General features: G+C 46.0%; 4 protein-coding genes across 5 annotated transcripts; all 4 read left to right on the top strand.

Annotated features, from left to right (window-relative positions):
• The first annotated feature begins 5,419 nt into the window (after positions 1-5,419).
• LOC149871132 (olfactory receptor 2G3-like) lies at positions 5,420-6,358 on the top strand. Its single transcript, XM_090034829.1, has one exon. The coding sequence runs from the start codon at positions 5,438-5,440 to the stop codon at positions 6,356-6,358; it is 921 nt and encodes a 306-aa protein (XP_089890955.1). The 5' UTR covers positions 5,420-5,437.
• Positions 6,359-16,839: 10,481 nt separating this feature from the next.
• On the top strand, positions 16,840-17,775 carry LOC149871131 (olfactory receptor 9G19-like). The gene has a single exon (XM_090034569.1). The coding sequence runs from the start codon at positions 16,840-16,842 to the stop codon at positions 17,773-17,775; it is 936 nt and encodes a 311-aa protein (XP_089890695.1).
• An 8,405-nt stretch (positions 17,776-26,180) lies between these two features.
• On the top strand, positions 26,181-32,340 carry LOC149871130 (olfactory receptor 5AR1-like). 2 transcript variants are annotated; one of them, XM_090034828.1, is made up of 2 exons: positions 26,181-27,092; positions 32,308-32,340. In XM_090034828.1, exons 1-2 carry the CDS (start codon positions 26,181-26,183, stop codon positions 32,338-32,340), a joined length of 945 nt encoding a protein of 314 aa, XP_089890954.1. The 2 variants fall into 2 exon arrangements, with proteins under 2 accessions (XP_089890954.1, XP_089890953.1); XM_090034827.1 differs by lacking the exon at positions 32,308-32,340 and having other exon boundaries at positions 26,181-27,125.
• A 31,429-nt stretch (positions 32,341-63,769) lies between these two features.
• On the top strand, positions 63,770-66,590 carry LOC149871129 (olfactory receptor 5J3-like). The gene is made up of 2 exons (XM_090034568.1): positions 63,770-63,811; positions 65,625-66,590. The coding sequence occupies exons 1-2, from the start codon at positions 63,770-63,772 to the stop codon at positions 66,588-66,590; spliced, it is 1,008 nt and encodes a 335-aa protein (XP_089890694.1).
• The last annotated feature ends 4,766 nt before the right edge of the window (positions 66,591-71,356 follow it).

Raw genomic sequence — 71,356 nt, 5'->3', positions numbered from 1 at the left:
TCAGCTGCAAATCCAGTGCTCCCCAGGATCCAAGTACTGTCACCCTAACATAATGGAATACTTTTTTTAAATTGAATTTTGATGTTTTTTGGGGTCCAAAACATGTTATTCTTGGTGTGGCTGCCCTAGAACCAAGGAGGCTGAAAGCTGATGGTACTCATCTCTAGAGCAGATGCTATGAAGAGTAAATATAAATTCACTGCTGATAAAAATTGTGATTGATACTCAGATTGGCAGCAAATATTGGTGGCATTTTGAGTTGATTTAAACAGTATATTTGAATACAGTGGTGCCCAACCTCAGTGAGCAAACAACCTAACATGAGCTCCCAGTGCAATGCTCTGATGAAAATGGGGAAATGCTATCGCTCGATGTATGAATAGAATAGTGGAGAACAGAAGGAGGAGAAATTTACTGATCACTGAAACAAACTGCCAGGAGAATGGATAGTCTCTGTCTTTGAATGTCTTCAAATGGAGACTGGATCTCTTGATGCTCTTCCCTCATAAGCAAGTCACTGGGCTCAGTATGGACATAGCTGGTTGAAACCCCATGGCCTGAATTATATAGATCAAAATTAAAAATCTAAGGCTAGAAACAGATGCCACGCTTGTCCCAGAAAAAGGCCTTTTATCCTGGGACAAAGTGCAGCCATTCACATGTCCATGTCCATGTCCACTGTCCTGGGACAACCCCTAAAAAGGTCCATGGGATGAGAAGAGCTAACAGTTTGTTATGTTGCCCCATCACAAAATCAGTGACAGAAAAGTGGCAGTGCATTCAGATGCTCACTAACCCTGATTGGAAGGGTGATGCACATACATGCCAATTTGGGGATATTTCTTTTCTGGGACAAAAACAGGCACAGCTTGTCTCAAGTCAAATGCAATGTCTGTTCTTAGACTGGTCTCTTCTCACCTTAAAAGTTATAAATCTATGACAAAAGTGAGGTAGACTCTTAGGAGCCTATATGTTAGAGAAAGTTAATGATAAGGTTTGAAAAAACACTCCTTTGAAAATTTTACTTCTAAATTAAAACATCCTGCACACGTCTATATGAGACTCTGACTGCACAGCAGCCTGATAATACTGCACAGTAGTGTCATGGCAAAAACAGTGCTGAGATGCTACTTCATGGTAGTGAAGATCCCTTACCCTCCATTGACGCTGACCTCATGAAGGAACACCTTGAGAGAGTGGATACCTTCTGTGGCAGGAAGCCACCTTTGTTTCTTCCCAAAATCTCTGCTCTGTGACAATTTGATTAGGATGGGCCGAGAGGAGACACACCCTTACCCTATCTCTTAAGGTAACCTGAGCTGGATACATTCCTGAGAGGGGAGAACCTGCTCCCTCTGCCTACGTGATTAGTATCAGCTACCTGGGTGAGGGGCTTCTACCTGGTGGGCTAGAGACTGCCCAGCAACTAGTGATGTATTTTAGATTGGTTGGCTGACAGGTAACAGGTGCTGGCCTCCATTGGACCAGGTGAATGAGGTCACAGGGGCTATATAAGTTAAGACTGCCCAGGAGGAGGGGGCAGCAGCCATGCGGGGGACTCAAACTTAGAGAGGAGCTTTACCATCTGAAACTGGCTCTCTCCCCCATAACTCATGAGTGAGGAACGGCCTGCCTCCAGAGGGAATCTCCAACAGCCTTTGGATGATGCTTGTAAGTAAGCTACTTGAGATCTGGTTAGATATATAGCTGGCAGTAATTCAGAAGCATGATCAAAAGGCTACCTCAGCCAGACTGTTTTGCTGTATGGGATTCCTATCATATTGCTCTATCTTGTACCGTATTTCACCCTACCCCTGTAATCAATAAAGTTCTCCTTTGAGACCAGTGTAGGAGACTTATTGAGGGGTGGGTGGGGTGGGTCTAAATTATGCCTAAGAGGCCCCTTAGGTCTGCAGACTAAGGGAGACTTTCCTTTTTGACCCCCGACTTGGAGAAGTGCCCCAAGTGCCTGTACTGGGTCGAGTACCTGTAGGACTATTAGGCCTGTGTTTCCCCAAAGACACAAGGCCGAGAGAGTCCCTTCTTGGGGTGGTGGCAGCTTACATTACCCCCAGGCTAGCGAGTGTGCTCCAGGAAGGGGGACAGCCAGATGTGAGGCACCCCTAAGGAGGCACTCAGAGCCTGGAAGGTGGTCGGGAGCAGGGAGGTGGGTGGCTCAATGCAGGAACACCCCCTACTGTCCTGCCACACCTTCAAGTCAGCCGGTCCTAATGGTTTACACCCAAGGGTACTCAAGGAGCTGGCGAGCATCATAGCCCAGCCCCTGGCACGGATCTTTGAGAACTCCTGGTTCTCTAGTGAAGTGCCTGAAGACTGGAAGAAGGCCAATGTCATTCCTTTCTTCAAGAAAGGGAAGAAAGTAGATCCGGGAAACTACAGGCCCATCAGTAGCATCACTTAAAAGGTGTTCACCAGTGCTACTATGCAGTGACTCCAGTACACAGTAACTGGAGTTTAGTACTTGCTTATTCAAGTACTAAATAAATGCGATGTAACCACTGCACAGCAGCATCTCATACAGATGTGCCCCCCGTGATACAAACACTTGCAATTAAATTAGCCTCATTAAATTCAGAACAACTAATTATAATATGATGACCAGGATCATATCCTTCTGACATTTACCTGAATTTTTGTTTGATTCTCAATTTAGAAATTTTGGATTGTAGTTCCCCCCCCCCACAACATTACTAACTGTCTCATCAGTGATCAACCATGTGAAATCCTCAGTAAGGACCAAATCCCATGTGTATTTATTTCCCAGTTGTAATTATCAGATAGTTTTATTTTGTGAAATTCCTTTCCTTGCTGCCAGCATCCCTTGTGCAGATCAGATGTCTTTTGTCCTTTGTATGAATCGGAGAGTCCAGGTAAAGGAATAACTACTTTTCATTCTCTGAATAGGTACATTGGAACTTATTTTTTCATCATTGGTTTTATGCATTTTATCATCTAGTTAGTATAAGAACTCACATAGCTCTAATGTATTTTTATCAGTAATGGTAGTATTACCATGTTAAAGATAGTGGTCTGAAGTTTAGAGATCATCTTTCTGCCCTGAAAACTCTTCTTAACTCTTTGTCTCCATTTTCCTAGCTATAAAAAAAAACAATGACACATCTTTTTAAAGTACTTTGAAATTTTGAAAGAAAAGCCTTGTAGTTGTACTATATAATTGCTGAGTGAAATATGTGATGAGGGTAGGATCTTCATTATGCTTAAGTGAGTTAGAAGCAAAAATCTCAGAGGAAATTGTGCTTCCAAGTCACAGAAGCCTGGGGTATTAGGTATTTAGATGCACCTCTATTGAAAATCTCATACCAAAATGTATGAGTCAGATCTTCAGAGTGTGTAAATAGCCATAGCTCCACAGAGCAATGTCATGACAATTTTAATCAGCCTGAGGATCTGTCTTCTATTGTGAAGAGGAAAGTGTTTTCTACCTCCACCCCAATACAGCTAAAATGATGTTGGTCAATTGTAAACATAATAATAGACACTAAAAGTCAAATGCATCCTCATCACTTAGGTCTACATGAGCCTAACAGTTCAATGAGCAAGTGCAGTTACAACACACCAGCTTCTGTAGCCAACTGAACATAGGGGAGTGATATTGCTACTACCATATCCAGCTGCCTTTGACTCCAGAGCTCCCAAGCTATCTGACTTCCAAGGTACCAATTTAATTTGTGACAGACAGCCTTTGGCATAAGCCTAAAACAATGCTTGACTGCATACCCTTGGTATCATAGCAAGATGCCCTAACTGCTCTACCACCCCACCCGACCCCACACCACCCCTTCCTACTTGGCATGGAGCTTAATCATGTGTAATGCTTACTTATCTCTAGTGCTGCATTTCCATTTAGATGAATTCCATACCGCTCAACATTTAATACCTGATTCCAAGGCTTAACACATCTCAGGCATATGGCTTTCTAGGATCAGTGGTGAAAACTCAGGTGAACAACTCTTTCCCCATAAGCACATATACTCTGCAATTCACCTAAACCAGTGGTTACCAACTAGTGGATCTCGATCCACCGGCAGATCTCAAAGCCTCTTGCGGTAAATCTCAGAGCCTCTTGGAGTGGATCCGAGGTTGGGGGGTGGGGCGGGGGGGAAGTGCCCGTGTGCATGTTCACATGCACCCCAGCCCAGCAGGTCAGTCCATGGGGGAGGGAAGAGGCGGGGGCTAGAATGAGGCCCCCGCGGTGAAGGACCATGCTCAAGAGGCAGGAGCAGCAGTAAGTTGAGTGGGGCCCCAGCCAGGTGGGACTTACCTGCTAGGGAAGCATGCCCCCAAATCATTTTTTCTCCCTATACCTCAATCTGTGCCTCCCCTCCCCACTTCTCTACCCACAGACTTACCTGCTGGGTGGGGGAGGGATGGCAGCAGCTCATAGTAGATCTTGGATTGCTTAAAATGCCAAAGGTGATCTCCTACTTAAAAAAGGTTGGAGACTACTGACCTAAACCAACATGCATCACTTTATTTTCCAACATTCCTTCCTAGCCCTTCCTCAGGATCAGTTTATGGCCTTCAATCATAATTTATTTTGCAGAACCTTCCATGGCTAATGCAAATTTGCAAAAGTAGAACCAGGTATACTGTAATTTCTTTACCCTGCAGGCATGAGTACTATTGATCATAAGCACAGGTAGTCCAAATTGCACACAGAAAGCCTCAGCAATCTCACATCAAACACTACAGCCTATCCACTAGCACTAGCTGCTTCTATCACTTTCTATTTGATTTTGTTTCACACAGATTCTGACATCTCCCTCATCACCATGGTTTTTCATGTGAGCTGTATAAGATCCTATACAAATTGGTAGATGTTCTGAGTGATAAATTGCAAAGTTTCTTTTTGTCTGAACTGAACTGATCCTTAAACTTGGAGATCAGACAAGAAGCAACAGCGATGTTGGAAAGCAACGTGCACAGCCAATGTCTGCACTGGGGCTTTTTCCTATAGTAACAAAGGGTATCACAGTTCAGTGATTTCAGACAAAAATCTTTCACTTTGAATAATGTTTCATGACATTTTTATTTTATGGAGATGGAAGGACAGCTTCAGGAATCTGATCTGACTTAGAGGGATGTACCTCAGAAGTAATTCTTCTTAGATTAACAGAGTTGCACCACGGAACTACGGGCATAACTGGAGGCTCAACCAAATCTATCATGGGAAAATTTTCTTCACATTTTTTTTACCCCTCTGCTAACCACAGCGCAGAACATAAACAGGCAAGTATTTTGTCACTGGTGTTTATTATGTGCCATTCTCCCAGAGCCTAGAATGTAAGGTGAAGGTTGTTTTACTTGCAAAAAGATTTAAGATGAGTTTGATAACTTTTTCTTGATTTGGCAGATAAAACACTGGAGACAACTGGCCAGGGAAAACCAAAGCTGCATGACTGAATTTATATTCCTGGGTCTCTCCAGTGAGCCAAGGGTAGACGCTGTTCTTTTCATGGTGTTTCTGGTGTTCTACCTGCTCACTGTGGTCGGCAACATCATCATAACTACAGTTATCAGAATAGACCCTCAGCTCCATGTGCCCATGTACTTTTTCCTCATCAATCTGTCCTTCTTAGACATCTGCTACATCTCCACCAACGTCCCACAGATGCTGGTGAATCTGTTGTCCAGGAAAAAGACTATATCCTTCATGGGTTGTGCTGTTCAGATGTATTTGTCTTTGGCCTTTGGCATGACTGAGTGTTTCCTGCTTGGAGTCATGGCTTACGACCGGTATGTAGCAATATGTCATCCATTGCAATACAGAGTTATCATGAATAGGAAGCTCTGTGCTCAGATGGCTGTCATGTCCTGGACCTGTAGTCTGCTCAGCTCTTTGGTAATCAGTGTCATGACCCTGAGGTTGCCCTTCTGTGGGCCCAACACCTTGAACCACTACTTCTGCGAGGTGCCAGCTGTGCTGACCTTGGCTTGCACTGATACTTCCCTCACTGAAATGGTGGTCTTCATCTTCAGCATACTCATTGTCTTCATCCCTTTCCTCCTGATTGTTGTCTCGTACATCTGCATTCTCTCAGCTATCCTGCAGATCCACTCAGCCCACGGAAGAGCCAAAACCTTCTCTACATGTGGATCGCACCTGGCTGTCGTGACCTTGTTCTATGGGACAGCCATCTCCATGTACATGCGACCCAGGTCCCAATCCTCACGGGACAGGGACAAAGTGATTACTGTGTTCTATACCATTATAACTCCCATGCTCAATCCCCTGATCTACACTCTGAGAAATAAGGAGGTTAAAAGGGCCTTGAGGAGAATGGTCATTAGACACAGATTTTCAAGGAGGATGTGAGATGCTCACTGGATCCTGTGTTAAACTTGAGTCGCTTGATATGATTATTCCTTTGTACTGAGGTAGGGCGCCTTCCCCAAAAGATGGCCCCTTCTCCAAAGTGCTTATGGCCACAAGTGGTGTGGACATTTGATTCTCCAAGGACAACTAGCAGTGTCACACCTTGTGCCACCGCTAGTTGTCCCCAGGGAACACCTGTGCCACACGCCCTCTGGCAAGTGGCAAGTTACCCCAGGGGCTCTAGGGTAAGGCTGCTGGAGCCAGCACTGTGCTGGCCCCAGCAGCCTTACCTGAGGTCCTGGGGGCCTCCTGGGGATACAGAAGCAATGATTCTGCAGCACAGAGCCTGGCCAGCAGCTGCAGCATGGCTCCAGCCAGCCCCGCTCTGGTTTTGAGCAGTGCGCACTGCCCATCCATGTGCCATTCCGCTTCTTTTTCTGCAGGTTTTTTTTACCCCTGGATATCCAGGGGTCAGCAAAACCCTCCATGCTGCTCCACTGCAGCATGAAGAACAATGGAATGTGTGGTATGTGGTGCTGAAGACATGTCTGTAGCACCACATACCACATGGCTGTGCTCATTTGGACACAGCCTATGAGAGTAAGAAAAGAGACAACAGGTGAACATAGACAGACGGGTGGGTGAATACAAGGAAACAATGAGACTGTGTTGCTCTGTATGATGGTACAAGTTTCCCTTGCTTTATGCAGGTTCTGTATGTGAATTCACCCTTATTCAATGACACTTTTTATACCCAAAATTCGTTAAATGCACGGTAAATTAACTCTCGTGCAATCAGCAGCAGGTAAGTCTATGAGTGGAGGGGAAAGGACCATGGGCGGGAGGGCAGATCAAGGCCCCAGTGAGGCTGCAGGGTGGACTGCAGCTACTCCAAAATTAGCTGTAGCACACCCTACCCCTCTCCCAGTGCCACTGGTGCCAGCCCTGAGTGCAATACGGCTCAATCCCCCTGCTAGGAAGAGCCCAGCATGGCTCCTGGCCCTAGCCCACAGCAGCAACCCATGGCAGCTGGAGCCAAGCCCCCCATCCTGCATCCCACCCCAGCTATGCAGAGCCTACCTCTGCTCTAGCCCCAGGCCCAGACCCATTCCCTCCCTCACCACCAGTAGGGGGGCAAATTGAGGCCGGGCTCTTCTTTGTGGCAGGGTTGGATCATACTGCACTCAGGGCAGGCGGTGGTGCTGGAAAGTGGGTCAGGGTGGGGTGCTACAGCAAATTTTGGGGTGGCTGCAACCCCCCTGGTAGCCCTATCACAGCACCACTGCTACCCACCGTGAATCCAGCCCAGCCCAGCCCCCCACCAGGAAGAGCCCAGTGCCACCCCAGCCCCAGCAGACTTTTCTGGAGTCCTGTGGCAGCTTATTTGGAGTACTGCGTCCAGTTTTGGGCTCTACAATTCAAAAAGGATGTGGAGAAGCTTGAGAGAGTCCAGAGCAGAGCCACGCACATGATCAGAGGTCAGGAAAACAGATCTTATGATGACAGGCTGAGAGCCATGGGACTCTTTAGCCTGAAAAAGCGTAGGCTGAGGGGTGATCTGATGGCCACCTATAAGTTTATCAAGGGTGACCACCAGGATCTGGGGGAACGTTTGTTCACCAGAGCACCCCGAGGGATGACGAGGTCGAACGGTCACAAACTCCTGCAAGACCATTTCAGGCTGGACATAAGGAAGAATTTCTTTACTGTCCGAGCCCCCAAGGTCTGGAACAGTCTGCCAGCGGAGGTGGTTCAAGCACCTACACTGAACACCTTCAAGAGTAAATTGGATGCTTATCTTGCTGGGATCCTATGACCCCAGCTGACTTCCTGCCCTTTGGGCAGGGGGCTGGACTCGATGATCTCCCGAGGTCCCTTCCAGCCCTAATGTCTATGAAATCTATGAAATCTGCTGCCAATGCAGTCGAGGTCTTGGAATATATCCCTATTTGTTACCTTGTAAAGTGGGTTCCCTTTATGCAAATTTGAGTTATGCAGTTTTTCATGAACGCATCTACCCTATAAAGCGAGGAAAACCTGTATTCTCCATATGTCATCTTCCTAGCTACTGTCAAGTGTTTGGGAGGCATCCCCTTTGTACAGAGAGGTCTTATAGATTCCATCTGTGCAAGCAGGCAGGCAGATTCTCTTGTAGCATTGTATTTACATGTCCCTTAGTAAAATTCAAGGACTCAAGGGAGGATGGATGTAGAAAAGGAAACATTTGTCACCACTTTTGATCAAACTTCAGGTTTGTAGTAAAATGTAATATTTTATCCTACAAGGATTGTTTAGGGGCCCGTGTGATATGGGCTTGGATTTCTCAGTCCAGCTGCCACAGGACATGATAGTCAACTTGTTTTCGAAAGTTTAACACAATGGATGAGCTTGAGGAAAAAGGCTATTGGTTGAATAAGTCAGGCAATATAAGTTCATAGCCTTGTGCCAGTTCTGGGCATAAATGGAGTTATTCTGAACATGGTTATATGAACTATTCACAGCAAGGTATGCTGAAAGGTAAGTTTAATACATCAGTTACTTCAGGTTAACTATCTATGTGTACACTTTTATTCACAGTAGATGCATCTATATGAGACATTACCTGGAGAGTAGACTAATTAGCTCCACAGTAAACATCACACATCTACGCATGTGCCCCTATTAGGCTGGAGTAAACTAATTCCACAGCAGGAGTAAACTAACTCCACAGCAGGGTAGTGCTTGTAAATACAAGCACTATCCTGCTCATTTTTTTACTTCATAGCAGTGTATGTGTAGATGCTGTCCTGGATGGCTAGGGCATGAGAGTACTTCAGTGAATGGGCCGCCTGCTGGGTAGCCTGCACTGGAGCATCCTTGTGCCCTAACTACAAATTATTGGGATAGAGGGAAGAGGACCCTCTTTCTCCTTCCCCACCTGTTTGGGTTTTTTGGGGGGGTTGTTCTGTTTTTTCTTTTTTAAGTATTAAGGTATACATAAAAATCTATGTGTGTCCAGTCACATCCATTCCATATGAGCCCCTGTATGGCTAGGGTGCAGCCTACTGCATATCCTGAAAAAGGAAGTGCAAGGTGTGTGTAAATAGAATCCAGCATGGGCCTAAGTGCTAAAAAGTGCATTTGTGTGGCCATGCAAGTGCTACATGCAAAGATGTAATAAGATTGGGCCATCAATGTCTGTGAGGCCTCAATACAGCACATTTAGCCATCACTGAAAAGAAAACTAAGTAAATTTGTTTCCTGCTCATTGCTTCCAGCCTTTCTGAAGAGATTTGGCAAAAACATAATTAAGGAGCCTACTGGTACATAATGCAATATTTCCCACACCTACTTGGAATATGTTAAGAGGAGATGGCTGGACTATATTCTGGGAGAGTACCAGTTCAATCTCCTGCCAGTAGAGAGGTCTGTGATGCCTTGTGAACAAGCCAGGCAGTGACAGCCAGAATACATAAGGGGCCTGGGTTCAGGGCTAGAGCCAGAGGGCAGTGTGAGAATAGAGAACCTGAGAGATGGGTGGCTCTGGAGGAAAAGCCAGGTGGCAGCTGAAAATCTGGGACAGAAGTTGGCTAAGGAGCTAGAAACAAAATGGAAAGCATCTGGGGTAAACAGCAGGGATCCTGATTTTCCTGGATAAAAAAATCCCAAATTCTCTGATAAAACTCGCTAAAACCATTATTAAAATGAAAGGCCCCTCACAACTCCCACAGCCCTCCTAGTGCCCCGTACTTCCCCCACAACCCCCACAGCACTGCTGGTGCCACTCACCCCCAACCTGCAGCCCCCTGCTAACCCCAGCCCTGCCAAAAGGGCCCCCCAGCTGCCAGAGCTATGGACCAGGTACCCAGGTCTGCCGCCCCCTGCCCCAACAGGGACAGTGGCTGCTGCAGAGTGGAGCCTGGACCCTCCTCCCTGCTGCCTGCTTGCTGAGGGCTTGGGTAGTGGGTGGGGGCCCTGCAGCTGAGCACACTCCTAAAGGGGCAGGGGGGACACATGCCCCCCAGATTTGTGCATGAGGTGGGAGTGAGCTGTATGCTGCAGGCTTGGGCTCCCCCCTGCTTCCCTTTGCTGGGGCCTGTGCAACCCACCAGGTGCAACCTGGCACTGCAGGGAACAGTGGAGCCGTGCAGGGATCTCCTTGCCACTGAGTTCTGCACTGCCCTGGCAATGTGTCCCCCGCCTGTGCAGCATCAGTGAGGGACACAACCCTGCGCCGCCACACTTGCTGCTGCCATGCACACAGGGGATACCTCACCAGGGCAGCATGGAGCTCACAGCTGCAAGGACTTCATGGGGTCAAATGAGGAGCAGATCATGGCTTTGCCCCAAGCCACAGGTGGCCCCCGCTGTCACCAGCCCATGATCCTGACCCACCCCGACCACCAATTCTTCTCCCTGCCCTCACGTGGCACTATCTGTAGGGAGGGAAGGGGACTGTGTTGTGGGGGAGAGAGGCAAGAGGAGGATCTGTTTCTGCGAGGGGAATAAAACTGCTTTTTGAAGAACTGGTTTATTCCCCTCACAAAGTGTCCACCATGAGCTTGGTGCTGGGGGTGCCCGGAGAGGTGGAGGTCTATGTGTGGCTATCCAGGTGGGCTTCAGCAGGGATTGTATAAGGAGATGGTCACCAGTGCCTCTATCACCTGGTGCCCTGGCCCCTGGTGGTGGGTGTGAGGCTCACCTTGGGCCTCAATGGGGCAGGGGAAGGGTAGAGGGGAATGCTGTTGCTGTCAATAAAGTTAGTGCTCCTGGTGCCAGGCATGCTCTGCCTGCTGCACCTCCTCCACCCAGGCCTAACAAAACAGCTCCCCCCTGGCCTCACAGATGTTATGCAGCACACAAGGTGCAACAATGACCCGGGGAATGTTGTCCTCGGAGAACACGGAGTGTGTGGTCCCCATCTTTAAAAAAAGGAGGAGGGGGACCCGGGCACCTATAGGCCTGTTAGTCCTACTTCAGTCCTGGGGAAGCTCTTTGAGAAGATTATCAAGGAGCACAACTGTGATGGGCCAGCAGCAGGGATGACGCTCAAGGGAAACCAGCATGGTTTCATTAGGAGCAGGTCTGTCTGTCAGACCAACCTGATTGCCTTCTATGTTCAGGTCACAAAATCACTGGACACAGGTGTCGCAGTGGATGTAGTCTTTCTGGACTTCAGGATGCCTTTGACACTGTCTCCTACCCCATTCTCATTAAAAAGCTAGGTGACTGCAGCATTGATGCCTATACAATCAGATGGATTGCAAATTGGATGAGGGGTCATATTCAGAGAGTGATGGCAGATGGGTCATTTTCGACTTGAAGGGAAATGGGCAGTGGATTCCCCCAGGATTTGGTCCTTGGGCCCACACTGTTCAATTTTTTTATTAGTGACTCGGACAACAGGGTGAAGAGCAGCCTGTTTAAAATTGCACATGACACCAAGATTTGGGGTGAGGTGAGCATGCTAGAAGGGAAGGACAGATTACAGCAAGACCTGGACAGGTTACAAGGGTGGGAAAATGAAAATAGGATGGGATTCATTACTGACATGTGCAGGGAACCAGCAGCATACCAATAGGCTGGGAAACTCCCTTCTTGAAAGCACGGTGGCAGAAAGAGATCTTGGAGTCATCATTGACTCCAGGATGAACATGGACCAACAATGCAAGAACACGGTCAGTAGAGCTAACCATATCTTGTCCTGCATCCACAGATACATCACAAGCAGGGCCAAGGAGGTGATTCTCCACCTCTATGTGACACTGCTCAGGCCACAGCTAGAGTACTGCATCCAGTTCTGGGTGCCGCATTTCAGGAGGGATGTGGACAGCACTGAGAGGGTCCAAAGGAGGGCCACTTGCATGATCCAGGGACAGTAGGGCAGACCCTACGAGAAGAGGCCATGGGACCTTAACTTATTCAGCCTTCACAAGAGAAGGCTGAGGGGGGACCTGGTGGTTGTCTATAAACTTACTAGGGGGGACAGCAGGGTTTGGAAGAGACCTTGTTCTCCCGAGTGCCTCCTGAAGTAAAAAGGAATAACAGCCATAAGTTGTTAGACAGTAGATTCAGACTAGACATAAGAAGGCGCTACTTCGTAATCAGGGTGGCTAGGATCTGGAACCAACTTCCCTGGGGGTCTTTAAGAGGCAGCTTGATGTTTACCTGGCTGGGGTCATTTGAGCCCAGTTTTCTCTCCTGCCCATGGCAGAGGTTCAGACTAGAAGATCTACAAGATCCCTTCCAACCCTACATCTATGAATCTATGAAACTTGAAGCAGGCAGTGAGAGTGCAACAGTGTCTCTTCAGCTGCCTGAAGGTGCACTCCATGAAGGTGTGGGTCTGGCCGAGGAACTTGTTGAAGCGGGTCTGGCGGTGGTCCAGCTGGCTGGTATAAGGCTGCATAAGCCATGGGAGGAGCAGGTAGGTGGGTCCCCAGTGAGGAAGGGGAGGACCTTCACTGTGCCCAGCTGGAGTTCTGGCACCCCCAGCACAAAGTGCCCACTCTGCACCAGGGCTGGCAGGATGGAGTTATGGAAGACATAGGCTTCATGGGCACTGCCTGCCCAACCAGCTCTTATGTTGGTGAAGGTGCTGCAGTGGTCAATGACAGCCTCAAGCACAATGGAGTAGAAGCCCTGAAGGTTGTAGTGGGGGTGGTCACCATGGTGTGGGCATGCAACCAGGATGTGGGTCCTGTCTAGGGTCCCAACGCACTTTGGCAAGGAACCTCACCACCACTACCAGGAGGTCATGCACCCAGAACACAGCGTGCCCCAGCACATCCTGGAGGGTGCTACATGCCTCCAGGATGGCCTCCGCAGTGTTTGCCTTGCCCACACTGAAGAGGTGGCCCATGTGACGGCAGCTGGTGGGTGCCAGCTTGAGTAAGGCAATACGCAGCTGGTGCCTGTGGGGAGGGGAAGCCACATGGTGGTCTCCTGCCACTCCAGGCTGGGGGAAGAGCTGCTTCAGGGGGTCCTGGAAGGTGGCCCAGATCATCAGGTGGTTTGGATGATGATCAGTTCTGGCTGGCTGGGTGGGCCCAGAAGTGGCAGGGCTGGAGGCCAAGAGGGGCATGGAGAGCCCCTGCGGTGGTGTCCAGGAGTGTGTTTTCACCTCTCTGACCAGTTTCCAGGCAGCAGGACTAGTTTCAGGCAGCAGCGCTGAGGTGGTGGGGGGTCTGCAGCAGTACAGTAAGACTGGCAAGGTGGCTGCCATGCATGGGGAACCTGCCCCCCAAGAAGAATGGGGGAATAATCAGAGAACTGGAGAAACAAACCAGGAGTTCCAGAACAGCATGTGGCACCTTGCCAAGTAGTGGTGCACCCACACTATGGGGCAGCTGCCATGTAGGTGCCCGGCGGAGGCAATCCCTGCTCCCCGCCCAGTGCCCTTCACTGTACAGGGGGGCTCTGCCACAAATACCCAGAGGCCCCAATCACTGCTGCCAGAGCTGGTGAGCGTGGGGCTTTTTTTTTTTAAAGCTCCACAAACCAGCTGCAAAGCATGCAGATGACAGTATGCTGGTGCTGCTGGCTGGGGCCAGTGCCAGCACCCAAGTCTGCCTGGCACAGCCTGCACCAAGCGCCAGAAAGAACCTAGTCCTGGCATTCACCCCAGAAGACAGCGGCAGCCTGCTGTCATCCCACATGCAGATCTGGGAGCCCACACCCCCCTGCAAATGGCAAAATGGAAGTCAAAATGAAATGGTGCTGTTTGCACAGCCCTATCAAGCAGCCCTAAGCTACTTGCCAGGGCAGCTTTTTGTACTGATGGGGCCAGGACAGGGCAGATTTTTCCACTGCTGCTCTAGCTCCCCCTGGCTGCAGATCTGAGAGGAGCCAGGCAGGGTTATTTTGCCCCAAGTGGACTTGCCACATACCAAAGTGCAAGTCCAGGCATGTGCGCTGAGACAAAAAGCCCCAGCTTAAATTTGCACCACTTCTATTTGAGCTGCTACAAGCGCACATGCCTGCATGTGTGGATGCACCTTCTGGGTTTATCTTGTGAATCATGTTTGCACACCTAATAGTGCTAACACTATGTGGCACCCTGTTGCACCCTTGAAAGGATCTTCAGACACCCCAGGGTGCTATCACATCCTAGTGGTAATGCCTAGGGAGCTAGGAGCAGATATTTCATGAAGCTATCATCCTCAGTATAAATGTTTCAAAATATTTATTAAGATGAATGAGATTCTGCCTTTGTTGTAGCACCCACAAAACCTCTGCCAGATTTGCTTTAGGATGTAGATGGCCTGGTTCAAGAAGGTTGGCTGCCCCCAATTAACTAATTTTCCTCAACAGATTTGTGTTTATAATTCCCATTCCACTGTGTTTGTCTCCTGCCTCCCCCATAGCTTTTGCTGAACATAGGTGTCATGCTAAACTTCTCAAGAAAATGCATATTGTGCTTCAAAGGCTGAAAAGCTCTGGGGAATCACTTTCTCAGACAAAGGAAAGGAACAAAGAAATCTCTGTAGAATGCACAACTGCACATTCAGATAAGAAAGTATATTAACAGCATCCTGTTCTATCCAGAAAATATGCTAAGCCCTAATGCACAAAGCTGAAGACATACCTTAGGGATGAGGCCCTCAAGAGACCACTGAATAAGGTAATGGATAAATATCCCCAGCCCTTTCTAACTGGCATCTTTTGGACTGGCAAAAAAACAACTGCATTCTATTCAGTTAGATCAGATAGAACAGGGATTTTTCTAGCATCCTGTTAACTGCAGCACCCAGGATGCCACCAGTTTTGGTTGGACAATACCATGGGTAAGAGGAAGACAGAAATATATAAGGTATCCAACAGAGGTAGGCAGAATCACAGCACAGTATGAGTTCATTTCCATATGATATTTCATTCACATTCTATTTTTTGTTTCCCAAGGTTCTGAAACACTGCAATAAACTAAAATGAACTGAAAAGACATAATTAAAGTCATTAATCCTTCTTTCATATTGCAAGGTAAGAATATTAGAGTCAAGATTTTTTAAAGTCGCTTAATAGTTTGCTTCCTCCTTTTTTAGTGAGTCCAACTTAAGGCGTCTTAATGGAACCTTTTCATTTTCCCAATCTTTTTCTCCTGGGCTCAGCACTGTAGAAACATTATCATTGCCAGGCAGGGTCATTTCCGAGACCCATCCAAACCAATGTTCTCTCCCCAACTGTAGCCATTACCAGCTGCAGAGGATGGTATGCTGCAGAGGAAGGTATAAGAATCCCGCAGTAGGCAGAGGAGAGAATAATCTGCTCCTTAAACAGGTTTCATTTTAATTTCTTGGATTCTGAGATTGGTTTATCCATTTCAAAATCCTAGTTATAATTAATGATGATGATTCTGGATATTCTCAATATGCTTACAAATATACCATCTGATTCTGCATGTTTTAAAATTCTTGGCCTTAGTAACTTCCTAGGTCAATGAGTTTTATGGTTTAATCCTTGACAATGTGAAGAAGTAGAACACCCCAATAGTTCTGCAATATATTTTTTGAGATGGGTGAGTGAAGGATTGTGAGGGTTCAGAGCACTTAAAGTATCCTGCTACAGCTTCAGCAATGTGAGTCTGAACTTTTCTGTGACTGATGTAAATTATCATAGCAAATTGATTTTTAAGTGCAATTATGCCGCTTTGCACTAGATGTCTATGCATGCTTGTCTCCATCTGCACCCTGATGCATTTTTCTTCCTTTTCCTTACCTACTTTAAGTTAAGGAAATCCAGTGTAAAATTGAATTAATGTAACATTGAAGTTGAGAACTCAAGTGCACATACATTAGAACATATTAAACACCATGCAATAATCTACCATTAATAGTCTATTACATATGTATGCAGATATACCCATACATGTACACATATGAAAACTCTCTTAAATGCCAAATTGGTGCTGAAAGTAATGTAAAGGCTTATTATTATGAAATAGCCCATCAGGCTCTGACAGTCATACCTGTGAACACGATGATACAACACTTTGCAGGTGCACTGTTTAATTCAAGGGTTTTGTTTCTAAAAGCCTAAGGAAGCCTAAAGAATAGAAATAAAAAGATCCAGAAAATCTGGAAAGATTCCAGCCCTTCCCCCTTGGATTCCCTCCCACCCCCACGCTACTTCCAAATGGTCATATACAGTATTCCACCTCTTTGCAGGAAGTCTGTACTTAGTCAAAATGCCCAAACCACTCCAGAGTGTTACTGACATTCAGAAACAGCAAGCATATGATCCATGTTGGATCTTAACTAAAGATGTGTTATGTTAACTAAGCTACCATTGCTTTTGCTGTTTTCATTCACAAGCTTTTTTTGAATTGTCTCTTTATATTCATAATCTCCAAGGCAGTAACTGTCTCTTATTTTGCCTGGCATAATGCATCCTCTGTGTTACTTGGATTCTTTAGCTACTGTTGTCATGAAAATAACAAGCAAGAAAGTTAACCACAAGATGCATCTTCAACTCTTTTTCAGTTGGGCGACATTCCCATCCTATTTATGGAACAAGGAAATCACACTACAATGACCACTTTCATCCTTGTGGGGTTCACAACTGATCCAGAGCTCCAGCTGCTCCTCTTTGCATTGTTCATACTAATATATGCCATCAGTCTGGCTGGAAATATCATACTGATTGTGTTAATCTGCATCAGTGCTCACCTCCACATGCCAATGTATTTCTTCATTGGGAACTTGTCTTTCCTGGATCTCTGGTATTCCTCTGTCTATACCCCCAAAATCTTGGCAAACTGCATATCTGACGATAAAAGCATTTCCTTTGCTGGGTGTACAGCACAGTTCTTCTTCTCTGCTGGCTTGGCTTACACTGAATGCTACCTCCTGGCTGCAATGGCCTATGACCGTTATGTGGCCATCTCTGATCCACTGCTCTATGTCTTTGCCATGTCCAGGAAACTGTGTGTAGGTTTGGTGGCTGCTTCATATCTTAGTGGTTTTGTCAATGCCACCATCATCACCAGCAACACTTTCAGTCTTACCTTCTGTGGTTCCAACATCATCGATGACTTCTTCTGTGACCTGCCCCCACTGGTGAAGCTCTCCTGTGATGTGACAGACAACAACCAGGCTGTGCTGTATTTCATTTTAGCTTCCAATGTCATCATCCCCTCTTTGCTGATCCTTGCCTCCTACATCTCCATCCTGGCTGCTATCTTGAAGATCCGCTCCAGTGAGGGGAGGATTAAAGCCTTCTCCACCTGTGCATCTCATTTGACAGCTGTCACCTTGTACTATGGCTCCATCCTCTTCATCTACTCACGTCCCAGCTTCAGCTACACCCTGAAGCGTGACAAGGTGGTGTCAGTGTTCTACACAGTGGTTTTCCCCATGCTGAACCCCTTGATCTACAGCCTGAGGAACAAGGATGTGAAGGATGCCCTGGGGAAATTAATAAAGAAAGGAACAGCTCCATAAATGAAACACATTAAGAATGGAACCCTGAAAGATCATTTAGCAGCAAGCACACCACAGTTTTCTTTGCATGTGTTTTTTACTCATTGCTTTGGAAAATAAATATATGATCACACTGTAGCAAAACCCCCAGTTTTTCTTTTATTTTTATTATTTGTCTTAAAATGCATTCCCTCCCCTTCCCCAACAATTTCTGACTTTTCTCTCCCTCTCTCTTCCCTATAGATAACTATAAGTGAACTCAAAATCAGGATAAGCTTTAAGCATTTTTATTTTTGGTGGCAAGTTTTTGGTTTTGGATGTCCATTGTTTTATAATTATTAGGTTTGTATTAATTTTTATTGTTGTATATTATATTGCTGTAATTTTTGTATTGATTTTTGTTGTTTCATATGCATATTGTATGGTTTAGGCCTGTGTTTATAAGTGAACCAAAGTAATGTCAAGTTTCCATTTTATATGTCAAGCTACCAGCTTCTGTCCACTGCCTGGGCATCCCATGTTGCAACAACAGGATTCATTGTACCCCTCCCATGTAAATTGGTTCCCGGATGAATGAGAATGATTAGGTATGATTGAAATACAATGGTAGCAGGCCTCTACTGAATGGTCTGTAATGACTGGGCCATCACCTCACATTGATTCATCCAGGAACCTCACCCAGGAACAGAGACAAGACCAGCATTTGAAAAAGAAAAGACCCTGCAGAACCAGCAACTCTCACCATTACAGACACCTGAAACTGCACATCCCTGCATGGAACACACATGCTTAGTACACCAGGGGTTGACCCTTGCTTGGGCATGCCTCCTGTCACTAGGGTCACACAAGGTCTGCCCCAGTAAAAAGAGACAGTGAAGACAGATCCAGTGGGACACTCCATTTCCTTCTGGACCAAGCCAGCTTCACATCACCTATCCACCCCAGAGGCCCTGCCAGCAACCCCCTCTGGACAACATCTACTGGACAAGGACCCCTTTCCAGCCTGGATAGGTAGCTACTACCTGCATACCTCCTCCTATAATTTGGACTCTCTCTCTCTCTCTCTGTCTCTCTCCTCCTGGACTTCAGTGGACATCAGCCCCTGCACCAAGCCTCCCTAACCCCTGCTGCCATTGTGTGTGCGCATGGGTGCAAGGAAACCAATTTGGCATTGTGTCATCATCTCCCCTGTTCAATAAAACCACTGTCATTTGCAACCCTGAGTTGGGTCATGTTTTTCTGAATCCCAGTCCCTTCCCTATCTTAAATTCCAGCCTCATTCTCTCTTAGCTCCAGTTCCCACCCTCTCTGCTAGTTTCCCCATCTCCTCCCAATTCCATCTCCCCTTTTCTGCCACCTCTCAGCCTCTCCTTGCTTTCCTGCTGTCCCTGCTGCTTTTTCTGTGACTTTCTCCTGCCCCCCTCTCTCTGTTTTCAGGCATCTCCCCCTGCACCTTCCTCCCCCACCCTGCAGCTTCCCAGCTCCTATTAGCTGTCCTGCAGTTCTCTCCAGCTCCCAGCACCTACTGCCGCTCTCTGCAACTTCTCTAGCTGCCTCAGAGCCATCCTCTGGCTCCCCATACCCAGAGCCCCTCTTTAACACCCACACTTTCCATTAGTCCCATTTTTCCCCCTCCCCATCTACCTTTTCAGCTCCCCCATAGCTCTGGCTCCAGTCCCACACTCAGTGCCAGCATGCTTCCCTGTTCTGCAGGCTTTGGGGTTGTCTTTTAATCAATTAAGATCAATTAGCCTAAAGTTACCCCCAAGCCTCAGTTTTTCAGCCCAGGCCCCTGTAGTCTACCAGTTCTAATCCTGGTCCTGGTAACTTTAACTTCCTACACTTCTACTTTCTTACCTTAACCTTTCCCCAGGTATCCCTAGTACACTGAGCACATACATATATACATATCACAATACCCAATTTAGGAACTCACTTGTGTGTATGTGTAGGTGGGTGGTATGTGTGTAAATTAGTGAATACACACACACACATATCTAGCTATCTAGCTATCTATTGATGAATCCCCCTCATGAATCTCTGTTGATAGATAGATAGATACTCTGTGTGTGTGTGGTATATGAATTAGTAATCCACATATGTGTATTGAATGTGCAGATGTTGGTAACTGGCAACTGATTCTGTCTAAATTTGGTGTGTGTAGTGTGTGTGAACCCAGACTAGTGATTTTGAACGAGTATGTATCTGAGTTGCTAGTGTGAGAGTGTGTGCGCGTATATATATATATATGGCATTGTGTGCATGATATACGAATTAGTGATCTGTGTCTAACTTTTGGGGTGCATAGTATATGTGCCTGAGCTGGTAGTGTGAGTGTATATGCCTAATAGGGGTGTATGCAGCTAGTGAGTGTGTGCTTAATTGATTTTTATGTGCTCATGTGCAGTGGTATACCACGCCCTCCTGTCTAACAGCACAATATTGAGATCCTGAGCATTGGCCTGACCCCTCAGGGAAACAGCGCAACCCTGAGAGGGCCAGACCAGTGAGGTCGAATGACTGTATTTGAAGACCATCCATACCAGTTTGAAAAGCTTGGGTCACACTGGGAGATCCAGAATGTATCATTTCGGCATAGAAGGATCTGGATTCACTCAGAAGATGCAAATTGTTTCTTTTGTGGTTCTGTGAGGCTACAGACAGACATGCAGCCCTTGCCCCATCCCTAGCTGCAGCACTTCAAAAATCTCTGTAGCTATATTCAGTGACTTCAACTCCAGCCAAGGAGTATGGCAAAGGGCTGCTGAAACCTACAGCTCCACTCTCCACCGAGAGTGGAGCAAACTGTTAGTGAGTCCTCTCCTGTGAACTCTATCTCCACTCTCCTGAAGCATCCCCTTGCCACAGCCAGGAGACTAGACATCTTGAAGCCCCTCATGAATCTCCCAGTGTTAGTGGAAGGAGCTCTGGAAGAGTGCAGGTGGAGCACACAAGGGATCGCTGAGTAACAGTGAGCTTTGTTCAAGGTCATTGGCTGCTTTTCACATTCAATTCTTCTATTGCCTGTGTCCCCTAGCTCTCCTCTTCTGTACATGCTGCCTCCACCGCGCACTGTGGAATGTGGGTGGATGGAGCCCCCTTTCTGGCATGCCCACAGAGCATGTACATGTAACAGGAAACTCATCATTTTTAAGTCCTTCTAATTAGCTGCTTTCCTCAGGGTTATTTTTTGAATGTTTCAGCCACATTTGAGGTGCTTCAAAGAACACGTAAATCTGTCTGCTCATCCTCTGAAGTGCTTCAAAGGCATTTTAAGCACTCCAAGTATTATGTCTGTCCAGGGCCCAAACATGACAGGGGGAAAGGGCACACTTTACCAGGGCCCAAAGATCGGCAGGGGGCAGGCTGCAACTGTATTACCATGAGGGAAAAAAAACAAGGCTAAATTGTAGGCCATGCTTGAGGATATGTATGGAAAGTTATGTACTACCTATATGGGGTCTCCACTGTAAGATTTGCTGGAGCCAATCAGAAGCAGAGCAAGCAACATTGTGAACAGTGATGACTGCAGAGGTCAAGGTTTTGATAATGGCTCTAATATGTCAGAGAAAATAAAAGGTATTCAGGCCTGCATTATGTCCAAAAATGAAATTGCTCTGTATTCTCCTTGTGCTTCCCATTCACTAAATCTTGTAAGAGTTAATGCTGTACCAGCATGTACTGAAACATTAACTTTTTTTGTTTGTGTGCAGCAACTTTTTGTGTTTTTCAGTGCTAGCCATGTGAGTTGTAAAATTTTAACAGATTAGTAAACTGCTTACTCCACTTTCTGTCAGACACGCTGGAGTGCACGTGCTGGTGCTATCCATCCACTCACAAATCATCTTCCAGGTATTCTGGAAGCACTGGAATGTGCTCTTGAGTTAAATTTGACACACAAAGTTCATTCAAAACTGGAAGCACTGAAAAGGTACTTCAGCTCATTTTTGCGCCTTTTGTTGGCTTGCTTCTGGTACAAAGTTCTTTCAAGTATTGATGACAGAAACATGATTTTACAAGCCAGGGGAATCTCTCTTACATCAGAGGCAGCTCTCATTGCTGATATTATTGAAGAAGTAAAACAACTTAGAGATCAGTGGCCCAAAATTCTACAGGAAGCATGTCTTGTAGCAGAAGGCATGGGAATTTTGCCATAATTACCGAAGAAGAGAGGCAAGAAGCAAAAAGATTCCATGATGACACAGCTGAGGAATCATGCTTTACCATCTCTGAAAATGATCTAGAATCTTTATTCAGAATGTTTTGATGCAACTTTGGACAATGGGATCTGTGGATTAGAGAGCAGATTCAAAGCAACCAGTAACATTTGTTTTACATTCCATTCAGTCCTAAACTATGTGACACGAGAGCATTAGGAACTGGACGAAGCTTCTAAATATCTAGTTCACAAGGTATCCTACAAACCTTTATGAGAATTGTCCTTGTGAAATGTTGCATCTGAAAAAAAATCCTCAAATCTACTTTTGGAAAAGAGTATGAACTACCCCCACTTACCTTATTAAATGCAATTTACAAGAAACAACTGAAACTCATTTTCAGTGAAGTGTACATAGCCATATGGATCTTTTGCACACTGCCAGTGACTGTAGCAGAAGCTGAAAGAAGTTTCAGCAAGTTAGCACTCATCAAAAACTGCAGGCATTCTACTATGGGGAAAAACGGTTAAGCCACCTTGCTATTTTGTCTATCGAGTGTGAACTTGAAAGAGAAATTGACTTTGGGGTGATGATTCATGATTTTGAAATGAAAAAGTCTAGAAAAATAAAGCTTTAAAGTTAATTGGTCTATTTATAAAATGTTTGCAGCCATGTTGGTCCATTAGAACAAAAAAAAAAGCAAAACATCGACTGGATAATACCATTATTAGGACCAACACCCAAAAAGTTACAACATAGTCATCAATGTAGAATGTAATTTCAGAATTAAAATAGAAAATTTTCTTTCATGAGTCATGAGATTTTGTGCATGTGGGATGGTGGATGGTGTGTGTGTGGGAGGGGGCCCACCTTACAAGTTTGTACTGGGCCCAAAGAAATTATGCTTGGTCCCTGTGTCTGTCCATACCTTTAATCTGTAGATGAGACTAATTATGCCTGTAGTTTGCTGTTCAAAAACTTTTTTCTTCAAATGCTTTGTTCCAACTGCTAAATAAAATTTTGCTCAAAAAAAATTGTTAGTCTCTATATCACTAGTACCGGGTTCGTGAAAGAAGGAAACTCAGGTACTTGAAACCCAGTCAAGCCTGCAGAGTAATAAGAGGATGGGAAACAGAGGAGTGAGCCTGTGTCCCACTCCATGGGTGGGAGTATTAAGAAAGCACTTCCAAAGAGGTTAGGACAAGCGAACCAAAATCTGAGGTAGATGTTCTCAGAGACTAGAAAGGAGATAGGGCTACAGCCAGCCCCATAACCACGACATGGCATCAAGTTTGCGCCCCATTCATGTTACAAGGTGCAGAAACATGCATAAGCTTATTATTCTTCCATTTATATCAGTTTCTAAACCCATTTAGGTTCCTTCACCCACCTTCTAGAATTGAGATACCTATTGAATACAGAAGACTTTCCAATTAATAGACCTACTGCTTGATGAACACATCCAAAACATTGTATTTCAAGTTCAAAACCAGTAAGAACACAAATGTGCAGATTGACTCTAACTGTACAATCGTTAAATTTCTTAGACTTAATTTAGGTCATATCTACAAGGTAAAGCCATCATCTGAACTGGCAGCACAATTAAGCACTGCATATTGTTTCAAGATAACTACCTCCTAAACTGGAAGCAATGTAGCTACTTCCACAGGAAGACGGGTATAGACTAAATGGCTCTGAACAGTTACAAAGCCAATTAGCCCACTCCCAAATTAATAAAATCATTGCTTCCAGTTTAGAAGACAGCCCACTTGACTTTTATGCTGCAGGTTGGTGATATGGGGAGGAATAAAATATCCAATCCCTCTAGACATTACTGATCAACAGCAAATGTTTAACTCTGTGGGCCATTTTTAACAAAATAACTTTTCAGATGCCCATGGACTTTGATGAATTTGGGATCAAGTCCTAATAGCTCATGGTTTAGTAAGAAATACAGCTGTAATCCCTGAAAAATAGCACATAAACTATTCAGATCAACAGCTATGCCAATAAAGCAGTGTTTATAGAATCAAAGAATCATAGAAAAGTAGGGCTGGAAGGGTTTTCAGGTCATCTAGTCTAACCTCACAGTCAAGGCATGATTATCCCTATTCATCCCATCTCATACAAGTGCCTGTTTAATCTAGTCATAATCTAATCAAACAATTCTGTCACATAACTACAAGGTCCACCACTGCAAAACTCAAGGAACACCCTATTTAGCCTGCCACAGGGAAAGCCAGGAGACAAAGAAACTGTTAGTGTCCTGCTGCTGCAAGGGGTGATAAAATGCACTTAAGACAGGGGTTGGCAAAATGTGGCCCGTGGGCCGGATGTGGCCTGCCAGGCCATTCTATCTAGCCCTCAGGGCTCCTAAAAAATTTAGAAAATGAATATTTATCTTCCCCAGGCTGCCTGTCATGCGGCCCTCGATGGCTTGCCAAAACTCAGCAAGTGGCCCTTCACCTGAAATAATTGCCTGCCCCAGACTTAAGAGATCCAAGAAAAAGAACTTCCCTCCCCATCCCTGCCAACAGAGAAAAGTAAAACCCCGCACATGCCATGTAAATTTGACTAGGATACTTCCCTGCTAAACCAGTGCCTTTACTGCACAACGGGCAAGTGTACGTTTGATGATTTAAGGCGCATTAGCCATTTTAAGGCATATTAAGGGTACTGTATTTGGCAATTTTAGGCTATTCAGTACTAAATTTGATACCTGCAAAAACAGGTATCAAATTTATGTGCAAATAGCTAAAGCACCTTAATGCACATGTAGACACTCTAAGGAGCATTAACGCTGTGTATGTCGACTGACTTGGGACTAACTTTAGCCCCAAGGTGGTCCACACAACCGCTTGGGAAGCGTTTCCCCCAGCCAGGCTCCATTCCCAGTGCTGGGGAACTCAGTGGTATTAATTACCACCACTGTTCCTCTGCTATCAAATTTACTGACCATGGAGAGCCCCTTGGGCTGTATGCCATTGCTCCACAGGCTAGATTTGGGCCATGGGCTGAGGGTTGAGCACCCCTAGTTAGGTTGTGCTGTTAGGCCCAGTCCTGAGCCCTGCACACTGAGATCTAAGAAAATGTAGAAGGTTCTTAGTACCGTATATTGGTATCCAAGCCCTCATCTATCCCTTAGGAACAGAGACAATCTGAGTGAAATGAAGCAGAAAAGAAGAACCAGAAGAAGGTTTATACTGTGTGAAGGGATTATGCTTAAAAAAAAAATGCTGCTAAGAATGATCAAAGAGCAGTGAGTCCATGGGTAATGAGCAAAACTGGCTTCCATCTACTGGCTCAGGGAGTCAGGGATTTGGGGCTCTATAATCCTTAAAGGACTCAGATCCACAGAGTTTATAGTCCCTATGCTCCAATCCTTAGTTTGCCCTCAGATTCATGAGGGAATTGCAAGAACAATAAATAAATGGTTTCAAGAAGGTGATCCAGACACAGCTCAGGGTTCTGTAGGATTCATAGGAAATGGACTGAGCTTCTGCTTCTTATGTATAACTTTTTTGTCTCATCCCTTTTCCATTTCAGAGTGAAAGAAGAAGAAATAGCAGAGGACTCCTGGCAACTCGCATAGAGTTTTCTCCAGGATTCTAGTAAGTCTAATCAGATAACTAGCTTTCCAAAATATTCAGGATCCTGTCTGTCTGTCTGGAATGGTGTTAATCACCATAAACTCTAACTACCCTATGAAATAAATGTATCTGGGAATGCAGGACTTAGCTCTTATCATTGACATTGTGCTTTAATTTAAGTTGGGAGAAATTAAATTATGCACACAATAGAAGCAGAAAACAAAAGGTCAAGATAGGTACATAAGCACTGCAGGGTGCTGTTGCCAGTTTCTAGCATAGAACTGAATATGAGATGCCATTGTGTGAAACAGCTGATTATTCTCTTTCCCTTCTAGGCCATTTTTGCAAGCTACTAGCTAATACAGTAGCACTGGATCCTGGCAAAGAGACAGGTTCATTGATAAAAATATTACAGACCCCTTCTGGCATCAGGACTCCTGTATGTAGTAGGGGGATGAGTCTCAAAGTTATTATTTTTTATTTACTAGAAAAAGGAGCTGATCCAGGACCAGGCACTTTCACAGGCTTTTAGACAGACATGCAGGGACAGAGAACAGCAGACAAGATTCAGAGGTTTCACTGACCAGACTCTGATGGGAGATTGAAGGGCATCCTATTCAACAGGTCATCCAGAGCCTCACCTTCTCCTTGGCTTCAGAAATTATCATATGCTGCTCCAATGGCTGAAGGAAATGGAACAACAGTGACCAAGTTTTTCCTCCTGGGAATCACAGATGATCCTCAGATGCAGGTCATCCTTTTTGTGGTGTTCCTTTCCATCTACCTAGTCAATGTGATAGGGAACCTGGGCATGATCATCCTCATCTCTCATGACCACCGGCTCCACACACCCATGTATGTGTTCCTCTGGCACCTGTCCTTCTGTGATCTCTGCTACTCCTCTGCCATTGCACCCAGGATGCTGGCTGACTTCTTGTCAAAGGAGAGAGTCATCTCTTTCTCAGGCTGTAGTGCTCAGTTCTACTTTTTTGCTGCCTTTGTGGATACGGAATGCTATGTTCTGGCTGTGATGGCCTATGACCGCTGTGTGGCCATCTGCAACCCTCTGTTGTATTCCTCTGCCATGTCCAAGAAACTCTGCATCCAACTTTTAGCAGGGTCATATATTGCTGGCATGACAAATGCAGTGATACACACAACAGCCACCTTCAGCCTGAACTTCTGTGCTTCCAATGTCATTAATCACTTCTTCTGTGATGTCCCCCCTCTGCTAACCCTGTCCTGCTCTGACACCCACATCAATGAGATCCTGCTCTTTGCCTTTGCTGGATTTGTTGAAATGAGCTCCCTCTCCGTCATCCTCATCTCTTACCTCTTCATCCTCTCTGCCATACTGAGGACCCGCTCTGCTGAAGGCAGACATAAAGCTTTCTCCACTTGTGGTTCTCACTTCACTGGGGTCACTTTGTTTTATGGGACAGTCATTTTCATGTACCTTCGACCCACATCAGTCTATTCCCTGGCCCAGGACAAATGGGCTTCCGTGTTCTACACAGTGGTGATCCCTATGATGAACCCCCTGATCTACAGCCTAAGAAACAAGGATGTGAAAGAAGCTTTCAAAAAGCTCATCAAGACGAAACAGATGTCTCCTCTAATCTAAGCCCACTCACCTGTATTGAATCTTCTTCATGGCCCTCTACCATAATGGACCATAGTGCACAGAGTACTTAAAGCGGGGTGACCATTTTTCTTTCAATTCCATTGTTTGCAATTGTACACATTTCTCTCCAAATGATTCTTAAGTGCCAGATATTTTCATATTCATTCTTAGCGCTAATGTGATTTCTTTTCTTTTTTTCTGAGAGGGGGAATGCTTAAGCCACATCTATTTGGCCTTTTTCACATTCAGCTGGGGAAATAAAATACATTGTATACTTTGCTATCTTACTATATATACACATACCATGTATATATGTGTGGGTGTATATGTGTATACCCAAATAAATGTATTTATGTTTATAGGTAAATATTCATATGCATATGTGTGTACATGTATATATAGAAAGGGAGCTAATTATCAAACTATTAGTGAACCTAGTTTAGAATGTATATAATCTGTTGCAGAACATGGGTTTTGTTAAGTTTAAACCTATTGTCTTGAAACTAGTTTTTTATTACTAATATTTGCATTGTATGGTAGCACTCAGAGGCTCCAGCCACCATCCCTCTGTACTAGGCAAACTGTAAAAACACAGTGAGGAAAAGTTAACAACTCAACACTGGGAGGCAATGACAAGGTAAAAGACTCGAGTTGTCGTGATGAATACAGCAGAGGAATGGGAGAACCAACATAATGCTGCAGCCAGGAGAGCCAACAGAAGCTTTGCATGTATAAATGCTCCTGCTGTGAACAGAGAGTTTTCTAAATTACCTCCTGAAGTCCCTTTCAGACCTCTTTTCCTACAAGGGGAAATCAAGTGCATAATAAGACATTTCAATTATCTATTAGCAACTGGTATGAACACAATTGGATCTGGTTCCACAATTCAAGGAGAATGCTGATAATTTGGAAAGGGTTAGAGACCTATAAGAAGGCTTGAAGGATAAGAAAAGATCCTAAATAGCAGGAGATGCAGTAACTGAATCTCTTTAGTGTAGCAAACAGAAGGATAATCCATCACTTGATCATGGAAGAGTGTTGGGAGGGAAAGGCAGGGCAGGGCAGGTTAATAATCAACTCTTGTCTTTCAAAGTTATAATGAGATCCAGTGACTGGAAATTGAAGCTAGATAGATTCAGACTAGAAATAAGGATCACATTTATAATGGATTGTTGTTAAACACTGGAACCACTTACCAAGGTCATGGTTGATTCTTTATTCCTGGAAATGTATACATTAAGAATGGATTTTTTTAAAGGAAGATAAGTCTCATTCAAACATGAATTAATTCAAGGAAGCCTGAAAGCTTAGGTTATACTGAAGGTCAGACTAGGTGAACACAGTGTTCCCTTGCGGATTTATAATCTGACAACTTTACAATTTTGAGACCAGTAATTTTCAACCAGGGTGCTGTGGTACCCTGGGGTGCTGCCAGATCCTTTGAAGGGTGCCCCAAGTTATGCTGAAACAAGCTACATCTAAGGAAATAAGCAGATAAACTGAGTAGATAAGCTCAGGCTTGTCCTTGCCTGGCCAATCCCCCACCCCAAATGCCCAGCCTTTCTGCAAGGAGGTAAATGCTGTAAAATAGGATCATAAGAAAATAGGGCTAGAAGGGAACTCACAAGGTCATATAGACCAGCCCCCTGCTCAAGGTAGGATCATCCCTGACTAGACCATTCCAGCCAAATGTTTGTCTAACTGGTTCTTGAAAACTTCAAAGGATGGCTATTCCATAATGGAGAGCGGGGAGAGAGAAAGAGAATTACTTTTTGAAATCAGGTTCAATTCAATTCACAGAAGGTTTGGAGGGGTGTCTCAAGGCAAAAAAAGGGTTGGGAACCAGTGTTCTAGACAACACACGCCACAGTACAGCAATGGAAATATGAACAGAGAAGGGAAGTATGCTGCCCATAAGCTTACAGTTTGTCAATGGCAGGGCTGGAATTATAAAATAGATTTTCTGACCCTTAATTCAATATTTTTTCCATTAATCTAGATTACAGGTGGTGCACTGAATAATAGAACTAAATAAATCTACAATTCATAGCATCTTTCATAAATTCCCTTCTTTTTTTTTTTTCCACTTAGGCTGCGTCCAGATGAGCGAGCACATGCCTGTTGCAGCATCTCAAATGCCACAAGGGGCATGCTAGGAATGAAAAAATGTTCCCCACACTGCATATTTCCAGGGTGGATTCTAATTTTGATACCAGGAAATCCCAGTATCAAAAAAAAAACCCATGCTGGGAAAAAGCAATGTAGGGCATGCTTCTGGCGTGTGCCCTGAAACAACAGGAGGCCAGGTCCTCCAGTGAGATGCTCTGGCACTAGCCAGAGTATCTCCATGCCTGTCGTGTGTCCCTGCTCTCCAGCATGCTGCCTCAGCATGCTGGAGCAAATAGGAAGGGGACAAGGTTTGAGTGGTGGAGTGGACCCAGGCTCTGTCCCCAGTAAGAAGGGACATGGGGGTAGAAGTGGGGTGGGGGGCTTCAACTATCTGAAGGGGTGTTGAAAGAGGATGGGGTTAGACTGTTTTCAATGGTGGCAGATGAAGAACGAGGAGCAACAGTCTTAAATTGCAGCAAGGGAAATTTAAGTTAGATATTAGGAAGAACTCTCTCATTAGGAGGGTAGTAAAACGCTAGAACAGATTACCCAGAGACATGGTGGACTCTCCATCCATGGAAGTTTTTAAGACCTACCTAGACAAGGCCTTGGCTGGGATGACCTAGTTGGGGATGGTCCTGCTTTGAGCAAGGGGTTGGACTAGATGGCCTCCTGAGGTCCCTTCCAACCATAATTTTCTATGATTCTATGATACTGTGCGTGGGGTGTGGGGGAAACTGCTTGGGAGGGGTGGGTCCTCCACCTGCCCCCCTGCATGGCATACAGCTGCTCTCCCCTCCCCCTCCACCCCCAGCAGCAGCAGGTCATCAAGGCGCTTGTGGCCTGCTACTGGCAGAGCCGTGCAGTGGTATTGCATACCCTGTGACCTGGGGTCTCCATGTGGTACATAGAGCCAGTCTGGCCCAGCATGCAACTTCAGAAAAAAATGGGCTACCCAGAGTTCCTCCTGAGCAGTCCCCTAAACCCCAGACAGGAGCAGACCCCAGCCTCTAGCTCCCCCTGGCTGAAGATCTAGGAGGGGCCAGGCAGGGTCAGTTTGCCCCAAGTAGCACAATTTGCCCCACACCAAAGTGCTTCTTCAGGCATGCATGCTGAGGTAAAATCTTCAGCACATATCTGAGCTCTACATCAGGTCAGGCTAGGTCTTGCCTCCAAGTGACCCATGTACCAGCGGGCCAGGCCAGCTCCACGGAGGCAGGACCCGGCCCGGCCTGACATGCAACCCTGTGTGCGGTGCCAGGACCCCAGGTGACAGCAAGAGTGGCCTTGTCCAGCCCAAAGGCACATGTCTCTGGACAGGGCCAGGCTCAGCCTACGTCATGTGGCACAGGTGGCACTGGGTCCCAGGCAGCCAGGGCCACACTACACTGTGGGGGTACCTGTGGCAGAAGGTTACCTGTTTCTCCTCAAAAACTCTGTTCTGTGACAATTTGGTTAGGATGGGCCCTGCAGAGGGTATAGACCTTACTCTATCTGTTTAGGTAACCTGAGCTGGATACATTCATGAGGGAGGGGGGAAACCTGCTCCCTCTGCCTACATGACTGGTATGACATACCTGTGTGAGGGGCTTGGGAACCCTGGTGGGCTAGAGACTGCCAGTCTGCCCACCAACTAGTGATGCATTTCAAATTGGTTGGCTGAGAGCCAACAGATTCTGGCCTCCATTGGACCAGGTAAATGAGGTCATAAGAGCTATATAAAATAAGGACTGCCCAGGAGGAGGGGGCAGCAGCCATGAGGAAAACTCAGAGAGAGAGGAGCTGGACCATCTGAAACTTGCTTTCTCTCTCAAAACTCATGATCAAGGAACTGCCTGCCTCCAGAGGGAATCTCCACCTGCCTCTGGATGATACTTGTGAGTAAGCTACCTGAGATCTAACTAGCTATCTAGCTTGCAGTAACTCAGATGCGTGACCAAAGGCTACTCCAGCCACCCTATTTTCTCTGTGGGATTTCTCTGATACTACTCAACTCTGTACCCTAGTCCAAACCTACCCCGTGTAACTAGTAAAGTTATCCTTTGTACCTAGCATGGGAGACTTATTGCGAGTAGGTCTAGATTATGCCTTGGAGTCCCCTTGGTTTGGCTGACTAAGGGAGACCACTACTTGTCCTTCCAACTGAGGGAAGCATCCCAAGTTCTTGAAGTGAGTCAAGCACCCATGAGGGCTACTAGGCCTGTGTTTCCCAGGGGGCACAAAGCCAGACTCAAGCCCATCCCTGGGTGGTGGCAGTTCTACCCCCAGGCTAGCAGGTGTACTCCAGAGAGGGGTTCGGCCAGACGTGAGGTGCCTCCAGGGAGGCACTCGGAGCCTGAAAGGTGATGGGACAGTGAGGTGGGTGGCCCAATGCAGGAGTACCCCCTACTGGCCCGCCACAGTGCTCTGATAGTAACAGTCCCCAAGTGCCCCACAGCTACTGCTGCTGTGGGGGGCTGTGTGCCATGCAGGGGAGGGCCAGTGGGGGACCCACCCCTCCTGAGCAATCCTCCCTAGCCCCACACAATCCCCCTCCACCCTCATGTCCCTACTTATCAGAGTACAGATCTAAGCCACTGTTGCAGCCTTGCCACACTTCTATTTGCCCCAGCACACTGAGGCAGCCTGCTGGAGCAACAGGGGCATGGGGCAGGTATAGAGATGCTCTGGCTAGGTGCCACAGCATCTCTGTGGAGGACCTAGCTTCCAGTTGCTTCAGGGCATTCCTGGAGCGTGCCCTGCACCACCTTTTTTTCAGTGTTTTTGGGTTTGGGGGGCGGGTTTTGATACTGGGATTCTCCAGTATCACATTTAGAGTCCATGCTATATACATTTTTGTTGTTCCCACTGTGCCTCTCGCAGTATCTTAAACTGCTTTGAGATGCAACAAAAGGCACATGCTCACTTGTCTGGATGCTCTCTGTGTTCCCAGAAGTGCTTACTTTATGTCACACAAGGTTAGGCCCCAGACCCTTGCAAAACCAGTCATTACACTAGTAATTCTTTACTCTTAGTTCTTAAATAAGTTCTTGTAAATTAAGTTGTTTCCACACCACAAGCCTTATCAGGATACCTCTATAGGTCATTCTTCAAGCACAAGCTGTAATGCTCAATTAATAGCTATGGGTTTGAGAGGACTAACACAAGACTTGACCCTTTCAGCTTTATGACCCAGAACAAGTGGCATGCATCTCAACAGCTGCACAGCATGCACAGTGTTTCTAGGTGCATTTTTTTAGGGAAGAAAACAGTTTCCCCTACTTAATACATGCACCCTTAATGTATCCTGGCATGCCATTAGCCTTCTTAGCAACAAGACACACTGTTGGCTCATACCCAGGTCCTTTTCTGCAGAGTAGCTGCTTAGGCAGTCAGTCCCTAGTGCATGGGTATGTTCTATGCTAGGTACAGGACTTTGCACTTGTCTTTATTGAACCTCAGGAGATTTATTTTGATCCAATCCTACAATTTATCAAGATCTTTCTAAGTCCTAGCCCTACCCTCCAGTATATCTACTACTTCTCTTATATTGGTGTCATCAACCAACTCGCTGAGGGAGCACTCCATCCATCTTCCAGGTCATTGATGAATGTACTGAACAAAACCAGCACCAGAACTGACCTTGCGGAGGCACTCCACTTGATAACAGCTGCCAACTAGACATCAAGCCCTTTATTACTACCCTTTGAGCCTGACAACTCAGCCAGTTTTCTATCTACCTTAGAGTCCATTCATCCAATCCGTACTTCCTCAGTTTGTAAGAACATTGGGAGAGACTGTATGAAAAGCCTTGCTGAAGGCAAGTCTTGATGTTCCACTAATTAAGCTAGTCTTTCTCCTGCACTTCTGTTGTCTTTCAGCTGCTCCTAGTAATATAAGCTGCCTGACACATGACAATTTTCACCACTTAATGCATTCTAAAGCCATCACTTAATACACGTGGGCAATTTTAGATTGCCTTTAAAATGGAGAAATATTCTAAATTAAACCTGGTTGTGTGAGTTTTAAGTGTAAGGCAAATTAAGATAATGTATCCCAGCCTTCTTAATTCACCTTTATTTCACGAGTATTTAATATGCTTTATCCCAGTGGTAACTGGTTATTGCTACCACCAAACGTAGCTGTGGAACAAGTTTCCCAACACTCCTCCCCACCCTCTGCTAAGTAGTCTCTTTTGTGTCAAAATACAATAAAATAAAACTTTACCAGGACACCCCTTGGAGTAACTAGGAACAACGACCACAAACTGATGGAGAGCAGATTTAGGTTAGACATCAGGAAGAACTTCTTTATGGTAAGGGTTGTCAGGATCTGGAATGGGCTTCCAAGGGACATGGTTCTCTTCTCTACCTTGGGGGGTCTTTAAGAGGAGGTTAGACATACACCTGGCTGGGGTCGTCTGACCCCAGCGCTCTTTCCTACCCAGGGCAGGGGGTTGGACTCGATGATCTGCTAAGGTCCCTTCCGACCCAAAGATCTATGAAAATAAAATAAAAATAACCACTTTTTCAATCTCCTTTCCCATTCTCATTCACAGAGGGATCCAGGAAACACAGGGGTCTTAGGCCTGGCCAAGGCAACAGAGCTCCCAGGTGCCCTGCTATCTCCACCTCTGCATGGTAGCACATGCAACACCTTCCCTGGCATGAGCTGAGACCCAGTTACGATCCCTTTATGTACAGCTATCAGTTGCAATGGTTTCCTGAAAACAGTGGAAGACCCTGGCAAAATTAAACCTGCACAATTGTCAGATCCTTTCCAATTACACATAGTGTTCCTCTAGGTAAAATGCCCAAGTGTTCAAAAAAACCCAGCCATTTACCTATCTTATTAAAGTATGGCTCTAACAACACCAAAGTCACAAATTCAACCCCCAGTTGGGGTAAATGATCTCTTGAGGTTCCTTCCAACCTTAACTTTTTTATAAATTGATTTATTGCTCCATCACTATTGTGAGTTAGCCTATTTGTTTATGTTTTAGGTCTTTGTTTCTTTTTAATGGCCTGCTCTGTAATTACATGCAGCAGCAGCAGGAATCTACTCAGGTGTCTCCCTATCCTATTTCCCTTTTATACCTTTGCTTTCAGTGAATCACAGCACCTCCCCTATACCCAGGTTTCAGCAGGAAGCTCAATCAGGGCAATCAACTCAGTTCACACACGTTAGGCAGCTAAACTAAAGACCTTGATCCTTTCCAATAGAAGTCAATGGAAAAAGCCCAGTGACTGCTATAAAGCAGAAAGGGGCTTTGAATTAAGCTGCACAAATAATAGCAAGTTTCCTGCTTTTCCAGAGGTGTACTTGGTAGCCATATTTGTCTATGGCAAGAAGACGTACAAAAAACCAGAACTCTTGGTTCCAAAATGATATCTTTTAATAATTTAAAAGGTATAATTTAATTCCAAAATGACTCCCAGAGCCTGACCAAGGGACTTATCCTGAAAGCTTGCAGAAAAGGACAATTTTCTTGCAATTTCCCAGTTGGTCTAATAAAAAGTATCATTTTGGAACCAAGAGTTCTAGTTTTTTGTATGTCTGCTTTTCAAGAGATACTTTCTCTTTAAAGGGTCAGAGCTTGCCAGATGACTTGCTCTTTGCACGGACAGGATCAACATATTGCAGGATCATGATCCAAGCAAAATAACTTACCACTTAAGAAACAGTCAGGCCTGGGGTTACCACTAGCTGTAGCCCCCAGCTCTAATCACTACAACCCACAGCCCTTGCAAATGACCCAGGCGTCCGGGCTCCCAACCCCCTGCTCTAACCACTACCCCCAACTACCACCACGGACAACCTAAGCATTGAGGATCCTGGCCCTCTGCTCTACCCACTACCCCACACTTCTCTCCCAGAGAACCCAGAGGTCACAGCTGCATATAACAGGGACCTTTTATTCATCACCAAGATGCAGCCAGCTCTGGGGTGGGGTACAGTTGCATATAACCTGGGACCCTGCACAGTACTGAGATGCAGCCAGGTCTGGGGTAGGGGCAGCTGAAGAAAACATGAAGGAAACCATGGGTCTTCCATTGCAGGCTGGAACTCTGCCAACCTGAAATGGGAAACCCATGGTTTCTTTCATGTTTTGTTCTTCGGAGAAAATCTGTGTTTTTCCACAGCAAATGGAAGATCTGGATCCCTGGTCATGATAATTAAGTATTCTTAATTACACAGCATCTGGTACCCCCTGCCTCCTACTCTAGAAATCTTTTCCCTGTTCACTGTGGCTGTAGATTCATCAACCAGAAGAGCTTCTTCTCACTTGTGCTTAGGCAGTTCTGGACTACCATCACCATTTCATGTATATAAATCTCAACTGGTCAGGAAAGGTGCAGAAGGCCATGATACTGAGGATCTCCCTCTTCCCTGATATGACGGAGTGGAGAGAATTTGCCCCTGGTATGCATGACATTCAGGTTGACAGGAGTGACAGGTTGAAGGAGGGTGGCTGGGTTGTGTGAGATGTGTGGGTCTGCATGTATGGCAATGCAAGGGAGGGTGCACATGTATGGTGGGGTGTGCATGTGGGACTCACCCTATGAATACACACACACACACAGCCTCTGCCTGCACATACGTATACACACATACCGGTGTGATCAGCATTGACCCCAGACCCTGCAGTGAGTGGTGCCTCCTGGTGGTGTCCATCAGGGAACAGGCAAGAGAATAACAGGAGGAGGTGGCGAGGCTCCGAAGCATCCTTTGCCACAAGGTGTTCATTGATTTGATGCTGGAGGAGACCTCCATGACTGTGGAAGAAGAAATTAAAGACACAGTGCTAGAGAAGAGAAAAGACATGGACACCCAAGAGGTTGGAAGCTGGAGGCTTGTGACTTCTGGCAGCAAGCAGAGATCTTCACCTCTTGAGGAGTTCGTGACCCCTTGCGGAGCTGTTCCCAAAGACACAGAGTCTCTGTCTGTCTCAAAATTTATTCAGCATGCTGGGCACCCTGAGCGAACTCAGAGGCCCCGAATAAAACTGTTAGAGGTGATTTATAGTCTACAGACAAGATGCGCGCGCAGGTGAAGGAAAACAAGATGTTAGGTCAGTGTGGGAAAACTCTGAATTGTTTCAAAACTGGTTTTTGGCTGCATGTTAACTAATGGAGCGGGGGTTGTATCTCTGCTTCATACTTCAAGGTGACGAGGCCTGTGTCTTATCAGCCTGTCCTTGAAGCACTGAGCCTGCTAACACTATTATTTACAAACTTGTACCAGCCTGTCCTTAGAGGCTGAGTCTGCTATAGGAGTTTAACTGTTAGTAAAATTTCTACAATTCCCCACTTTGATCCTGGCCTTCAAAGGCCGGGATCACTTTCTACTATATTTGGCACATATTGTCCATTGATTGTTGGATCTCCGCAGCCGAAGGGGAGGTACACGATGAGGTTCCATTGGGGTAAACACTGCAGGTTTCACGTGTGTGTGATGGATCCACGAATTCCTTTCAGCGATTTTGATTGCAGAGTGGGTAGTCAGTAGGACTTGGTATGGTCCTTCCCACGTTGGGACTAGGCAATTTTTCCATCACGGAACATGGACCCACATGTAGTCACCGGGACTGAAGGGGTGTATCTTGCAATCAAAGGGTACAGGTTGCTGAACAGCAGCACAGCGCTGTAGAGAAGTAAGCTGTTTCTGCAAAGAAATCACATAATGGGTTAAATTCTCATCCCCCACTAGCAATCCTGTATTTGGAGGAAGGAAACCACGGGTAATGGGGGGTGGATGACCAAACAAAAGCTCATAGGGAGATATCTTAACATCAGCTCTAGGCGCGTTTCGCATAGCAAACAGTGCAAGGGGCAATGCCTCGGGCCACTTAAGCTGAGTTTCCGAACACACTTTACCTAGAAGGGTTTTTAGAGTCCGATTTGCCCTTTCCACCCCTCCAGATGACTGAGGGTGATAAGGGGTGTGAAGCTGCCTAGTGATTCCCAACCGTGTGTAAATTGTTTGTAAGACCTGGGAGGTGAAGTGACCTCCTTGATCTGAGTCAATGACTTGAGGTATGCCAAACCACGGAATAATGTCCTTTAGAAGTGCATGAGCAACTTGCTGATGAGAGGCATGGGTGGCAGGAAACGCCTCCACCCAATGGGTGAGCTGATCTCACACTACTAAGGCATATCTATATCCTCAGCACTGGGGAAGTTCAATGAAGTCTATTTGCAGTCTCTCAAATGGTTGATATGCCCAAGGTCGGCCCCCAGGTGGGGCTTTTCTCTCTGGGCCAGAGTTGAATGCTGGGCAAGTGGAGCAGACGCTGGTCACTTGTTTAGTCACTGCATGGATCCCAGGGGCAAACCAAACTCGGAGAATGGTTTCAGCTATGGCAGTTCCTCCATAATGACCTTGCCTATGGACTATTTGGCACAGGGGCCACTGTAATGTTTTAGGCAAGTTGCGGCGGTCATCGCTGGTGTACCACAGTCCATCTTTTGAATAAGCCCCATAGAGACATTTCCAGTCTTCTTCTTCTCCTTTGCACGCTTGCTCATATCCTTCCAAGGCTCTGGGTGTCTTCCACACAGGAGCAAGGGCATTGAAACTTAGGGGTTGCTGAGCAGCAGCTTTGGCAGCACCATCCGCCCGCTCATTTCCTTTAGCCTCAGGCGTGCTCCCGCCGGTGTGTGTGGCGACATGTATTATGGCTATCTGTCTGGGTTTCTGGATGGCTTCCAGGAGCTCAGAAACCTGAGTGGAGTTTGCAATCTTTGCTCCGGAAGAAGTAATGTAGCCTCGCTGTTTCCATAATTGCCCGGTGGAGTGGCAAATTCCAAACGCATACCAATTGTCAATGTATACATTTAAAGTCATCCCGGTTGCCAGTTCACATGCATGAGTTAAAGCAATCAGTTCAGCTGCTTGTGCACTTAGCCAGTGAGATAAGGGCTTTGCTTCAACGATGTTGAGGTCAGTGACAACCGCATACCCAGTCCGACGAACTCCAGCTTCTATGTAGGAGGACCCATCCACATAGAAGACTAAGTCAGGATTGTTCAGGGGCACATCAGTGAGGTGGTCTCGGGGCTTTTCCATCATACGAACGACGGTGCAGCAGTCGTGATGTGGCTCTCCATCCTCGGGATGAGGCAAAAGCGAGGCCAGGTTGAGGCTAGTACAGCGTGAGATGCGCACATTTTTGGCAGCTAGCAGAGTCACTTCATACCGGGCTAGACACTGGTGAGAGAAGGCTTGAGTCTTTTCTTTAGTCATTAGGGCTTCAAGTTCATGAGGAACCCTGACTTCAAGGGGGTACCCCACGACTAGCTCTTTTGATCGCTCAACAAGCAGTGCTGCTGCTGTAATGGTGCGCAGACACTGACTACCCCTTTTGCCACTGGATCTAAGGTGGCAGAGTAATAAGCGATTGGGCGTAACTGAGGTCCCAGTTTCTGGGTTAGGACTCCTGGAGCTACTCCCCATCTCTTGTGGACAAACAACACAAACGGCTTCTTGTAGTTGGGGAGTCCTAGAGCAGGGGCTTGTGATAGCTGGTGTTTAACTTGGTGAAAAGCATGGTCTAACTCAGGGGTCCACTGAACCGCTTCAGGTTCTCCCTTCCGAGTGGTCTCTACCAGAGGCTTAACCATGTCTCCATAAGCAGGGATCCACAGCCGGCAAAATCCAGCTGCTCCTAAAAAGGCTTGCATATGCCTTTTAGTGGTGGGCTTTGGCAAGTCTTTTATAGCCTTTACCCTTTCATCAGACAATTCCCACAGTCCCTCTGAGATCACATGCCCAAGGTATGTAACCTTCTTTTGGCAATATTGTAATTTTCCTGGGGATACTTTATGTCCTCATTCAGCTAATGCTTCTAATAGTTTTAAAGTGTCCGTCCAGCAGCTTACCTGAGTCCGTGATGCTAGTAGTAGGTCATCTACATACTGTACAAGCACTGTATCCGAGGTAAGTATGATACCTTGTAAGTCTCTCGTCAGGATTTGGCTGAAGATAGTAGGACTCTTGGTGTATCCTTGGGGAAGTCGTGTCCAGGTTAAATGTTGTTTTCTTTTCCAAGTGAAGGCAAAAAGGTATTGAGACTGGGCTGCAACTGGGATTGAAAAGAAGGCAGCACACAAATCAATTACTGTGAATCGAGTGGCCCACCATGGGATGGAGGTAACAATAGTGGCAGGGTTAGGAACTACGGCAGCTCTGGGAATCACATAATCATTTATAGCACATAAGTCTTGCACAAAATGATAAACAGGCTTGCCATCCTTTCCTAATTTAGGTTTCCTGACTGGTAACACACGGGTATTACAAGGAGACTGACACTCCACTAAAATCCCTTTCCTGATGTATTCATCTATAAGGGGCTGCAAACCTTCTTCTGCTTCTTTATTCAGTGGGTACTGAGGCATGCGAGGCAGGACTTCCGCCTTGGTTTGAATAACAACCAGAGTGGCAGACTTCAGCAGTCCTATATCGGTGGCCTCCCAGCCCCACAATGTGGCTGGTAATCGTTGTAGTTCCACCGGTAAATTTCTCCTTTCCCCCCCAAGGCCAATGCCCTGGTGAAATAAGGCAGTTTGTCAATTGGTAATTCTAAAGTTATTCCCTCCGGACTACAGCGTAGAGTGGCCCTCAGCTTACACAGTAAGTCCCATCCTAATAAATTCATAGGAGCATGGGCAGACAACAAAAAAGAGTGTTCACATGACAAGGGTCCCACTTGGACTCGAGTAGGGGCACTTCTGCTAGTTTTGAACAATTCCCCCCTCACTCCCATCACATTCTCAGTTCCTTCCTCAATTAGACCTGCACACTTAGGAGTTGTAGATAACATAGACATAGTAGTGCCAGTGTCAATTAAACAATCATATTGTTGCTCTCCTACCTGAATTGAGGCAACAGGGTTGCTCTTATTGCAATTTATAGTTACCGCAGGGCAGAGTGGGTGAGGGTGGTCAGTCGGGTCATTGAGTGCTTCTTTCCTGTGAGTAGTCTTTGACACCGGCTCCTGGCATCACTGGTCCGGAGGGGGCCGCTGTTCTGAGATGGCTCCGATGTTCATCCCCTTCCTCTGGGGACACTCTCATTTGAAGTGTCCAGGTTGTTTACAGTAGTAACATACTTCGCTGGCCCTCTGAACTGTGGACCACCCCTCGCCCTGGTTTCTCTGACCTAATCCCCTCCGCTGAAACCCTCTCTGGCCCCTTCCCCTGTTCCGTCCTCTTCCTGACATGCTGTACACAGTTCCCTCAACCATTGCAGCTACTAGCTTAAAATCTTCCTTTCTCTCCTTCTTTCTTTCCCTCTCCTTTCTCCCATCAAACACATAGCTTGCTATGTTTCTTATCTCTAACATACTCTTTCCTTCCCAACCTGGAGTATACTTGCAGAAATGCTCCTTGATATCGGGAGCACTCTGGTTTACAAAGGCTGATACCAGCGAAGGCACATGCTCTGGTTTATCTATATCAAGACGAACGTATGTCTTGGCTGCTTCACACAAATGGGTAAAGAAGGCATCTGGATGCTCCTCAGGTCCCTGTTTGCATGCATGGAATTTTCCCCAATTCACAGGCTTTTTACTTGCTTCATCAAAGCCTGCTAGTAAATCATTCCGGGCTTCCCTCAGGGATGCCCTTCCCCCGGGGGTGTTGTAATCCTAATTAGGTTCATTAGATGGCCAAGGATCTCTGTTTGCTGCTGAGGCAACAGCCCTGGCACAGTCTAAAACTTTAGCCCGCTCGTCTGGGGTTAGTAGGGTATCCATGAGTTCCTGCATGTCTGACCAAGAAGGGTCATAAGTATGGACTATGCGCCGAATAGTCCATCCTACCTCATCAGGTTTCTCTCAAAAAGAGGGGGTTTGTTGTTGCAAAATGAGGAGGTCCCCTTGGGTGAAAGGCACATGAATTAGAGTAGGGCAAACCTGGAAGCTGCCCCCGCCATCCACAAACGGGACTGGGTAGGTTCGCAAAGGAGCCTGAACCACTGCATTCAGGTGCTCTTTCCCCTGGCTGGGTGGAAATGCCTCCCCCACAGGACCCTGGCTCTGGGTCCAGACCAAAGAAAAACCTCTGGAGGCAGGGGGTCCGGAGCTCGGAGCCAGTGCTGATGCCAGGGGAGTTGCAGTGCTCTTGTCAGGGGGAAGGGGTTGACTGGGGACAGGGAGAGCAGGGTAGAGAGGCTCAGGTCCATCTTCAGACTCTACAGAGACTGAAATCGGAGGATCATAAGGAGGTGGAGTGGTAGAGTAAAGAACCAGTTTTGGGGCTTTTCTGGCCAATTCAGCCCACAGGTACCAATAATCCATCTGTTGAGGTTTTAAAGCTACTAATTCCATTTCAAGGAATGCCAAATGAGACCGATCAAATGAGCCAAATTTTGGCCACCGTTTATCCGGAGCACCTTGTTGAGTTAAGACAGCCCACTCCTGTGTACACAAAATACAAGCACGCTTCCTGCCCATGCCAGACTGCACCGGCAGATTCCCTTCTCCCCAAACCTGGAGAAGCCTCCCTAAAGGAGATCCTGGTGGGACGTTTGAAGCTGATTGTCCCATTCTCCTGAGACTTAAGCACTCTGGTCTATAAATTCCTGGGAACAGCTACCCCTTATGGCGGGCCCCACTTACCTGACGCCCGGACCAAGCCCTCCGAATGGTGACAAACTCACCTATGCCGGCTGGGAGGGTTGGTCCGAATGATGAGCTGCTGGGCCAGTACACAAGGGGTCCCATCTGGGTCGCCAAATTGTTGAGGAGTTCGTGACCCCTTGCGGAGCTGTTCCCAAGGACACAGAGTCTCTGTCTGTCTCAAAATTTATTCAGCATGCTGGGCACTCTGAGCGAACTCAGAGGCCCCGAATAAAACTGTTAGAGGCGATTTATAGTCTACAGACAAGATGCGCGTGCAGGTGGGAATTTTCCACTGTGAAGGAAAACAAGATGTTAGGTCAGTGTGGGAAAACTCTTAATTGTTTCAAAGCTGGTTTTTGGCTGCGTGTTAACTAATGGAGGGGAGGTTGTATCTCTGCTTCATACTTCAAGGCGATGAGGCCTGTGTCTTATCAGCCTGTCCTTGAAGCACTGAGCCTGCTACACTATTATTTATGATCTTGTACCAGCCTGTCCTTAGAGGCTGAGTCTGCTATAGGAGTTTAACTGTTAGTAAAATTTCTACACATGTCCACCTGCAGTCGTTCATCTGGAGAACAGACATGCAGCCCTATCAGCAGAGAGGCAGGAACATGTTCCATTGGTGGAGGAAGACAGGCCAGGCCTCACTGAGTTGGGAAGGATCAAGATGACTGCCACTAAAAAGAAGCGATAAGTGGTAATGGTTGGAGACTCCCTTCTGCTGCAGATGGAGGGAGCCATCTGTTAACCTGACCTGTTGTCTTGAGAGGATTGCTGCTTGCCCAGAGCCCAGATCTAAGATGTCATGGAGAAATTACTGAGGCTGACTATTACCCCATGCTGCTCCATCCATGTGGGCACTAATAATACTGCCAGGAGAGACTCTGAGCATATCAAAAGTGACTACAGGGTTTGGGGTTCAAGGGTGAGGGGGTCTGGGGCTCAAATTGAGTTCTCATCAATCCCTCCAGTCAAGGGAAAGGCCCTGGGCAAGAGTAGGTGCATCCTGCAGATCAAAACCTGGCTGTGCAGGTTGTGATGCCAGCAGGTCTTTGGATTCTCTGACCATGGGATGTTCTTCCAAGAAAGATTGCTCGTAAGAGGTGGAATCCACCCAACAAAGAGAGGGAAGAGCATCTTCACAGGTAGACTTGCTAGGAGGGCTTTAAAACCAGATTTCCCAAGTTATAGAAATGAGAGCCCTGAGTAAGTAGGGAAGCAGGAAACTGGGAGGAAGAGAAAGCAGAAAAGGCCAACAGGGGAGGTACATTCATGTGTAACAGACTTACCTGATTGAACTGCAACATGTCTGGGGCTCAAGAATCCTCAATTCTGATTCATGGAGCCAATCCACCAATCGGGAACAAGCTGTGGGAAAGCGGGCACTGCCCCTTTCCCAAAGGGAGGGGGAAGAGGAGCTCCCCAGCCAGACTGTGGACTTCAGCATGGCAGATCCACCAGACTTTAAGGGCAGAACACCGGATGCCCCCAGCACCAGGGAGGGCACACTATTTGGGGCACACGGACCCCCGAGCCAGAGAGAGCCAAGCATTTGGGGTGCACAAACCCCAGCGCCAGAGAGGGCACAGTATTCAGGGTGCACGGACCCCAGTGCCAGACATGGCACAGCACTTTGCAGGGCTGCAGAGAGCCCAAGCGCCAGGGAGGCGCAGAAAGAGACAGGGCTGCAGAGATCCCAAGCGCCTGTGAAGGTGCAGTGTGAAACGGGGCTGTGGAGAGCCTGAGTGCCAATGAAGGCACAGCGTGAGACATGGCTGCAGAGAGTCCAGGGAGGACCAGGGGGCTGAATTATAACAAGGCCCAGACCGAACATCATCAGTTCCATCTGCGAGGTTTGGGGCATGGTAAAGGAGTGGTTGGAGCCACGCATAGCCCATAAGGCGAGGGTGCCCCGAAACACCCATTGTGACATTCATCCTGCATTGGGTCCCACTAGGGGTCTGGGGACACACAGGGTCCTGAGAATCAATCTTGACTGTGTCCAAGAGGACTTAGAGGTAGCCTCCCTATCATTCATACCATCAAAGACGTGGCAGTCGAGAATCAAGGGTGCCCATTGGGCTGACTTGGCACAGTAGGGGCCTTGGGATATAACAGCCCTCCTTAAGGACCCCGTCCCGTGACACACATAGACTCATTGATGAATTTTTCCAGGATTTTCCCTGGGATAGAAGTTAGACTAATTGACCTATAGTTGCCTGGGTCCTCTCTCCTCCCCTTCTTGAAGATGGTCACAACATTGGCCCTCTTCCAGTCTTCAGAGACCTCCCCCAAGTGCCACAAGTTTTGGAAGAGCTTTGCCAAAAGTCTCGTAATGACTTTGGCCAACTCCTTCAGCACTCTCGGATAAAATGCATCCCATCCTGCTGACTTATAAATGTCTAAGTTTTCTAACTGATCAAACACCAGCTCAACTTCAACAGTAGGAAGGCGGTCATTCCCACCATGCACATTCTGAACCTTATCTAGTATGACTTTCCCCTTAGCCCAGTGAAATACTGAAGCAAAGTAGTGATTCAGGAGTTAAGTTTTCTCCTGAGTATCAGTAACCAGCTGTCCTGAGTTGTTAAGCAATGACCCCATGCTTCCATTTGTTTTCTTCCTGTTCCCTATATACCTAAAGAAGGACTTCTTATTGTCCTTGATTTCTGTGCTAGCCTAATTCAGTCACTGCCTTAGCCTTTCTTATCTGCTCCCTACAAGTGTGGGCCGTTGTTGTATAGTCCTCCTTGGGAACTGTCCCAAGCTTCCATTGTTTGTATGCCTCTGTCTTCTTTTTCAAGAGGACCATGATATCCATATTAAGCCAAGAGGGCTTACCAGCCCTCCTGCTACCTTTCCTCTGCATGAGAATAGACTTCTTTTGTGCTTCAAGGATCATGTCCTTGAGGAACAACCACTCTTCATGCACTCCTTTCACCTTAGGTCCCTGGTCCCGCAGCGCTTCCTCTACTATTGCCCTGAGCCTGTTGAAATCCACTTTTTTGAAGTTGGAAACTTCATACCTGCTAGCTGATTTGCCTGCCTTGTGATAGACAGTGAACATGATGGTTTCATGGTCACTGTTACCCAGGCTACCCTCCATATTCAAGTCACTCACCAGATTGTCTCCTTTGTCCAAGACCAAGCCTAGGAAAGTGTTACCTCTGGTTGGCCCATGCATTTCCTGGGTCAGGTAGAGATCTTTACTCAGGGAACTCATGGGAAGGATATCCTGGGAAGCCAGACTGAAGGAGAGAGGAGTCCAGGAGAGCTGGCTGTACTTAAAAGAAGCTTTACTGAGAGTGCAGGAACAAACCATCTTGAAGTGCAGGAAGACTAGAAAGTATGGCAGAAAACCACTTCGGCTTGGCAGGGAACTCATCAGTAAACTAAAGTCACAAGAAGGAAGCTTATAAGAAATGGAAACTTGGATAAATAACTAAGCAAGACTATAAGAGCATTGCTCAGGTATTCAGGGATGAAATCAGGAGGGCCAAAGCACAGATGGAGTTGCAGCTAGCAAGGGATGTGAATGGTAACAAGAATGGTTTCTACAAGTAGGTCAGTAGCAAGAGGAGGATCAGGGAAAGTGTGGGTCCCTTACTGAATGGGGGAGGAAACATTGTGACAGAGGATGCAAAAAAGGCTGAAGTGCTCAATACATTTTTCACCTCAGTCTTCACAGGCAAGGTCAGCTCCAAGATAACTGCACCAGACAGAACAGTTTGGGGAGAAGGTGAGCAGCTCTCAGTGGTAAAAGAAAGGATTAAGGACTACTTAGATAAGCTGGACATGAGCAAGTCCATGGGGCCAGATTGGATGCACCCAAGGGTAATGAAGGATTTGGCTGATGTGATTGTAGAGCTATTGGCCATCATCTTTGAATACTCATGGCGATCAGAAGAGGTGCTGGATGATGGCAAAAAATCTTAGTTGTATAGTTGGGAGAAATGTTAGACAAACTTTGAGAAAGCCAGAAAAACTTTCAACCTCCCCCTTTAGGAATCCCTCACCTTCCCAACATGCCCTGCCTGAGGAAAGGTACTTTGTGACTGAAAACTTGTTTAATACCTCTCCAAATGATACAGTTCATCCAATAAAAGATAGTACCAAAGAAAACTTGTTTCTGGCTCTCTCTGGGCATTGTAGCAGGAGCAGAATAAAAGGATCAGGGATGCCTTCTTTCAGAAGTTCAGACTTATTCTAGAATTTCTAATGTTAGCCTAGAGGGAAAAAAGAAAAGAAAAAAAATAATTTCTTTTGTTCTTGGAAGTTTTTAAACACTCAAAATAGCTGACAGCTAAAAGAATAAGAATTCTGCATATAAGAATTCTGTCTCTGTTTCCCAGCCCCCTTCCCCAGTTGCTCCTCATATCCCATGGACTGAGTGCTGTTCCTGCCACTGTTGCTCTCCATATATTCCTCTGTAAGTGATGATTTCTAGGGCTGTGCAAAATTTTGCCAGCCATTTGGTTTCGGCACTGTTTTGACTCATTTTGAGCTTGAAACAGCAAAATCAAAATGAAATGAAGGGCTTTGAAACAGCCTCAAAACAAATGAGGTTAGCTGAAACATTTACAAAGTTTCAAAACCTTTCAAGTTTCGAAGCAGCCAGCAGCCAGCAGCCAGCAGCCAGGTGGTGGGAGACAGGGGAGAACCAGGGCTGTGCTCCCAGCAGCTCCAGACTCAGCCAGGTGGGGAGAGCAGCCCTGGTTCTCCCCAACTCCTGCAGCGGGGGTGGGAAACCAATCACAGTGCATGGGAAGGGAACTGAGCCCTGGCTCAGTTTCCCGCCCCAGCACTGCAATCAGGCTGGAGAAAGGAACTGAGCCGGATTGCTCGTTTTCCTCCCCAGCCCTACAGTCCGGCTGGGGAAGGCAATTCAGGCCACCTGGGCTGAATTCCCAACCCCAGCCCAACCATCACATTGGGGAAACAAACTCAGCCCAGCTGGGCTGACTTCCTTTCCCCAGCCCTATCTAGGGCTGGGGAGGGGTACTTAGCAATCATGCTCAGTTCCCTTCCACAGTCCCAGGCAGCAGCACCAGCTTCCCTCCCTCATCTGTCAGGCAGATCGGGGGCCCTCAGCCTCGGAAGGACTGGCACAGCCCCAGCAGCCCTCCCAGGGTTGGGCCCTGATTTGCCTGCCAGATGAGAGAAGCTGTTTCGAGCTTCCCCACTACAGTGAATGGGCAAAATGTCGAAACAGTGAGGCTGTTTCGATGAAGTGAAAGGGAACAGCTGTCTCAACTCAAAATGAAATTTGAAACAAAATGCTGTTCTGTCGAAACCCTAGTCAAAATGGAATAGTGCCATTTTGCACAGCCCTAATGATTTCCTCTGCTGAACTCCCTCTTGAGCCTCTAGCACCCCCATTAGCCATAAAGGGTGGTTAACCACTTCACTACCCACAGTAGTAGCAACCAGTGGTCCAAAATGGTCTTGAAATACCCACATAGTTTTATTGACGCCTGAAAAGTTATTAGGTCTGAATGAGCTTCTAATTAGCTGTGGGTTTAGTTGGTGAAGAATTTAGATTTTAATTGGGGGTAGTTTTCATAGAATCATAGAAGTAGGGTTGGAAGGGACCTTATAGATCTTTAAGTCCGACACCCTGCCAGGGCAAGAGAAAAAAACACTGGGCTCAAATGATCCCAGCTAGGTAGGCATCAAGCCTCCTCTTAAAGAGCCCCAGGGTAGGAGCCAACACCACTTCCGTTGGAAGTTGGTTCCAGCTCCAAGCCGCCCTGACTGTGAAGTAGTTCTTGCAGATGTCTAATCTAAACCTACTCTCCAATAATTTGTGGCCATTATTCCTTATTATGCCAGGGGGCACTAGGGAAAACAAGGTCTCTCCCAAACCCTTCTGGTCCCCCCTAGTGAGTTTATAAATGGTCACCAGGTCCCCCCTCAGCCTTCGTTTGTGAAGGCTGAACAGGTTCAGGTCCCTCAGTCTCTCATTGTAGGGTCTGCCCTGTAGTCCCCGGATCATTCTGGTGGCCCTCCTCTGGACCCTCTCAATGTTGTCCACATCCCGCCTGAAGTAGCGCGCACAGAACCGGACACAGTACTCCAGCTGTGGCCCAACCAGCGTCGTATAGAGGGGGAGGATCACCTCCTTGGCCCTGCTAGAGATGCACCTGTGGATGCACGAGAAGGTCCGGTTAACCCTGCCAACCGTGACCTCACATTGTCGGCCCATGTTCATCTTGGAGTCAGTAATGACTCCAAGATCCCTTTCTGCTTCCGTGCTCTCAAGAAGGGAGTTTCCCATCTTATAAGTGTGCTGCTGGTTACTACTGCCCAAGTGCAGCACCCTGCACTTGTCAGTGTTGAAGTGCATCCTGTTTTTGCTAGCCCACCCCTGTAACCTAGCCAAGTCTTGCTGCAGTCTTTCCCTCCCTACTAGTGTGCTCACCTCACCCCAAATTTTGGTATCATCAGTGAATTTAAACAGGGTGCTTTTCACCCCATCGTCCAAATCACTGATAAAGACATTGAACAGCGCAGGCCCAAGGACCGAGCCCTGGGGGATTCCGCTGCCCCCTTCTCCCCAGATTGAATATGACCCATCCAACACCACCCTCTGAGTGCAACCCTTCAGCCAATCTGCAATCCATCTGACTGTGTAGGCATCAATGCCACAGTCACCCAATTTCTTAATAAGGATGGGGTGGGAGATGGTGTCAAAGGCCTTGCTGAAGTCCAGAAAGACTACATCCACGGCAACACCTGCATCCAAGGCTTTTGTGACCTGATCATAAAAGGCAATCAGCTTGGTCTGACATGACCTGCCCCTAATGAAACCATGCTGGTTGCCCTTGAGCATCATCTCTGAGGCCGGCCTATCACAGATGTGCTCCAGATGATCTTCTCAAAGAGTTTCCCTAAGATTGAGGTAAGACTGATGGGCCTATAATTGCCCAGGTCCTCCCTCCTCCCTTTTTTAAAGATGGGGACCATGTTGGCTACCTTCCAATCATCCAGCACCTGGCCCGAGCACCACGAGCACTCATAAAGCCGTGCCAAGGGCCCTGCAATAACCCCAGCTAGCTCCCTCAACACCCTGGGGTGCAGAGCATCTGGACCCACTGATTTGAACATGTCCAGCCCCTCCAGAAGCTCTCTAACCCGGTCCTCCCCAACCTGAGGTCTGGAGGCGTTCTCCTCAAGTCCGCCTTGCATCACAGTGGGGAAGTCCCAGTCCCTGCCCAAGAAAACAAAGGTGAAGAATTGGTTAAAAAGGTGTGCTTTCTCCTCTGGCGCAACCACCAGATTGCCAAGAGAATCTTGCAGGGGCCCTACATTTCCCAGTGCTTTCTTCATCCTCCCTATATATTTCCCTATATATCCTCCCTATATATTTGAAAAAGGTACCAAATACAGGTACTAGATTAATGGTGCATTAGCTACTACAAAGCAGTACATGTGTAGATGCTGACCAAGAGCAATTTGCTCCTAGTTAAGTCCCACGTCAACTCCCACTCCCTACCCATGCCTGAGCAGAGCCAGGACCGGAGGGAGATGTGAGGTGGAAGAAGCAGTGTTGGGGACCAGGGGAGTGGGGGAAAAGGAGGGGATGAGACCCAAGGAAAAAGCTGCATTGAGGACTAGTGCTCCTTCTCCTTCACATTTCCCTGTGGACCCAGCGCTGCTTACCCTTTGCATCTCCCCACTGGTTCCCAGCACTGCTTATTCCCATACTTGGGCATCACCCCAAGCCAGCGCCAAGCCTGGCTGCAATCCCAAGCTCCACACAGCTGGGAGCTGTCCCCTGCTCCTGGACAGATCTCCCCTGCTTTCTGGAACCCAGGCCTGACACCCATGCCCCCTGCTGGCCCAGGACTGGCACCTGGCAGAGCCTGGGGCTCCCCCTGGCTGCTGCAAGGGGGTCAGTGAAGAGCAGGTGGGAAGGATCAGCCCTGGACTGAATTGCTTCCACTGGGAGCAAATTTGATCCCAACAGGGGCACTTCTTTACAATCACTCCCTCCTCCCAAAAAAATAAATAAATAAACCCAACCCCCCACCCCCCGACGCATTAATTGCACATGTGGACACACCCAGTTTATGGCATGGGAGTAAGATGGCTGCCTCATGCTTAGGGTGGGATGGTAGGGTGAACATGTTTTTAAAGAAATCCAGGACAGCCCGCCCCAGCCCCCAACCCCCAGTCAGCTGCACAGGCACAGTCTGGCAGGGAGACGGTGGCACTCTACTTCAGGCAGGAGGGCAGGCACAGCTGCTGCTGTGTGGGAGCAAGGTAGACGGACTAGAGAAGGTGGTACCCAGCCTGGATGAACCTGACTTAGCTCCTCCTGAGTAGCAGCTGGAGGCAGAGGACAGACTAGGCTGGGCACCACTCCAATCCATCTGCCTTGCACCCACACAGCAGCAGCAGTGCCTGCCCACCCACCTGCCTGGCATGCCATGCTGCTCTGCCTTCGTTGGACTGTGACCCATGCCCCTGCGATTCCAGGACTTCTGTTCAACCAGCCAGGACTGGCCTATGAAATCTAGGACTGTCCTGGTCAAACTGGGACATCTGGACACTCTACTTATTGGTATCATTAGAGCCGCATTAAATTCATGGAGTCTGCAATTCATACTACCCCCTGCTGGTATAAGATATCGCAGTAAGTTCCCGTTGTCTCTATTTCATATTTATTAGGAAAAAAATTAGTCAATAAAAATAAACAAAGGAATCTCAATACTGTAGGGAATGCAGTCCCTACCATTTTCAGGAGTGAAAACTGGTCCTTCCTAGTTTGTTCTGTGCTTCCAATCAATGCAAGCAATACCCCTTCCTTGGTATATCCTGTGCTGATTTAAGAACATGCCAATTAGTAATCACATCCTTTGGTTATGGCAGAGGATTAACTTTTGTCCCCTGCTGGCAGGTTTTGTACACACCATGAGTACAGTGAAGTGACCTCTGATCTGGGTTGATATGACTTGGGCTTCAATGAATACAGTGAGTGAAAACATCTCTTTTGCAGCTCTTTTGGTGTATTTTGTGCATGGTATAACACTGAGGACAGAGTTCTCTTTTTGGCTGGGTCTCACGCTGATCTGACTGTCAGACTGTAACTTTAAAAGAGTCTTACACTACCTCTCTGCTTGGGGCAGGACCTTTTTGCAATTCCCGGCTAAATAAAGCTCTAATATGCACCCTAGTGGTGTGTCTGGTACTGCCTTGAATACCATGCATTTACTTACCTCTTTTTCTTGCTTGTAAGTCTCGGTCAGCTGTGCCTCTTGCATTGCACAGGATAGCAGGTGTAGTATGTCCATTCCTTTGTCCTTCACTGTCCCCAACCTCCAAAGGGATAACATGATTGCTATCACCTTTTCATTTTTCTTTTGTTGACTTGCATGCAGGGGATGTTGCAGTCACTGCAGGCCCTTGCTGCTTTGACCTTGCCTAGCCCGGTGTCTCCTGTTCCAACCCCTCTGATTTTAAGTCCCAAATCTGATTCCCTGGGGAAGGCCACTGTGTTGCCAACTCATGGAACATCCTCTTAATATCTGAATTTTGGGGATGGGGGGGAACAAAAAAACCCCTGCCCTATGCTTGCAAATCTTGATTTTACACTGTCCCCTAGTGATAGGTCTTGTGTAGAACTGCTTTCCCCTGGTGTTATGTATGAATATGCCTCCTCCAGATGCAGTTGAGAGAAGTATTTGGACAGTATACTATTGAACAGCTTTATGGACAATATACTATGGAACAGCTTTTCCCATTTATGCAGTCATGGGAATTAACTAGTTAATTAACTAGTTACAAGTTAAAAAGTTAAATAAATGGTTAACTTTTAACTTTAACTAGTTACATTTTCAGCTGTCAATTTTTAACTTCAACTAGTTTTCAAAAAAAAAGGTTAACTTTAACTTTTTTCAAGTATAAGATAAAAGTTTTTAAAAACTGAAATCTGGCTTTCCTAGAGTTTTTCGTGACAGCCACTCTCTAGGACTTACATGCAACAATATTTCTTTATTGAAACTCTAGAACTTCTTGTTTGAGAGATGAGAGAGTAGTGTGCCTTCCTATAAGAGATGGTCTCTTAAGAACTACAAGTCCCAGAGTTGGCATTTGCAGAAGTCAACGGGGCAGCCAGTTGGCTGCAGGAGAGGGAACAAGCCCAAGCAAGCAGAGACATTGTTCCCAGTGATGCCATCTCAGTGATCCCAGTAAGAGTGGGAGCAAGCAGTGAGGGTGAAGCAGATGATTACTTTTTAAATTTTAATGAAGATCAGAACCAGCAGCCCAGGACCCAAGAAGTTAAGCATTACTTCTTATCTGTGAGAAATGTATCTGAGATGTCACCTACTATGAAAAAACTATTCACCCGTTATAACACAAGCATTCCCTCATCTGCCCATGTAAAGTGATTGTTCGTTAGTGGGAGCTTAGTTTTTTGCAAGACAGAAGAGGAAAATTGTCTGATGTAAATTTTGAAATGCAGCTTTTGCTGAAGTTTAATAAGGATGTTTAAACAGTTTCTGCTATGCAACAGAACATTCTTTTTCTCATTTAAACTGATTTTCTTATTTCGGTCTAATTTTGATTTTCAAACACTTTCATTATTTCTAATTCAGATGTATTTCATACCCTTTTGTTACCTTTTGAGCAATTACAGTTGTAACAACAGAGGTTTTCTGTGGAAACAGCTTTCATTTGTCACCTGGTTATGAATATCTCCTTTTTGTTATTCTGGTATATCTATATGATGCACTGACTTTTACAAAGTACTTTTCATGGAGAGGGTGAGAAGGATCTAATATTACATAGGTATTGGTACATTTTTATTCTGAAAACTGTATGACAAGTGTAACATTGTCTTCAGGTAAAGTAGGGTGAGTTCTGAGTAAATTAGTGTGTTTCTGTTGGCTTATGGAAAAGAAATGCACTCATTGCATTTTATAATGAAAAATGATGCTAACAGGCAATTCACCATGTTTCATGCATTTCTCATGAATCCACTTAACTCTTAACTAGTTAGTCTCTTTTTAACTTACCTTTTAACTAGTTGAAAGTGGAAATATTTAACTTTTAACTTAACTCAAGTTAATTTTAAAGGCTGCTTACTTTTAACTTTAACTAGTTACATTTTTCATAAACTTTTCCCATGACTGCATTTATGGGTACTTGTTATGCTGTCTCTTAGGCAGGGGCCACCACCTGCAGACATATACTGTGCTGATGTGTTCTTGCTATTTGGCAGTATCATTTTCTTCCCAGGACAGTGCATGCCAATTGTCACGTTAACCAAGAAAAGGGAGCATTAACCTTTGTAACCTGACCCAGGTGAAATGAATCAGGAAAAAAAGAAAAATCAGCCTATTTAGCTGGATTTTCAAATGAGTCAAGAAACACGAGGCTCAATGGTTTTTGTGGATATTCAGCCCTGCTGTAAACCTGGCCTTCAGCAGCATGTCAGATAAGTGTACATACCCATCCTTCTCTGCAATTCATTGCAGGGGAGGGCACACCAGAAGCAGGTCAGTACTGGATACTGGACTGGTGTTGAACTGATCCAGACTGCCTTCTGCCCTAATAATTTAAAACAAGAAGTGGTAAAAATAAAAGCAAATAAAATTTATTTTAAATGTGATGTCCGTGAAAGTATATGAAATAGGCTGACAACAGCCATGACCACTGCTATGAAATAAAGCAGGAAGATTGCACACACAGATTGGCTGGTGAGGAGGAATGGGACAGCTAAATGTAACTACAGTAGTTTGAATGGGAAAATTTAGGTACAGTTTATACAGATGGAAATGGTAAATAAGTCACCTGAAATTGTCAGTTTCCAGTAGCCTGGATAGCAAGCATTGTCAATTAAGTGGTTAAATCTGAAGGTATCAGAACAGTCACCAAGCAAATTAAACTTGTTCCATTCTTCCCAATGCAGGAAACATACCACTGGGGTCCAGCAGCCCTTCAGGATTTTCAATTTAACAAGCCACCCTGGGTATTGTTAAGAAAGTTTTTTAACAATCCTTGAGACCAGCTGTTAGAGAACTTGCAAGTGACTTTCCTCATTGTTCTTAACAAGCTTCCAAGGGGCCAATTAGAAAACTGTAACAACAAACAAATGTTCTTGTTGTTGACACTAATGAGCAATTCTAAAGCTGCCTGGCTTGTCACAGCTCATCTAGGCCCTGAAATCAGACCAAAGAGTTTAAGGGTCGGCATCTTGGCACAGAAACAAATGTTAGTGGCTAGTTCTTGAGATGCCCCTGGACTATGCCTCTCTCACTGAATGCTGCTCTGTTAGTAAGAAGTCATCCCTAGAGCGTGTTCCCCTCTCCAGCTAACACTGGGAGAAAGAACAACCTATACTGCAGATCACAGATGCCCACCCTGCCAATGCCCCTTAATCCTGCCTGGCAAAAGGCATTTCCATTCTAAACCAAGGCCCTCTCACAGTTCTGCTGGTGTACTTAAACTTTGCTTTGCAGCATCTTGTGCTACTCTGGTCCAGGGCTCTTTTATAAACAGTTATTTGAATGTCTGGCCTACAGATCCCCCCCTCCTATTCCCATATATATCCCCATACCTGCCCCCCAAGTCAGGTGTGTGAGGCATAACTGAATCATTTGGCAGCTCATCCTTGAGAGTACAAACCTGAACCTCACATCCTCTTGCTATGTTTAATGATTAAATTATGCTAACAAGCACCTGTCATTTAAGGGACTCATATAATGCTTCCAACCCCAAAGAATTAAGACTCATACTTTAACATAGTGAGTCCGATATTCATCATTATCTCCATTATATTAATGGCAAAATTGAGGCATGGGACAATGTACTGATTTGCACAGGGATATGTATGAAACCTGTGACAAAGTTCAGATTATTGCCCACAGTACTCAAGACTATGCTTTTGCCACTAGGCCATATGACCACCCAGTGAGTCCAGTCAATTTGTCTCCATTCAGTTATTAGCCTTGGTAATCAGTTAAAAATAAATGAGAGTTAATATTTTGGGGTATTAACACTGTTCCAACCAGCTTTTGGCAAATAAATCTCAAAAGTGACCAGAAATAAGGAAATGACTGCTGATGGAAATGGTGGGGAGAAAATCATATGCCAATAGCTCTGGCAGTACATCTCAGCCCAAGCCTGTAAACCTTACTGTTACAGTCTTGGGCCTCCACAGCCAGTTTATCCCCAGTAGCCTCACTACTCTGACTTTACCTCTTAGCAAAGAGCTGACAAATTCACAAGTAATCCTGCTTCACTGACCTGACCCTGAAATCCCAAGGATTTCTGCTATTGCCCCTCAATTCTGATTTTCTGCTGTCCTTTTCCACCTTTCATGCTGTACAAGCCTTCCTCCCTTCTTGTGAGCATTCAGCACTGCAGACAATGTACCACAATCCAGATCTGTAGCCCTTCCTGCATGTTTTTCTTGAGAGTCCCCATACATCTCTGCAAATATCCCATAGTCCAGACAAGAAGCCCTGCATGATGTTTCAGCTTTGCCCTCTCACGGTACCAGTGCATTTCCTCACCTGTTACAGTCCCTGCTGCTCCAACTTGGAAACTCCACCTACCTCCAACCCAGACCCCACAGTCCTGAATAATGGACCAGTCACACCTCTGTTGCACACACCTGTCTCATGCACTCTACCTTTTCTACATTCCAGGATAGCCCACACACACACTTGTGCTAATACCTCACTCATACCATACATCTCTTCCACTGCTCATCCTGTCCTGACTCTGAATACCCACTGTCACTCCACTCCTGACCTAAAGTACATGAGAAATAATGAATGCATAATTAATCATTTATTTGCATTTCAGTAAAGCTTCCAACTGAGATCAGGGCCATCTCGTGTGAGGTATGGACATATATACAGTGAAAAATTTGTCTTTAACCTACACTGATTATAGAAGATTGCTCATATCAAAGCAGTAATAGCGGCGGAGAAGCTAGAGAATTGCCCTGGGACTCAGAAAACCTGCATGCTCTAAACTGGTCAGTGATGGTGGGCAAGTCACTTCCCCTCACTATGCCTCAGATCCCCCATTTCTAAACTGGGAATAACAACACTGCCTTCCTTTGAGTGCTTTTTAAAAATCAACTGATGAAAAGCACCAGAGGTACTCAGCCTCTGGCCCACAGGTCAGATCCGGCCCATGGAGCCATGCCAAACCTGTAGGGCTCCCCAAGGGTCTGGAAATGTGTCAGCAGGGGAACAGGAGCAGCATTAATTGTTGCTTCCTTACTGCCAAATGTCTGGACCAGTGGGAGACCAGGTCCTGGCATGCAGGGTTAGTCCACTGTGCAGTTGGTTCTAGACACATGGTTTTGCACCCATGGACCAATACAGTATGCTGACTCCATGTGGGATAAAACTCGTAAAATAACCCCATGCTTCTCATCCAGCCCACAGAGCCAGAAGATTGATAACCACTGAAGAGCACAATTTAAAGGAAAGGCAATTTTACTGAGTGCAGAGATATAGGCCTGGGTTTGAAATCAGAGCCGCGTGGCAAAGTGTTTAAACCAGAAACTTGTTTTGATTTGGATCATTTTGCTAGACTTACGGAGCCAGTGACATCACAGAGATGCCTGCACTGATAGCACAATGATACACAAAACTGCCCCTTATGCCTTCTATCCAGGGATCTCAACGCACACTAACAACACTAATTTATCATAGGGTTTCACAAGACCCTGGAGTCTTAAAAGTATTGCTACCATTTTACAAATGGGGAAATGGAGGCACAGAATACGCAAGTGACTTTTTCCAAGGTTTTACCATCAATGCTGCAATCATCATCCAGGCCCCTTAAGGTGACGTACCATTGCATAAGCCATTAGCAAAACCTGTCTTTTTGCTATTTCAGGGTGAATTTTTAGGGCCTCCATGAATTAGAAGTTTCACTGATTTTCATCAATTGTCTTCTGCATTAAGTGACTTAGATGCTCCTGAAAAATCTTATAGCCCCCTCCCCCCCGCCAAATCTGTTAAAATGTCCACCCCAACCAAATCCTTCAGTAATAATTCTAGACCCGGCTACATTTGTAACTTGCTGAATGCTGGTGTTTTCACAGGATATGAAATAAATCCAAAATTAAGGGGATGGAGTTTCTTCAGTTCCATCTGAAGGGAGGGCACAGGTATAGAAAGAAAGTTAAAGAAAGTTGGTCTAAAGGGTTGAAGGGAAAGAGGGGGATCAGATGGGGACTTGTAATACAAGAGTTGATGTGACAAGGTTCCCAGCCCAGCTTGCCACCAAATTCTGACTTCTTCACCCTCACTTCCAGGCTCCCTGGGTCCTGCCCTCTCACAGTTATTTCACCTGTCATGACTTGATGTTATAGGTTCATAGAAAGGCTCACACAGAAGGCACATGCGTATTTTAGGGTAGGTCTTTGTCTGAGCTCAGGCCCTTCTGGGCCTCAGCTCCCTTCAAATCTGGCTGAGTCTTGTAACAGGACCTTAGGTTTGTGGGCTCCAGCTCCAGCTTAGCCCCCTGTGGGCTCTGGGCCACTCAGCCCCTAGGTATGCCCCCTTTGCAGGCACGGGTTTATACTCTTCACCCCCTCACCCACTTCTGAGTCTTTGTTGCTGTTTAAGGAGAACAAATGAGAAAACCAGTGGATTGCTCTTGAGGTGCAAATGTGTGGGGGGGGGAGTGGCTAGAAAAGTCTATAGTAGGATGTGGGATGTAGGCAGTGATAAGGGGGGTGGGTTTTGCCTGAGTGCATTCTGAAGGGAGAGGTCTGGACAGTAATTAGGGAGGGCTTTGAAGACCCAGGGAGTGCTTAGGCAAGACAAAGCAGTCTGTGCAGTATCTAAAAAGGAGGTGTGGTTGGTATTAAGGGACCTCTGTTACTGTGTGAGCAGTGTCAGGAGGAAGAGGAAGAGACCAGTGTCTAGGATTGCTCTTGAGGTGCAAGAAGTATCTGAAGGGGGGATATGGGTGGTATTTAGAAGGGCTGCTAAGGTAAAAGCACTGTCAGAAAGCTTCTGGAGCCTGAGCAGTAATGGGAACGGGGAGAGGGATTAGACCTGAACTGTTTCTAAAGTGTTAAAGGAGGGTTCTCAGTGAGAGAAGGGGGTTCAGGGAGTGCTTAGGAACAATTGTTCACACCTGAGCAGTGTCTGAAATGGTAAGTCTGGGCAGTTTCTCAAGTGGGGCAGTGGATCCTTGGTAGTCGTCTGGAAGACTGAACAGGCCTTGTTCAATCTGTGAAAAGAGGTACCTGGAAATGTTTAGGAAGGGTTTTTGAGCCTAGAGCGCCTCACACTTGAGATATTTCTGAAATGGAGATCTGGCTGGTGTTTTGGGGGGGCTGCTGAGGCTGGAGCCATGTCTTACAGTGACTGATTGAAGCTCTAGGCAGTGTTCCCAAACAAGCAATTTTATAGCTGTGACTTCTAGTGACTTTGGGGGGTTTACTAGTGACAAGATGTATATATTACAGACTCTGCATCAGTTTATGTGATACTTAATACAATCTCTATTGAGAAGGGCTACCCAGTGGCATCTAGTGACTTTCTGCTGTTCATTTGGAAATAATTCTGCTTTCAATAGTTGACAACACTTGGAAGAGAATAGAAAGGAGGGTACAGGGGAAGTTATATGTGCAGACATTAGAAAGGGCAGGCCTGAGTAGTTTCTAAAGGGGAAATCAGGCCATTAATTAGAGAGAGCACCAGTGTTCCCTCTAAGCTGCACGGTGTGCATAGCCACACAGGTGCACTTATGCCACACTGCCAGGCACACCTGCACGGCCGTGCATGCTGCACAGCTTAGAGGGAATGCTGGAGAGCACCTGATGCTTAAGCACTATAGAATCATACAAAATTAGGGTTGGAAGGGACTTCAGGAGGTCATCTAGTCCAACCCCATGCTCAAAGCAGGACCATCCCCAACTAGGTCATCCCAACCAAGGCTCTGTTTAACTAGGTCTTAAAAACCTCTAAGGATGAAAATTCCACAACGTCTCTGGGTAACTGGCTCCAGTGTTTTACTACCCTCCTAGTAAGAGAGTTTTTTCCTATCATATCTAACATAAACTTCTCTTGCTACAACTTGAGACCATTGCTCATTGTTCAGTCATCTGCCACCACTGAGAACCGTATAGCTTCAGCCTCTTTTGAACTACCCTTTGGGTAGCTGAACACTGCTATTAAATCCCACCTCAGTCTTCTCTTCTCCAAACTAAATAAGCCCAGTTCCCTCACCCTCTCCTCGTAAGTCATGTGCCCCAGCCCCTTAATCATTTTGTTGTCCTCTGCTGGATTCCCTCCAAATTGTTCACATCTTTCTGTAGAGGGGGCCAAAAGTGAACACAATACTTCAGATGTGACTTCACCAGTGCCAAATAGAGGGGAAGAATCACTTCCCTTGATCTGCTAGCAATGCTCCCATATGCTGTTAGCCTTCTTCACAGCAACAGCACACTATTGGCTCATATTCAGCTTATTGTCCATTGTAACCCCCAGGTCCTTTTCTGCAGAGCTGCTGCTTAGCCAGCCAGTCCCCAGCTTGTACCGGCACTTGGGATTGTTCTGTCCTAAGTGCAGGGCTTCGCACTTGTCTTTATTGAACTTCATGATATTTTTTTTGGTCCAATCCTTCAATTTATGGAGGTCTCTCTGAATCCTAACCCTACACTCCAGTGTATCTACTACTCAGACTGGCCACCCAAGTGACCCTGCTCATCAGCTCCCTGAGTGAGTTGAAGCCTGCTTTTCTGATATCCAGGGTCCTTACTTTGCTGCTTTCCTTTTTTCCTGTCTTTTCCTCCCTCCCTTCTCTCAGGACCTTGAATTCAATCATCATGTGGTCACTACTGCCCAAGTTAGCCACCACTATTACAATCTCCACCAATTCTTCCTTGTTTGTGAGCAACAGTTCAAAAAGAGCACAGCCCCTAGTTGGCCTCTCCAACACTTGCACCAGGAATCTGTCCCCCACACTCCAAAACCTTCCTGGTTTGCCTGTGCACTGCTCTATTTCCCTCCCAGAAGTTGTGAGAGTGATTGAAGTCCCCCATGAGAACCAAGGCCTGTAATTGGGAAACTTGCACTCACTGTTTTGAGAAAGCTTAGTCCATCTCATCCTCTTGGTATGGTGGTCTATAATAGACCCCCACCGTGACAGCATCCTTCTTGCTCTCCCCTCTAACCTTAACCCAGAGGCTTTCAACAGGCCTATCTTCAGTTTTATACTGGAGCTTGAGCAATCATACAGCTCTTTTACATAAAGCACAACTTCTCCTCTTCTCTTTGGCCTGTCCTTCATAAACACTTTATACCCATCTATGACAGTGCTCCAATAATGCGAGCTGTCCCTTCAAGTCTCTGTTATTCCAATCACGTGTAACCTGGGTGCACCCAAGTAATGTGGTCCCCTCTCCAGATAGAAGGGATGGGTGGCAGGCAGGAGTGCTGTGAGAGGGATCTGCAAAATGCTGGCCACATCCCTCTACTCCCTATAGAGTCAGGCCAGGACAAGAGATACTTAACTATATACAGATTTATTAATATATACAAAAATTAAAGGGCATTGATATTAATGAACACATATATATAAATATACAATTATTATATAATACTATGGTCCTACAGATAAAGGCTGAAAGATTACACCCCTTCAGGCCCTCAAGCAATGTGTTGATAATCAGTTGATTTAAAATAGACAAACAACAGATAAGTACAAGTAAGCACATATAAATATAATTAAACAACAGTCAAAACACAAATATACACAAGTAAGTATAGGTAAGTATATATAACCATCAGGGACGGGGTCCCAGTAGAGTCCTTTTGTAAGTTTATACTTAACACTCTATTGAACTATTAATATACATAGATAAAACATTCACAACTTACAAGGTGATCTCTTACAAAATATAAGGCACTTCAATAACAGGTCAACCTCAATTCTATAATTACCCCACGGCCCAGACTGACCATGGGGGCATGGGCTGCGCTCCAGCATGCAGAGGGTGGAGAAAACCTTTGTGCTCCCCAGGCCTGCGGCAGGCCCCAGGGATGCCTTCCTGAGGTAACTCCAGATCCTGGGAGCTCCCTTCAGCTCAAGCTTCCCTGAGGACCAATTGCTTTACTGCCGGGATAGCTCCCCTCCCCTGTGGGAATCCCTTTCCCAACAACTCATGACTCCGTGGACATGAATGGGTGGTCCTCCTCCCCTCAACCAAGGCGCTCCTCACATGCAGGGCCTCCCAGGTCACAGGCTCTCCTTGGGCCAGCACCCAGAGGTGGCCCCATGGGCTGTCACGTGCACTGAGGGCTCAGCCTTCTGCTCACGGTTGGAGACTTGGGCCACTTTCTGTGACTCTGAGGCCTGGGTCTCTGCCTGGGACTGAGCATGCACGCGAGTCCTGGCCACGTGCCAGAAAAGGGTGGTCCTGAGCTTCCTCAAGCGGCTCTCAGGGTCGGGGTCCCGCCAGACCGCGCTGTGCCATGCTGCCAGCTCTGGGTTTTCAGCCTCACTCCAGGGGTTGCAGACCTGAGCTGCTTTGTGCAGCTCCCAGGGTCTGAGCTCCATGCACTGAGCCACGCACGGACACTGTGTTCCCTGCAGTGGAGCCAGGGATGCAGCTGCTCACCGCTCCCACTTGCAAAGAGGTGTCTTCATGCTCTTCAGGGTGCTGGTTCCGCCTGCCCGCTGGCCAGCTCACACCAGCTCTTCTTTGCCCATTCTCTACTCTGTCCCTCGATGCATCTGCCATGTGCTGGGGATGCAGCTCCTTTTATTCACTCTGGAGGCTCTGCCCCAATGTGTTGTGGGACCTGCAAAGAGCAGGCTACAACCAGGTGTCCCCCGGCCCCAGGCAGGGACACAGCAAGTACCTTCCCAGCATTACCTGATTCGTGGATGTGCTCCACCAATTACAATTAAGATTTTTGAGCCCAGGTATGCCAGGCTGTATCAGTAAGTCCGCCATACACATCATAGTTCTGTGTTTTGTGAGGACTTCCAATTCTTCCTACTTGTTTCCATGGCTCTGTGCATTTGGATACAGACACCTGATGTAACTAGCCAGGTGCCTTCCTGAGGAAGTATGAATTAGAAGGCCACCCTTGTTGACCCTCCTGCTTGTGCTTCCTCCAGGTCACCTACTTCCTCACTTATCTCAGCTTTGGTCTCCACTACCCAGTGAACCTAGTTTAAAGCCCTCCTCACTAGCTTAACAAGCCTGACTGCAAAGATGCTCTTTCCTCTTTGTCAGGAGGATCCTGTCTCTTCCTAGCAATCCTTGCTGTGTTTAGAGGAGTGGTTTCCAAACTGTGGGGTGTGCCCTTATGGGGGGTATGAAGGAACATTGTGGGGGTGCAGTGGAGGGAGGCACAAGCAAGAAGTTTGCAAGGAGCTGGCCCTGCTGCAACCTCATGGGCGGGGCAGGGGCAGGGAGCCCCAGGCAGGCTCCACCAGTGGGCTGCTGCACCAGTGGGCATGCAGCCCAGGGCCACGGTGGGGCCAAGGCAGGAGGTACTGGAGCTGTGGCTGCTGGATCTCACCCTGCCGAGCTGAGCTGAACTGTGGCAGATGCAGGCTGCAAATCTAGGGTCTGGCCACCCTCATCCTTGTGCATCTCTAAGTTCCCAGCACAGTGCTTCAGCCACCACACCACAACTCAGCCATTGTACATGCTCCATTACAGACCGTTTTTGAAGTTTGCCTTCTGAGTGACCAAGAGAAGGAGATACAGGGGGCCGTGTGAAAACAAATAAGTCTGAACATTTGCATGGCTAAGTGGTCCCGTGCTCTAGCTCTGAGTTTTCCTCCCACTGGGGCAGCAAAATCTCTCCATCCATTTTATCCAATGACTAGTTAATGCAAGAGGCACTGGCTGAGCTTCAAAAGGAGGTTGGAGAGGGGACCTGAATAATGCTTGGTGGTGTGGTGACTAGAGCAATCTCCTGAGAAATTGGAGCAGCTCATATTCAAAACCCCTTTGGGTGAGAGCAGGGAAGGGTGGCCCTCAAATATTGGTCTCTGGCTTTCTGGGCAAGTGTCCTAACCACTAAGATGTTGGGGATAAGAAATGGAAGGGTCCAAGCCACATACACCTTTTTGTTCAAGATTTCTGTTTCTGTGCCCTGCCAGTGCTTATCCTACTGAGTATATTTAGACTAAATGCTCAGTCTATGGGCACATACACATCCACGATGCAGTAGTACATTCAGGTACGTACCTAGAAAACTGCCATGTAGGCACACAAAAGGAAAGAAAATTCTGCCTTCCAGCTTACCTGAATTTCCTCATGAGAGCAGGTAATAGTGCTAATTACCTGCAAATGAAAACATGTAATAGTTTATTTTATTCTCCAGGACAATAAGAAACATAATTGAAAAGGTTTCCAAACTTGAAATCCTTTACAAACACACCTATTTTTGCTTTTCAATTCCAGCTGTGAAGATGCAGGCATAACTGTAAGTGTTCAGTCACTACATAACTATCTTTTGAGATACTTTAGGGATCACATCCCAAAGTAATAAACTACTGCATTAAATCTAGAGTTTGACACAACTTCAAAACTCCCAGTGGAATTATCTCTCTCTGTTTTGCAGGTACATTGGGGAATCCATGATTTATATGGGAAGAGAATAAAAACCTAGTTTCTTCTGCACTTCAGGAGGGATATCACTGAAGTTTCACAGGGTTGCAATATGCCCTGAGTTGAGAAGTCAACTCATAAACTGCTGGGAGTCAGGTGCAGGTGTGGCAGGAACCAAAGGCACTCCTGCTTCACGAATTCTGAGGAATTTCTTGATCTAAATGATGCTATGTAACTTGTGAGAAGCCTTTCTGATACTAAAAGGTTTCCCTTTATTTTGTAGCCTTACCCATTTGTGCACAGTTGAGTCATCTAAATCTTTGCAATAGCATCTCACTGAAAACTGACATCAGTACTTAAGATTCACCAGGAATGAAGGGGAACTTTGAAGAATTGCAGAAGTTCCTATTAAAGGTAAGCAAATTAAAGAACACAGTAGCAATTAAATGTCTATTGCTTACCAGATAAAGCACTTGCAATAATTGATTTAATTCAGTGTTGAAGTGATGTCGTAGTGATGATGATCCAGGAAATATGTGAGAGGCAAGGATTTTTGTGGGTAATAGATTTTATTAAACTCACTTCATGCTTGGGATAGACTTGTATTTAAAAACTTGTCTAAGTCTACCCCAGCCATGCAGGTGGTCCAGTAAAAGATATCACTCACAGAAATCTCATATATCCAGAGGATAATTAGCTGCAAGAATTAGGGGGAATATCTGGTCGCTTGTGTTAGCTGCTTATTGTGCATGACTTCTCAGGGTGGAGTGGCGGTTAACAATGCAAAGATATAAGAATTCCAAAAAAAGAGGATAGGAACTAACAATGAAAGGAAGAGGATAAGAACTAACAACCAAAAGAGTTTTATGCTAGTGGTTAAGACACCCCTGTCTGAGATACCATGATCTATACTGGTTAACCCACTAACAAGGAAAACAGAAGAAGTAGACCATGGAAAAGTCTATTTATAGTGGACAGAATAAAAACGGCAAGCATGAGCTCCAACATGGGACTGTAGTCCCATGGAAAAAAAGGGCTAATGGCATATGTTGATGTATATACTAGGTACAATGACTAGGACCAGAGAGGTAATTTGTTTTCTGTGTTTTATTTAAAGCTGAGACTGATTCTAGAATAGTGCGTCCAATTCTGGTGTTTTCTAGTTTAGGAAAAGATGTTGAAAAATTGGTGACAGTAAAGAAAAGAGCCACAAAGATGATTAAAGATTTGGGAGGGAAAAAAAGAGGTCTGCTAGTTTAGCTTAGCAAAGAAATGACTGAGCTATGACTTGAGCTCATGCGTAACTTCCTGGGGAAAAATACACCAGATACTAAGACAATGTCTGAAAACAGAAACATTTCAGTTAGAAATAAGGTAAAATAAATAAACAGAAAAGTGAGAGTGACCAAATAGTGGACCAAATCAGTGAGACAAATGGCAGTTTCCATTTCTTATAGGCCTCAGATCACTCCTGAATACTTTTCTGGAAAATCTATTTTAGTTCAGCACTTTATCATGTTGAATAAAGGAGCATCTGGATGAAATTATTTGGCTTGTTTCACACAGGGTACCAGACAATGATACCTTTAAAACATATACATCAAAGGATCTATGACTATGACTGACTGAACCAAAAAATGTGGTCCTAATTTCCTAAATTCATTCTGAGAGGTGTTGATAACCTCCTGGTAAGGGAGAGACAGTCAGTTATTTCCAAATTATTCTAATGATCAGAATGAAACAGACTGACTTAATTCTGATGCTAGAGAATTAATTAAGAAAATTTGTGTTGACTTTAGTTCAACTAGCATGAGGCCCAGAGTGGAACAAAACATGGTTGTGTTATGCAAGATAGCTATCATGTTCATTAATGTGGCAACTGAGAACCAAAACCTAGTTTCCTAACCCTTCTGAAATAATTGTTACCCAACAAAGCCCAAGCATCAGACAGAATGGAACTCAAGTGATTTGGGAAAGGAAGAATTTGGTAGGGCGAGGCTTTTGCTCCCAAATGTTGCAGACAAAATTTGGCCGCCTTTTGGAGTTATTTGTCCTGCCCTATTCCAAGTTATTTTTCAACTTCCTTCTAATCTATTGACAGTTGACTGTGCTGACTGTGTTCTTAACTCTCCCAGTCCTACATACAGAATCTCTAATTCCTCTGATTTTGTGTAATGGGTAGTATTATTTCATCTCTTTCCTGTGTGTGTTTATCTTACCCCTATAGATACCAGGAAAATGGGCAGGCGGAAACTACTCACTAGTGACTGAATTCATTCTCTTAGGATTCACGGAGCTGAAAGTCCCCCTCTTTCTGTTGTTCCTTATAATCTACATCATCACCTTGGTAGGGAATTTTGGGATGATTGTGCTAATCACGAATGCACCTCGACTTCACACCCCCATGTACTTTTTCCTTAGCAACTTGTCCTTTATAGATATATGTTATTCTTCCTCTATCACCCCTAAATTGCTGTTCGGTCTCCTTGTAAAAAGAAATACTATTTCTTTTATTGGGTGCATTACACAGTTTTACTTTTATGCAGTATTTGGCACTACAGAAGCTTTACTTCTGGCAGCCATGGCATATGACCGCTACATGGCCATCTGTAACCCACTCCTTTATGCGACAGCCATGCCCCACAGAGTATGTCTCAAGCTAGTAGGTGGCTCATATGTTGCTGGGACTCTGAATGCTCTGGTGCACACAGGCACCATGCTTCGTTTGTCCTTTTGTGGCCCTAATATCATCAATCATTTCTATTGTGAAATCCCCCCACTCCTGTCCCTCTCTTGTACTGACACCTGGCCCAATGAGATTGTGATGTATCTGTTTGTTGGTTTCACTGTAATAATCTCAACCCTGGCAATTCTCATCTCCTATGCTTACATACTGATCACCGTTTTGAGGATCCGCTCTGCTGAAGGCAAAATCAAAGCCTTCTCTACCTGTGCTTCTCACATGATGGCTGTCTTCCTTTTCTATGGATCTGTTGCATTCATGTATCTAAGACCCAGTTCCCGGTATTCTCAGGGCCTGGACAAAATAGCCTCTGTGTTCTACACAGTAGTGTCTCCCATGCTGAATCCTCTGATCTACAGTGCAAGAAACAAGGAGGTTAAAGATACTCTCAGAAGAGCAACAAAGAAGATATTTTCTCTTGTGGATTGTCATTGTTCCCATAAATTATGATGCTTCAAGGTATCCACATTGGGGAGAAAATGAAAAACATTCCTGCCAATTTCTCCCAATTCCACATATGTAGCTAGATATAAATACTAATCCTTGTGTTGACAGCAGCAGGGGGGGAAAAGAACGCAATGCATTATTTTGATTAAATTACATGTACATTTATTGTCTAAAACAAACAAACTTTGGGTTATGGCCCCAGCTCCTGACCCACAAAACTTTACTCACTGTTTATGGTGCTCTTTCTCTCATTTAGCAAGAACAGAAGACCTGATACCCCAACATACTCACATTAAAATATGACAAATGCCTGTTAGTTGGAGAGAAAAAAAGCAAATGAAGCCAGGACACCAAACATACATGAAAAAGAGCAGACTTGAAAGTTTCCAGTAGTACTTTTTAACCACCAGATTGGGGTCGTTAAAGCTCTCTCTCACCACCCAAGCTCACATACAAATGGTAGTAAGAGGGTAACATTTCACTGGGTGCAAGGACTTCCCTCATTTTAAAGGGAAACTACTTCTACTGCAGAGGCCAACACCTTGCCATCTCTTTGCCACTGTCACTCTTATCTAGCCGTAATAGCCAACCAAAATTCAGCCTGCAAACTTTGGAGTGGGAAAGTCCATGCCTGGATCAGCCAGATGGGAAGTGTGTCACAACATACAGAAGATGTTGGCACAACAGTTCTTCTGCCTCTCCAACCCAGAGCTGGATTTGCTGACAGGGGCTCTGCAAACTTCATAGAGCCTCTAGTGTCATACGCATAGCCATCCTATGCCCTGCACTCTAGCACAGAGTATATCATTGGAAAAAAAACTGCTCCTCCACTGTGCTGTATGGCAACAAGAGCCACTAGGAATAGTTCACCCATGTGACCACAAGGTGGTCAAGTTAAGTCCTACGTCTTTAGGAACTCCAGATTGGTGTGTCTGTTGACATAAGGAACATTTGTGTTCCCAGCATCAGGCTGAAAAGGGTGACCATTCCCCCTGCTACTCAAGGACCCTGCATACATGCTCCTACCATGACTCAAAGGCATACCCCAATTATTTCAGTGCCAGAAAGAAAAAATTCAAATACTGGTTCAATGGTTGTGGAGTCCACGTTGAGGCATGATGGAAGGCCCCTGGATACTACTAACTGCTACCTACTCTAGATGGCCATTTCAGCCTGTATACTATACAATATTGGTGAAGACAGAGGCAAGACCTTTCTGGAGGGAGAAAGAATTGGATGGTTGGGTGGGCAGTTAGTTATGACCCCTTCCCTAGGGGAAACAACACCTGATGGGTGGGGAGGGATGGACAGTGAGGCATTATCTAAGGAAACCCGGGTCTCTGGGGGCAGGAAATAGAAGCTGTTCTCATAGGGGAGTGAGAAGGGAGAGAAATGGGTGGGAAAAGGTATTCCTTCCTTTTCCTCTTTATTCCTACAGGAGAAACACAAAGGCAAGCTAAATTGCCTGATAGTGAATGGCCTGACACCTGCTGGAAAAATCCCCCAGAAACAGCCTGTATTGGCCCACCTGCACTTTCCACAGGGGTCACTATGGTATGTGAAAGGGATGAATGGGGAGGTGCAAGACCTCTTAATGACCTGCCCAAGCACTACGTCATAGTCCCATATAACAGACCACAATAGAAGCTATTAGCCCTCCCCTCCACTGATGTCTTGGGATACAACTGCACACCTTCTGTAGTGCCTGAATGCTGCTGGATGCCTCTGAACCTCCATACTTTGGGTCTGCAAGTCACCCCACCTCCAAACGGCCTTGAATTCTTCTTCAGTGGGGGAAGGCAGGGTGGAGGTCTGTCATCACAGAGCCTCAGAGTCTGTGTGTGAGTCCATACTTATGGATGATGCAGAGAAAACTCAAGTATTCAATGCCCCCCCCCTTTTTTTTTAAATAAACTTCAGGGGGCAGCTAAAATGTGGACTACACAGGAAGCCTGAGAATGATGCCCAGACAGACAAGATTGTCAGTGCCATTAGTACTGGGGCAGTGCGGTTGTGGGAAATAGCAAGATGGTCACATTGAGTTTGTGCCTGGGTGTTGGCCAGGCAATCTGGCAGGAGGCATTCATGAGAAAGGGAGAGAGAGGGGCTGTTCAGTTCAGAAACATAGAAACGCAGTGTTGCTTGTGTGCGATGGTCATAATTGCTTATAATTAGTGGTCATCACCTGTTTGTTGTTTTAACCATTGTTTATTGATTTAAGCATAAATAATGCCTGTGGTTACTTGCAAAAAAGGCAATATGAAACTTGTTTCATATTGCCTGCTTCTTGCTAACATTTACCTTGAAAATTCAGTAACAGTTGGTTATTTCTTTCAGTTATGCTTAATAAATGAGTAAAGGCTAATTATCCAAATAAATGTTTCTGCCTTCTTTTTTTCAGTGTGAGTGGCCATCAAGAGATCATCAGGCCAGGGTCCCAGCCTTTGTTCCAAATGAACAGTTGTTTACAACATTAGGAAGTGTTGCCTAACTTACCAAAGCGGAAAAAAACAGTAAATATTGAACAGGAAACAGCATGGCACAGGGGGGCAAGGTACTGCAGGCTGGTAGTTGAGGACACTGCCAGGGCCAGGGGTGCCTTGGTCGTGAGTTAGGAGCAGCAGGATGGCTCAGAGTCTTGAGTCTTAGAGGAAGGGAGAATGGATTGGGCTGGACCAAGGCATCATTGTGTGTGTGTGGGGGGGGGGTCTTTGTGTGTCTGACTGTGGGTTGAGACTGTGCAATAGTGACAGGCATGGGCACCAACACAAGGGAGTATAGTAGTTATGGGCTACCTGCACTCAGGTGCCAATCACTCTAAGGGCATCTCACCTGCTGCCATGGATCTGACTGTGGGGTGCCCTTTCATGTAGCAGCCAAGAAAAAAAGCAGCATTCAATCACGGGTAGGAACAGCTTATTAGGTGACAGTGCTGTTGCCACCCTGTCCAGGACATGGCCAGGGGAGTGAGTGGGGGGGGCACAGGTGTGGGTCTGAGTGTGGGGAGAGACTGTGCAATCAAGACTGCCATGGGAGGCAGCACAAGGGAGCGTGGTGGCTATGGGCTACCTGCACTCAGAGCTATGTGAAGGCAGCCAACATTTGCTCTGTCTGACTGAAGGCCAAATGAAAGCAGTCCATGGCACACCCTCCAGGTACCCAAGCAGTTCTTTCTTCCTGGATTGAACCAGGGGAAGATGATGTGGTAATTGTCTTGTTCTCATTAAGAGTTGCCAGCTGCCATGGGTCTGACTTTGGGGTGACCTTGAGCAATCTTGAATGGTGTGGCAGCCAGCACAAGAAAAAATAAGTGGCATTCATTCAGGGGCAGGGGCATATTATGGGGTGACGGTGCAGGGCATGGCCGGGGGATTGAGGGGTGGGGGACAGGTGTACAGGAGAATGAACATTGATTCATGTTGAGCTGAGTGGACCACAGCATCTGGTGTGCAACACCTGGCATCCGAAGAAACGCATTACACCCAGTTATGGAAACAGGGCCTTATCCCATACTATCTGTTTGAAATGACAAATGCTGACAAAGAGGTGAATTACATAAAAGTTGCACCACCATCTGGTGGACAAAGGGGCTCATTACATGTCTTTGAGTGCATTTTGTTTCGATGTAATTAATCTATGGTCAACAATTTTTAATTTGTGGAGATCTAACCTAACTACGTCCAGATGAGTTTTACTTTAGTACACCAGAAAGACTTTTAAAGCATCAGGAAAACCGACAAGTGCAACAGTAACACTGCTGGAAGACAAGAAAGGGCAAATTTCTTTACATGTACAAGCACCCTTACCTACATGTATACCAGAGAGCATTTTAAAGTCTTAGCAAGCTGTTCTCCTGAACTTCATGTGGAAAAATAAGAAGCCGAAGGAGATGCCATGCATATTACGCAGACCTTCTAAGATGGAAGTCTTGTAGCTCCCAACATATTAGCATATTCTCATGCAGCTCAGATGAAGAATATTATAAGCGGGTGTGTCAAAACGTATTCAAAACTCTGGATTGATATGGAATGAAAATGGTGTGAGGAAAAGATTTCCTGGGTATGTGCTGGATGAGAAAGAATCAAGGCCAAAAAAACACCCCTTATTCAGACTACTTTTAACTTCCTAGATATATATGAAATAAGATCCAAATTTCACTGGGTTTAAATCGAATTTTATTTAAAAATATATACATATACACATAGAGAAAATGTTTCACTACATCATTATCCCTTTTAAGAAATTGCTTTTTGTGGACTGAAGATAGAGAGAGAAGATCAATCTGTAAAATACATTACACTTTGAAAAGAAAATTGGATAGATAGGACAACTAAGCAAATGGGGAAAAGACCAGGGAGAAGAAATAGATCTGAAGCAAAGGAGAGTAACATGGGAATGGAGTTATTCACCTTTCTTCTGCATTTTATACAAAAAATGATTTGTATAAAATAATCCACAGAAATTACTTCTCTACAACTAGAATTCAACACACATTTTCCAAAGGTGGTATATACTATGCTGTAGAAGCTGTGGAGAAAGGGGGACCTTTATTCATACATGATGGGTGTGCCCAAAACTCCAAGTGTTATGGAGAAAAGTGACCAGAATAACAACTTTCATTGAGTGGTAATACCATTTAGATCTACTTATTTGTCTACTTCAGGGGTTGGCAAACTTTTGCCACCATAGACCTCTATTTATGACCCAGTCCCTGTTCAGGGATGCACCCCCAGGAATCAGCAGATTCTGGGACAGGAGTAGTTAGAAAG

The sequence above is a fragment of the Crocodylus siamensis genome, chromosome 2, assembly GCF_052110815.1.
Source record: "Crocodylus siamensis isolate JL-2025a chromosome 2, ASM5211081v1, whole genome shotgun sequence".
NCBI lineage: Eukaryota > Metazoa > Chordata > Crocodylia > Crocodylidae > Crocodylus > Crocodylus siamensis.
Note: the sequence above shows the minus strand (reverse complement) of the source record. Positions and strands in the feature narration are given on the sequence as shown.

Excerpts from the sequence above, each read along its gene's own strand:
- LOC149871130 (XM_090034828.1), top strand. The coding sequence starts at position 26,181 with ATGGCTGAAGGAAATGGAACAACAGTGACCAAGTTTTTCCTCCTGGGA. Across the intron at positions 27,093-32,307 it reads AAGAAGCTTTCAAAAAGCTC|CTCTATAGGTCATTCTTCAA; the intron begins ATCAAGACGAAA and ends TTATCAGGATAC.
- LOC149871132 (XM_090034829.1), top strand. The coding sequence starts at position 5,438 with ATGACTGAATTTATATTCCTGGGTCTCTCCAGTGAGCCAAGGGTAGAC.
- LOC149871131 (XM_090034569.1), top strand. The coding sequence starts at position 16,840 with ATGGAACAAGGAAATCACACTACAATGACCACTTTCATCCTTGTGGGG.
- LOC149871129 (XM_090034568.1), top strand. The coding sequence starts at position 63,770 with ATGAAGGGGAACTTTGAAGAATTGCAGAAGTTCCTATTAAAG. Across the intron at positions 63,812-65,624 it reads TGCAGAAGTTCCTATTAAAG|ATACCAGGAAAATGGGCAGG; the intron begins GTAAGCAAATTA and ends TTACCCCTATAG.